At 33.7% G+C, this 72089-nt stretch overlaps 5 protein-coding genes and 2 long non-coding RNA genes across 7 annotated transcripts; 4 read left to right on the top strand and 3 right to left on the bottom strand.

The window, feature by feature from the left end:
- The first annotated feature begins 6046 nt into the window (after nt 1–6046).
- Nucleotides 6047–6916, top strand: LOC136780823 (uncharacterized). Its single transcript, XM_066739367.1, has one exon. It carries the CDS (start codon nt 6047–6049, stop codon nt 6914–6916), a length of 870 nt encoding a protein of 289 aa, XP_066595464.1.
- A 29231-nt stretch (nt 6917–36147) lies between these two features.
- Nucleotides 36148–37368, bottom strand: LOC136780822 (uncharacterized). Its single transcript, XM_066739366.1, has one exon. The coding sequence runs from the start codon at nt 37366–37368 to the stop codon at nt 36148–36150; it is 1221 nt and encodes a 406-aa protein (XP_066595463.1).
- A 4199-nt stretch (nt 37369–41567) lies between these two features.
- On the top strand, nt 41568–44462 carry LOC136780821 (myosin heavy chain, clone 203-like). The gene is made up of 5 exons (XM_066739365.1): nt 41568–41837; nt 41922–42436; nt 42507–43206; nt 43257–43451; nt 43551–44462. The coding sequence occupies exons 1-5, from the start codon at nt 41568–41570 to the stop codon at nt 44460–44462; spliced, it is 2592 nt and encodes an 863-aa protein (XP_066595462.1).
- A 43-nt stretch (nt 44463–44505) lies between these two features.
- LOC136780820 (uncharacterized) lies at nt 44506–48283 on the bottom strand. Its single transcript, XM_066739364.1, has 4 exons — nt 47798–48283; nt 46774–47751; nt 45255–46704; nt 44506–45158 (listed from the first exon to the last, which is right to left on the bottom strand). Exons 1-4 carry the CDS (start codon nt 48281–48283, stop codon nt 44506–44508), a joined length of 3567 nt encoding a protein of 1188 aa, XP_066595461.1.
- A 4044-nt stretch (nt 48284–52327) lies between these two features.
- On the top strand, nt 52328–53892 carry LOC136780774 (uncharacterized). Its single transcript, XR_010823825.1, has 4 exons — nt 52328–52703; nt 52782–52976; nt 53070–53207; nt 53757–53892. It is a non-coding gene; the product is annotated as an uncharacterized lncRNA (long non-coding RNA).
- An 8393-nt stretch (nt 53893–62285) lies between these two features.
- Nucleotides 62286–63850, bottom strand: LOC136780775 (uncharacterized). The gene is made up of 4 exons (XR_010823826.1): nt 63475–63850; nt 63202–63396; nt 62971–63108; nt 62286–62421 (listed from the first exon to the last, which is right to left on the bottom strand). It is a non-coding gene; the product is annotated as an uncharacterized lncRNA (long non-coding RNA).
- Nucleotides 63851–69175: 5325 nt separating this feature from the next.
- On the top strand, nt 69176–71582 carry LOC136780818 (uncharacterized). The gene is made up of 5 exons (XM_066739363.1): nt 69176–69485; nt 69563–69721; nt 69764–69891; nt 69937–70226; nt 70322–71582. The coding sequence occupies exons 1-5, from the start codon at nt 69176–69178 to the stop codon at nt 71580–71582; spliced, it is 2148 nt and encodes a 715-aa protein (XP_066595460.1).
- The last annotated feature ends 507 nt before the right edge of the window (nt 71583–72089 follow it).

Here is a 72089-nt window from a genome sequence, read left to right as displayed (position 1 = left end):
TCGCTCTGTTATGTCGATTTATGAATTAAAGCTATACTCATGGATTGCAGAAAATTAAACGTTATTTCATAAAAATTACAATTCAGTTATCATTGAGACAAATGAAGAAGACTATACTTTGTTAATAAATACAACACACGTTCTTTAGTTTCATGTAATCGCGTGTAAAAATCTTTCCAGTACAGCTTCTGTGATATATTTAATTTATTTAACTAAAAGTAATTTCTTTCTTTGTCAATGGTGGATGGCACTGATTATGTAATATTTGTGTAAATAAGTAGGCTTACATAAGGACTGATTACCATTATGTTACTTTCTTTTCTTCAAATGTACATGCATGTATAAACCATATAGTAATGAATGCTGAAAGCTTTGATTGCAAAATTTTCAATATTTCTGCAAAATCGAGAGCGAAAAAGAAATAGAGGTGTGAGTAAATTGTATGCAGTTACTTTTAGCCGACGAATAAAAAGAAATTATCTTTTTTTTCATATATACTAAGCTAGAACCACCCGTAGCGACAAAGACAATTTTGGATACAGGAAAAGTAACGCTTTATTTTTTGATATTGATTTGGTAAGAAATTAAATTATTTGCTGAAATAATTTAGCAGGAAGTTAAAGACGACATTGAGGGTTCCCCGGTAACGTAAACTTAGACCCCCCAAACGGCAAAAACTAGTGGAAACATGAATGAAAAAAAGTGTAGTATATTTTTTTCATTTAAAAAAATATAAAGAAAATTTAAAAACCATAAACCAAAAGTAGGATACAGAAGTTAGCGATAATCCACTAGGAGATGGGCATGATATCAATAAAACTGCTTCCATCCACAGGAAGCAATAAAATGAAGTGCTACGCAATACATTACATTATTCTATTCGTAACATTATGCTACCTAAAACAGCTGAGCAAGGAAATTATTAATTCTACAATTCTAAAGGCAATTAGCAGTGTTAGTACATGGAATGTTAGTAGAAGCTACTGCTCCACATTTCATAACTTCTGGGCCATCAAAAAATCCATTCTCGAGAAATCTATTTGTGCTAATACTGCTGAGTGTCTTTAGAGTTGTTGTTGCATTAATAATTTCCTTGCTCAGTTGTTTCAGGTAGCAAAATATTACGAATATAATAATGTAATATATTTCACAGTACTTCAGTTCTTTTGCTTCCTGTGAATGGAAGCAGTATTATTGATATCATGCGTATGTTCTACTGGACTGTGGCTAATTTCTGTATCTTACTGTGGGTTTATAGTTTTTAAATTTTCTTTATACTTTGTTACAAAAAAAATTTTGTGCACTTTTTTACAATCATATTTCCACTAACTTCTACCATTAGAGAGGTCTAAGTTAATGTTAATTTGGAACACTCAACTTTATCTCTAATTTTTTGCTAAATTATATGAGCAGAAAATTTAATTTTTAGCAAATAAATAGCGAAAATAGAGAAATAAATTTTCTTTGGTACTATGGGTGGTTCTACCTTACTATACATATTTATTTCTATGTATATAAAGATGTGCCCATAGATATAGTTTCATCTTTTTGACTAAAGTAGACTGTAATTGGAACTTTTTAGATGGGCAGTATAAGCATATAATCTGCAGAAAATCCACACACACTACTTTATTAATTTAAATTGAGAAATTAACTAATTCTTAAATGGAAAGTATTTTGTGACATTTGGTATAGGTTGCAAGGCAAAGGAATTGTTTTTTATAATAAACACCAGTTACGTACAAACACTGGACCCTTTCAAGCATATTTGACTCAAATATTCTTTCAAATGTCTTGAGACATTGCTTCGGATACCATGTAGGCTGCAATTAGTCTGCAGGCTCCTGCTTACCTTGAATGCTTTATGTATTTCTAATTGTCATTATTGTGGTACTTATTTACACATATTTTCCAGATTTTCTAAGAATGTAAAACTGTACATCAGTGATGAATTTTGAATGGTACGTGTCAAACATAACTAGCTTACAGTGGACTTTATGTTGTTTCAGATTACATGACAGTCTTCGCTTCCTCCTACTACAATGAGTGAAATATATAGATTTAATTATCAATGAAAGGATAAAAACAATTACTTCTATCTTTCAAAATACAAGAAGCTGTCTTATGGATCACTTAATGGTTTCTCTCAAACATTCTTCTAAGAAAACAGTAATTATCACAGCTCATTGTGCTTCGTAAGAAAGAAATAATTGTTTTTGTATTTTTATTAATAGCCAAATCTGTATTTTTCCCAACTGTAGAAGAATTAACCACCGACTATCATATAACAATACTAAGTTCACCATAAGTTAGTACAATCGCATTATCAAATCCATCATTGATATGCAATCTCACTTTCTTCAAATAACTAGAAATTATTGATCAAATAAATAATTCACTAATGACAACTTAAAACATATAAAGCACTTACATGACACAGAAGTTTGCATACGAATCATAGCTTGACATGTAAGCGAAGGCAATGTTTGAAGACATTTCAAAAGGTATACGTCAGATAAAACATGCGTTCTGTAGCAAAATTGAGATGATCCAGTATATGCACAATACTAGCATCTATTATAAAAGAAATCACTTTCTTCACAAAACATTTCTTTTGCCTTCTAACCTATACATAACATTTTCACAAAATACTATTTCAGTATTCAAATTAATTTTCTTTGTGAACCTTCTTTATAAAATAACACAATTCACACTTATTTTTTACTTCACTATCATAACCATATATTTTCCTGTGGATTTTCTGCAGATTTACCACTCACTGCACCACTCTAGAAAATTTAATCTACACTCCATTGCAATCAAAAAGATCTAACTAAACACACAATTCTTCATGGAAATAAATAATTTTGATACACCAAAATAGGTTAGTCGGCTAAATGTCATCCAGACAATTACTCCATTCTGCTATTGTGTTGTGACAGCTCACCGACATATATACTCTGGTGTAGTATGCGTGAAGCAAAGAGTGGCGCGTGCACCTTACACAGCTGTAACTGCTCCTTGCATTATTGGGTGGTGGGGATGGGGAGGAGTCACACTTCTCCTCAATTCTCTGCCTCCCTCCAAATACAACTCGCTACTAATAGATGGCGCTGTTAACAAAAGGCAGTAGTCCGGTGAAAGCTTCGTAGCGCTTACGGATTCCCGTTAATGCCACCGACCAAGCATATTTCGAGAGGGTATCGATTACAGTGAGAATGTACTGGTCACCCGCATCGACGTAATTACGCATATCAACAAGATCGGCCTGCCAGAGATCGTCGAAGCCGCGCACGATGACTCTTCTGCGTGGAAAATTTATCCTCGCCGGTGCATGGAGCTCCTCCACCAACTGTATCTTTTCTTTGCTCATTTTTTTTTTCAAAAAAAAAAAATAGACAGACTCTTGTCCTGCTCGACAATTCTTATAAATTAACACTGATAGTTCCATCTGTTTCAAGTATCAGATCTTGCTTACTCAATTTCTCACCATTTTTTTACACATTGTTTGCAAAATTTGGTTCATCTTTTTCTCAAATTGTTCATTATGTTTATTCAATGTCATTGTCAAATATTGTTTAAATTCAAGCAGTAAATATTCTAAATTTGGTTCGTGAAAGTGTTTCCTACTCTCACCATCTAGTCCAATTCCAAATTTATTTATCGACATTTCAAAATAAATGCACTACTGTCACTTTTTTTTTTCAAAAATCAGTCTCTTGTTCCTCGTTATTATTATTATTCCTCTTTTTGATGGCTCGTAATGCCGAGAGTATACAGTCTACGATGTATGTTAAACAAATGCAAATTTCACAACAGCAGGAATCAGACATTTAATTTTTTTTTACCTCGTGCTATCGAAAGACGTTGATATTATACTGAGGTAAAAATATAACGTGCAACTTTCTTTATACGATAAGATCCTCGTCGCGCAACTCCTCGATTATCGACTGTATCTCGTTGTGATGACTCGTATTACCGGCAGGCACCGATGCGAACAAAAGTCTCAAACGTTCGATCAATTCATTAGGATCGTTCCAATGTACGTAGTTGATTGGTCCCTCGGTGACAAGCATAAGACTTTTATTCCTTTTTTTTATGATGATGATGTTGCCGCTTTATTTGCGCCTGACGTTGACGATTTTCTTGCGCCTGATGTTGATGGTAACCGATCAGGCGGTAACATTGGTTTTCCCAATAGCAATGGTTTCATAATTTTTATATATTTTACACCTTTATTACCCTTTGTTTTTTTTAAACTATCGTTTAACAGTTTATGCGCCTTAGTTTGATTGAGAATACTCTTGTATTGTTCTAAATCTTCGGGTTTTATAATAGCTCGATTGGGTTCTTTCATGAAAACTAGTTCATAAGTACCTACTGTATCGGTGTATAGCGTCTTATCGAGAATAATATCTCCTTCATGACTAATATCAAATTTACATCTACCTAGCGTCAGTTGTTCTTTTTCATAACGAGGTCCAAAAGCACGATCAATCAAGTTTTCCCTATCGGTCAGAAGTAATTTAATATACTTGCCAGGGATCTGATGTATTCGATTATGTAGAAAGGCATATTGTAACAAGCCTGGTTCCTTGTTTTCATCAATATTTAATTTATCTAGCAAACTTATTTTTGAATCGGGCAACGATTGATCGGTTATAGAAGACTCGTCGTCGGTCATGAAATCCGATGCATTCGTAATAGTTTCATCACTACTACTAAGATTCTTCGCTCTTTTAGGCTACGTTTACAGTAGATGCATATTCTGACGAAAAATCGTTCTGACGAATTCGTAAGATTTAATCGTTAAAATAAATTATTTTCAGTAAGTGCGTGTTTTAACGATTAATTCGGTTTAGTACGCATATAGCTTTAAGCGAAAATGGATCCCGACGATGTCTCTTATTATTTTGAAAATCCTATGTTAAAGATATTATTAATAAATAAAAAAAAAAGAACATGTGAGTAAAATAATTGCATCAAGAGAAACAAAGGGAGAATATCATATTCTTTTTAATGATTTATTAAGTGAACCAACAAAATTTTTTCAATACTTTCGAATGAAAATAAATACATTCAATTACATCCTTACAAAAATTCAAGGAAGTTTAACAAAACAATCAAATTTTCGCAAATGCATATCAGCAGAAGAAAAATTAGCAGTAACTTTAAGGTAAGAATAAACATTTTGATAATAAAATATATAAAAATAATAATTACAACGATAATTGGCATAAATGAAGTAAAATATTATTTAAAAATAAATTTCCACTATCAGTTATATATAAATATTTTATCAATTTTCAAACATATGTTGTCCTGCTGAAGTGTTTAAGGGCACTGAATTTTCCCAAGAATGTAGTGAAGAATTTCCTGCCGAAAGGGGATTACTATTATAATTTGCATTTGAAGTATAATGCAGATTTTGGGAACTCCCATAGTAATGTGCGTTTTTGGACTGTTCTTCATCACAAAACACTTGTTGCAGTTTAGTTCGAACAAACATTTTTCTATTTTCAGGGACTTTTTGTAAATATGGTAATAAGCTAATTAGAAAGTGATAATCAGCATCTCCGTTCATGTTATCATTCTTAACAATACTTTTTTTCTTAAATTCTTGTAATTTACGTTCCTCAAGATCTATCAGTTTTTCAATAGCACTTGACTTCATATTTTTGGCTCGTTTAATTTGAGGAACTACAAAAGTCTCAGACTCTGTATTTTTGTCTAATTCATTTATCTGTTCAGTTTCTTGCGAATCGTCTTGATTTTGAGGGTCATCTATAATCGATGATTCATAATCTTCAGTAGTTTCATATTCTGGTATGTTACTGACCATTTTTCGGGGTAAAAATGGTCTTTGAGGAACATCATACTCTTAAAATATAACCACGTTGACTCTTTAACCACTCCTCCTTCGCTACCTGAACGTTTTATCGAAACTTTATTTAATTCTTTTCTAAAAGTATCCCTTAAATTTCGCCATTTGGATTTTACTGTTTCCACTGAAAATAAATTTTGTTTCAGATTCTTATCTACCGGAATGTCATTTAGAGCATTAAGTTTTTCGTATAGAATTTCACATTGCACAATACGACAAATTGTTTATGAAGTATGTTCAGCAATATGGAATTGTTTTCATGATAAACACATGGAATTACCAACTGAAGATAATTGGAAAATCATAGCAAGCAACTACTACAAAAAATGGAATTTTCCTAACTGCATCGGAAGCATAGATGGACAACATATTCGGATCAAGTGCCCTCAACATTCAGGATCGTTTTATTATAACTATAAGCAACATTTTTCTATCGTACTACAAGGTATAGCTGATGCAAATTGTAAATTCATCGCTATCGATGTTGGTGCTTACGGTAAACAAAGCGATGGAGGAATTTTTTCTCAATCAAATATCTATAAACGATTAGAATCTACAACTTTAAACATACCAAATTATCAATGTATTCCATCAACAGATATCTTGACTCCTTTCGTAATGGTAGGCGACGATGCCTATCCATTAAAATCATATTTGTTAAAACCATATTCTAAATTGAATCTTAGCAGAGATGAAAGAATTTTTAACTACAGATTGTCTAGAGCTCGGCGTTGCATTGAATGCACGTTTGGAATTTTAACCGCTACATGGAGATGTTTAAAATCTGAGTTACAAATGGAGCCGAAAAATATTGACATTGTAATAAAATGCATCTGTTTACTGCATAATATTATTATTGATAAAGAGGGTTCTCCTAATTCTAATAACATTTATAACGTGTTAGAAATAAGAATGCCTGGTACACGAAGTTGTAATAACTATGGACAAAACGCGAGTGAAGTAAGAGAAATTTATAATAAATATTTTACGAGTTCAGTTGGAGAAGTGCAAATGCAATATCATGTCATATAATTATTAAAAAGAAATAAATATGTATTTACCATTATAATTCATTTCCTTACTAATTTCTTCCCACATTCGACGTGCTAAATCTCTGTTATGATAGGATTTGTCTTTCATATTCCAGAGACATTGTTTTTGAAAGACTAAGTTAATTAATTGTTCGTTATCCATTATATGATTTATGAGATTTACGATACTGGTATGCGAATGATGTCGTAAGAAACATTCATTTGTTTCAACGACTAGCGTCTTCTGTTAGTTCTGCTCGTACATGATCAAACGAAACGCATTCTCTGAAAGCATTCATCTGTTTCTTACAATTTTATATTTTTGATTCGTCCGAACGATTTTTCGTCAGAATATGCATCTACTGTAAACACAGCCTTAGCAACTCGATGCGGTGTCGATGTGATGTAGGCTCCCCTCCTCAATTTATCGTTGTATTTGAAAAAAGAATTATTATTATTTATGTTATCACTATCCTCCGTTTGTGAAACGAGTTTCTTCAATGGATCGACTATCGGCTTGAATGTCTCGTTCAAACTGCTCTCCATTATCGCCTTCTCCGATTTCAAGGCACGATGCTTGTCGCGAATGACCTCGCTCGTCTTGGCGATCCTCTTCAGAAGCGATTTTTCATCCATCGCGATGCTGTTTTGGAGGGGGAGGTTTTTTTTTAAAACAGTTATAAACCGATCTAACTGACACGGTTTTTAACAAATCCAACCGACCTGTTCAAACTGGCACTCGATTATCAACTGACGCGGTTTCTTAACAGATCCGACCGGCCTGTTCGTCGATCAAAACTGATCCTCAAGGCCGTTCACTCGATCGTGGCGTACTCGTTGAAACCTTTGCGATATCGACCGTTGTTCAGAGAGCTATCCTTGTCTATTACTAAGAAACCGTAATCGCGACTCCAACAGTTCGAACACAATGTGAGAAATTTCTCATACGACATATCACTGTTGACGTGATCGTTGAAAACATGCTTCAGATTAGTTCCATCCTGCTTAAATATTATTAGCAAGTTTGCGTTATCTCGTATCAGATGCTTTGGGATTTTCGCATAAGTCTGACAGAGATAGAAGTAGTAGGGCTAGACAGGACCTGGATGAAGTGTAGGTGAGGGGAGGTGAAGAGAGGTGAGGGGGTTATTCCAAATAAGGATCGAGCCATATATGGGCATGTCCAAAAAAAAGTTTCGAACCAAATATGGTTATGTCCAAATATGGTTCGTGTCCGTTTTAGGGTGGGTGGGTGGTGGGTCCCCTGGCCCCGCCCCCACCGTCACCCCTTTTCAAAATCCCGTGCATTTTTTCCCGTCGCCGCCGCCGCCGAGGGGGGTAAAGGGTGTAAGAGGATGCGTACCTGGATGCGCGCCGCCGACAAGGCCCCGACCCCGTCGGCAAGGCAGTGAGTATCTTTATCAGCATGAAAAAGGTAAGTTTTTTGCTCTCTCTCTCTCTCCCTCTCCCTCCACTTTAAGAGAACATAATTGTCTGCACGAGTAAATTTCGATGAGCTGTGTGTGTGTGTGTGTGTAAGCGCACATGCATGCATGCATGCATGAATAATGTAATCGATTATGCATCAAAATGCATTTGCTGATGCATCGATACTCGAACTTCAAAGACTTCTTATAAGGAATAATGTATTCATTTAGTCGTCAGCGTATGAACTTCCATCCGCTAATAAAGTCTAATAGGTTGGACATTGTTGCAATTTTATCGTCGGCACGTGTAGAAAAAGAACTATATTTAACCCATTAACGTCCAAAATGTCAAAATTTCTTGCACGTTTTCAAAGTGATTTTTTCCTATGTAATTGGCGTTGAAAAAATTCTTGAACCACATATTCTGATGTAAAATTGCATGCTCTTTCAGAATCCGTTGCCAGAATCATGATAAAACTCACAGGAAAAGAGATATGCTCGATTGAAACATAAAAAACACCTAAATTTTCGAAAAAAAAAAATTTTAGGATTTTTTTTCGAAGTGTTACGGTGAAGATATCACCTTGCGACCGTGATCAAAGGTGATCATGGGAGTTGAAGTTTAACAGGGAATTTTTTTGTTGACCTTGAACCATCGCTTCTTTACAAAATGGCGGAAAAAACGAATTTTTTTTTTCAATCTTCATCAACTTTTTTCTCGAAATCTATGATCTTTAGAAAAAAATTCATAAAAACATAAATGCCTTAGAATCGCTCGAGGAACATTCTCAAATTTTTTCAGAATTTTTTGAGACAATTTTTGATTTTCCGGGAAACTTGTGAAATGGAATTTTCAAAAATGTCTCCAAAAATTCTGAAAAAATTTTAGGATGTTTCTCGAGTGCTTCTAAGACATTTTTGTTCTTATGAATTTTTTTCTAAAGTCCATAGATTTCGAGAAAAAAATTGATAAAGTTGAAAAAATAAAAATTCGTTTCGGCCGATGTTTTGAAAACCTATTGGTAAAAAAACGTTCTGTCTACGAAAACTCGGAAAAAATTTTACAATATTGCTCGAATGATTCTAACTTATTTTCATTCTTTTTTCAAAGACTTATAGATTCCGACAAAAATTTCATCCTTTATTTCCATTTCATTTCGGCAGATAAGCGTAATTTTTGGTCTCATGTATTCATGAATATTCGTCTTTTTTTGTTCTCTTCTTTCGTATTTTTGTACATACGGATGAGTGATAAATAAACGAAATCATTATTTTCATACATTATGTCGCGGAAACGTGTAAGATCTTCTGAATATGAATCAGATTCTTCAGATAGTGATTCAGAACGCAACGTAATGATTCCGGATCCTGACTATTCAGGTTCCGATGATTCTGGTTTCGATTTTGATTCAGATTGCGAACATGAAATACCCAATATCACTTACAATAAAGCTCGTGCAAATTATTCTGAAAAACAAGATAAACTTGAAAAAGGTCATGAATTCACTTGGATTGAGGGTGAAAAGTTACACCCTCATTCTTGTGAAGATAAAGTATTATTGTCCGAATCGCAAAAAAAGAAAATACGTAGGAGCGAACCTTTTCAATTGTTTGAAACCTTTTTTTCTATTGAAATGAAAAAATATATTATTGATGCGTGTAAAGACAATGGTTATGATCTGAAATTGAAAGATCTTGATACTTTTATTGGAATAGTTATTTTTTCTACATTCAATCCCAGAAAATCACAGAGAGATTACTGGTCATCTGATCCGTATTTATCTAATGAAGTAGTTTCTTCTGCAATGTCTCGCCAACAATTTGAAATCACAAAATCTAAATTGAAGTTTTCAAAAAACAAAGACAAAGATTCAAATGATCGAGGATGGCGCGTTCGTTCTCTACTGAAACTTTTTCAAAATAACATCATGAAATTCGGAATATGGAGAACTGCTCTATCCGTTGATGAGATGATGGCCAAATCCTATGCAAAAACTGTTTTGAAACAATTTATTCGAGGAAAACCGATAAGATTTGGTTTGAAATTTTGGGGCTTGTGTACTTCGGACGGCTATCTACTGAATTTGGATCTTTATTGCGGCAAGAATTCTCAAATTGGAGATAAGTTATCTAAATGTGCTTTAGGTTCACGAGTAGTATTATATTTATTACAACCATTTTTTCAAATAATAAGTTATAACAAAATTTCTCAATTTCATCTGTACTTTGACAACTTCTTCACGAACATGGATTTGGTATTACATTTGAAGAAATTGCGTTTGAAATGCACTGGTACTATCAGAGATAATCGAGTCAAAGAAAAAAATGTGCTTGATAAGAAAGCTCCAAGAGGGACATATGTGGTGAAGCACGACGTAAACAGTGGCATAAATTTCATTACTATCATGGATTCGAAGCCCGTCTCAATAGCTTCAACTGCAGCAGGTGTCAATCCTCTATCTATTTCAAAAAGATACAGCGCAGAGGCTAAATCTAAAATTGAAATACCTTTTCCGCAAGCTTTTCACCTATATAACAAATTCATGGGAGGTGTTGACCTGCATGACGGACATTGCAATGACATACTCCTGTTACGTACCGGGTAGTCGTGGCCGCCTATCGGTCGTGTTACGCGCTGACTCGACACTACAGTCTGGGTCAGTAGAAACGCCGATTGAGCTTTGCGACTCACAGTACAATGAACTAAAGTATTACACTCCGAGCGGTAAGAATGTAATGAATTGGCAGGATTCGGGGTGAATGATAGTGTGTATAAACACACGTTGGAACAGCAGATTTGACACAATGCTATGTATTTTCAGATATTACAAATGTACTTACAGTAAACACTAAATATGCTGTATCAGCATTCGCAGGATTATTTACTAGTCGTCACAACTATTGGAGAGACTAGACTCTCCTATGGTTGTGGATTACTCGCACTTAGTTAATTATGATCAGTTCGTAGTAGTTGTGGGTATCTTTCAGAACGGTACGTGTTAGGCACGACTGAAAGATGAACACTCGCGACAATTTCTACACGACTTGGTTCGGACTGAGTTATACTAGACTTAACTACCAGTACACGGCGACTGGGCAAGAGATTTTAGTTAGAATACGGTGTAGTACTCTGCTCCCGTGGAACGAACACTAGAGTTACGACCTTGGAACGCGGATGATGCGGCAGCGGCTAAGCTTGCACAGAATAAGACTCGACTTGAGGGTCGCGGAACTCGCATATATGTAGGAGGCTTAATAGGTCATGTGTCGTCAGTAGCGCCATGATCTTTCGACACATGACGACCAAAAAGTCTCCACATCCACGGCCGACGCCCAAGGTTTGACGCATTTCCGGAAAAGAATTCCGGGTGTCAGCAATGTGCAATACTACCGGTATTGCACACGGACGCGTGCGATCTACTTTGGTTCGGCGAGGTGGCTGACCCCTACGTTACACCTCCCCCCTTAGATGAAACATTGTCCTGTGGAGGTCAATGTTTCCAGGATGAGAAGTATGGGTCAGGCTAACTGCCGACAGTTTCTAAAGGAATTCGGTACTTATTAACTAAAGGGTAGCGAGTCCCGTGGCATCGCTATTGGTTCCAGGTACGGCATACTCTGCACATGTCGAATAGGTTGTTGAAATGGCATGCTGACGGTGCGTACCGGAAGCATTGGCATGCTTTCGGCTGCTATCGTTGGAGTGCTTTGAACTCTTATAGAGGTGGTTGACGTCGGGCTGGTATGCGCAGGTGTCGGATTTCGTTTAAACCACAGGGCCGCAGCGATTAATATAATGAAGATAAAAAGAGATCCAGATGAAGCATATGAGATGATGGATGCTCTAAGGGTAGTGGAATCTTGTTTCTGTAGGTCCTTTGCTTCTCGGGCTATGTCCTTGAGGGCTACGCTGTTTTTGGATAGATTCCAGTCCTCCAATGGTTTACTCTTAATAGGCTGTATTTTTATTAATTTTTGTAAAGCTGGTATGTGACCTTCGGGTAGAAGTTCAGGGAGAGGCATCGGCTCTAGGGCTTCGAAGTGAGTAACATCGGACACCATCAGGGTTTGCAGTGATCGTAGCTGAGTAGATGTAGTGTCCGCGAAGCATCCTGCTTCTAATTGGATAATTCCATCTCCAAGGATGGTTTCCGTTCCCCGTACGTTTCCTTGGCAGATGAGGGTGATTTGTTCCGGTTTTGGGAGAGAGTATAGCCAGGTTCGGGGTTGAACCAAAGGGGTCCAGAAGGGGCCGGTGAAAGAGGCAACCCTGATGTCGCAACCAGTCCACTGGGTGGTGTCATGGTGCTGGAGGATGGATATCTCACATTCCTGGTTGTACGCGATCTTATGAAGAGGTGCTCCAGGAGCACAGTAATAGGTTTTTAGGTGGTGAAGGCAATGGGATAGGGACGCGGAAGGGATATTGGAGTAAAAGCGTTGGGAGGAAGAGACGGCTAGATAGGGATGGGCAGGTTGGATAAAGGTGGTGATAGTTTGGTTATCAGGACGAGTATGGTGGGTTGGGTAAGGGTATGTTTTATACAGGTGATATTCTTCCTGGTTAAGGAGAGGGATCTCAATCACGACCACCAATTGTCCCTTGTAGTGATTAACGTGTAGGTGAGAGAGTTCCTGGATGTCCTCCATCAGGAGTTCCTCTTCGTCGAAAGGTAGGGAAAATCCAGTCCTGTGGGTGGCTTCTTGCAAAGCCTGTTGTAACCGGGTAGGTGTTAGTATCATGGGGTGCAAGATTCCACGACGAGCAAAGAGAACGGCATCCACTAGGAATAAAATGCTGGTCCTATATTTTTCCGCGTACATTTCCATGTGTCGGACGTAATCTTGATGAACTCTCGCGTGTTTCTCTTGCTCGAGGGCGTCATTGGAGAGAGCAATAGCATCAGCCAAGGCCCTGGTTTGGCCTTGAAGCTCTTGAGTGTTATTATTTAGGCGATTGAGAGCATGGTGCAAGGCTGAGAATTCTGACTGTACCACATGCGTCTGTTTTTCTAGTAGATGAGCGGTGTGTGCTCCCTTCTCTTGTAATTTTAAGATTTCGCCGGTGTAATATTCGCCGTCCTCCTCGGTCAAGGTACCAAAAAGGGTTTTGGAAAGTCCTCCGATAAATCCTAGAGGAGCGCTTCTACGGTTCCGGCTACGGTTTGTAGGACGTAAGCCTCGGCGAAGTATCGAGGCAAAATGCTCGGTGTCGACTATTTTGCGTCCGATCTCCTCGAGTTTGCTGTTGTGGATGCAAGAGTTGTTACCCTTGCATACATAGAAGATAGTTTCGTAGAACTTTCCAAGATTAGGGGCTTGACTAGTTAGATTGGCGATGTCGATGGTTGTGGCGACCTTCCATAGTACAGGATAATACTGTAAAGTGGCGATCTTCTCGAAGAAGATGCCAGGATTATGTTTTAGATGAGTGATGTTATACGCATGGGTCCAGGAGATCTGCGTGATGCTGAACATCATTATAAATAATATATTTATAATGGTAATCATGGCGAGTTCAGTCGTGTGGTGCAGTGAAACTCGTGCGTCACGAAGTGGTGTTGCAATCGTGAGCGGAGTGGGAAATTTTGGGATAAAAGTGAAGTTTGGGTGAGGAACGATATTGTGCCCTGATTACCGTAACGGCGAAAATAGTGTTGACAGTAGTTGTGGAGGATTTAAAAGTCAAGAGGAAAAGAAAAAAAAGAAGGAAAAGAAGAGATATGGCAAGAAGACGATTCCCCAGCCTATTGAGTTTTGGCGGAAGGAGGTTCTCAGGACGGGTGTCCGTGCGCACTCGTTCCGGTAAGTAGTGTGGATAAGTGAAATTATGCCTCAGGTAGAAGCTCGGGATGTTTATAATTCGTTCTTCTCCTCTGTTACAGTGGTGGTCCTTGACCTGGAGGAGATCCGGGGAATTCGAGAGGAGAGGAAGTCGGATCGGCGGGTGAACTCGTGGCTCGCGGAGAGGGAGATGGAGACGTGGTCCTTCCGCGAAGATTTTGACTGGTGGGGCCTGCGTTGGCTCCAGGACAGCCGTTGGGAGCGGATAAACCTTCAGGTGGAGGACCCGGAGAGTGGCTGGGAGCCAGATCTGACGGAACAGGAGGTGCTTGAATGGCACGGATTGGCGTAGTCTTAAGTTAGGAAATAAGAAAAAAAAACTGTAACAATATATTAACCGTAAAAGGAAATCAAGTAGTTGATCTTAAACAATCCCTTTCTTTCCTATCCCATCAAGATTCTGGTTAATTGAGAATGAGACCGGCAAAAGCCAAGTTAGGTAGTGAAGGACGGACTGGGGGTCCTACAGGGATCACGAGCAGAGTAGGCGGCCTCGAAGGTCTCGATGGGTCAGGCAGGTTTCGGGAGGACGGTTCGAGTTGTTCGTCCGATATTGGAAGCGCCTGGATGGCAGAGATAGGATTTGGAACAAAGAATAGATGTGTAATTATGATATGAGAATTCAGAAATGTAAGGATGTATGTTGAGGGTTTTTTTTTTTTGAAGATCGTCTTCTTTCTTTTCTCCTTCATATAGATAGATATATATAGATAGTTCAAAGTTCCTCAGGGGTTTCCGGCGGCGTTCGGTTGGCTGTATCGTCCGTCAAGGGTTCGAATTGGCTGTTCCAGTTGAACTGACCGAGGAAATAGGAGGTTGAGTAGTCTCTAGAATAATCCCTAGTAAATTCAAATCTTCGCCAGCAGTCGCTAGTAAACGAGCAAACGCTACTCATAGCCCAGAGTAGCTCAGTAAAAGAGTAGACAAATAAACGAGTAAATCCTACTAAGGCCGCAGGAGTTGTTCTATAAAAGAAAGGCGTACATGCGTTAGCTTTCGTGGTTAGTAGAGTTGTTGGTAGGAAAGGGGGGTGTAAATGCAGGTTTTAGTTTATCTAGGTGCTTGGTGATGGGAACTCCGGCGTCGGTGAGGATGGTGGCGTTATGCTTGTCATTGATCGTTTCAATGACGTATGGACCAATATACTGGGGGTCTAGTTTATGTTTTCTAGGTTCTTGGAGGACGTAGACCAAGTCTCCCGGAGAATAGGCGACAACAGCGGCGCTCCGGTCATAATATTCTTTAGATTTTTCCTTTGCTTGGATTTCGCGTTCTCGAGCTAAAGCGTGCAGCCGGGTTAATTGTTGAGCCAGCTCCCGTGCGTATGCGTCGTAGGTTAATAACTCCTCGATCGCATAGGCGGAGACGGGGGACTGAGCTTTTCGTCCATAAATCAATTCATAGGGTGTAAACCCTGTGGCTTCATGCACAGAGGTGTTATAGGAGAACATGGCGAAGGGGATGAATAAATCCCAGTCGGAATACTGGTTGATATTATGTTTTAGGTATTCGGTGAGCACTAAATGACTTCTCTCTAGGGATCCATTGGTCTGGGGTCGATAACCGGAGGTAGTCAAGTGTTTGATTTTAAAAAGAGAGGTTACGCCTTTGAGCAATTTTCCTAAAAAGCTGGTGCCTCAATCCGTGAGAATGGCACGCGGAAGTCCGAATTGAGCAACGAAATGCCTTGAAAATGCGTCAGCGATGGTAGCGGCGCGAATGTTAGGTATTGCGACAGCAATGCAAAATTTAGTCAAATTACATTGCATAGTTAAAACATGTAAATTTCCGGAGGGCGTAACTGGAAAAGGGCCTACGGTGTCCAAGGCTACCTTATCGAAGGGGGCACAGGGGGTGTCAGTTATGAGCATTGGCAGTTTAGGTTTTACGCTAACCAATTTCTGCCGTTGGCAACTATCGCAGGAGCGTATAATGCTCTGGACGTCCTTATGGAGACCGGGCCAATTATAATGTTCCCTAATTCTATGATAGGTCTTGGTCACTCCCTTATGACCTCCAACTAAGCCTCCATGATACTCCAGGATGATGTGTCTTCTCATCTGAACTGGGGGAGTCACTACTTCTCCAGTGCAGATAGTGATTTCGACATCGTCATCGTGGAATGCACGGGAAAAGACGGAGCTCAAATATCGCGACGTCAGCCGGGTGGTTCCGAGTTTATACGGACCGATGCTGAACTTTGTAATGTTATTCTTATGGACAAATTCGTTTAACTTTTTCAGAGAATTAAGAATTTCTTCGTCGCTGGCGGGAATTAACTCGCTGGGATGGGTAATGACTAAGATGATCTTGGTGGTTTTGTAGGAAAAGTCATGGATGGACCCAATAGGAAAAGGATGACCTTTTATGGTTTTCAGGTCGAGCTTTCCAGTCTCTATGAGCATTTGGCTAATGGGGTCTTGAAAGGAACAGTCAGATGCGACCAGATGGACAATGTTGTTAGGACGATGGCATAGAACATAATCAGAGGTTTCTATGTTACATCGCATAGGGTTAGGGGAAGAGCTAGATTGGAATTTTTCGGAGATAGGATTGGGTTCGATACTGATGAGACCAGGATCTAGAGATGGATCGTATTGAGAAGGTGGCATGGTTTTGGTTTGGGTGGCATCCACTACGGTGATATCCGATTCGGCGTCGGAGCCAGAGAGTTCTTCTTCGGGTTTTTCGAAATCACTGGGTATCCACGTGGATCGTCCTATGGGTTTGATCTTATCCGGAGATGGGAGAGTAAAGTTTAGAGGTTCGGAGGTTGCGGTGGGTGTGATGCAAGAGTCGGAGTCGGTTTCCTCATCGGAATCGGTGTCTTCTTCCGATGATTGTTCGTTGTGGAGGGACGTCAAAAGTTTATGAATTTCTTCTTGGCTAGAGCTCAAGTCGCTAATAATAGAACATTGCTCGGTGGTCAGAGGGGTACATTCGGCTTCAAAAGAATCTCCGAGTACACTGGGTTCCTCAGGGACGTCTTCCAGAAGATTTTCCGGGTTGGGGTCGTCAGGGAGAGACGTTTCTTCTAGCAGGGTTGGTAACATGCTAGTTGGGGGCCGGGAGTCGATATTGGTTGAAGGGTGACCTTCGGTGGAGGTCTCGAGCTCGGCAGAAGAGTCTAATTCGGCATAATTAATAGGAGGAGCGGCTGTCTCGCGGCGACGACTTCTCAGACGGGCACCAATTGATTGGGAGTCTACCGGAAGTAGTTTTTGATGGGGAAGGTAACTGGGGTCATCATGGAACACGGGCAGAGCAATCGGCACCGGATTTCGCGACAGAGCGTCAGCGTTGCAGTTAGTCGTTCCTTTCTTATAGATGATTTCATAGTCGAACTCCTCTAAACAGAGTTTCCATCTTTGGATGCGGTTGGTGGGGTCGGTTGCCTTGCTGAGCCAGACGAGAGGTTGGTGGTCGGTCACGAGAGTGAATTTTCTTCCGTACACGTAATGACGGAACTGCTTTATAGCATATACAGCTGCCAGTCCTTCTTTCTCAGAGGTGGAATATCGAGTTTCCGGGTCGGTAAGCGTTCGAGATGCGTAGGCTATGGGTCGATCGTGTCCAAGCTTTCCTTGGCTGAGGATGGCTCCTATGGCAAATTCCGAAGCGTCGCAGGTGATGATGAACGGGATCTGGAAGTCTGGATAGGCCAGCACTGGAGCTTCGCACAGGCAGGCTCGTAAGTCTTCAAAGCTAGCTTGGGCTTCCTCGTTCCAAGTAAAGGTGATACCTTTCTTGAGCAGTTGAGTCAGGGGTTTGGCTCTTTGAGCAAAATTTGGAATAAAACGTCGGTAATAACCGGCTAATCCTAAGAACTGTTTGATGTTCTTGGGGTTGGTAGGTACTGGAAATTTTCGTACAGCCTCCACCTTAGAGGGAAGGGGCTGGACGCCATTCGGGTTGATAAGGTGACCTAAATACGTGATTTGTTGTCTTAGGAAGGCGCATTTTTCCGATTGTAACTTGAGACCGTATTGTCGAATTCTGCTGAATAAGCGCTTGCATTTTTCGATGTGTTCAGGGAGTGTGGCAGAAAATACAATGATATCGTCAAGATATACAAAAAGTTCTTGTCCTTGGAGTCCTTGTAAGACTTGATCCATGAGGCGCTGGAAGGTGGCGGGGGCATTCTTGAGTCCAAAGGGCATCCGGGTATACTCGTAATGTCCGAAGGGAGTAGAGAATGCTGTTTTATGCCTATCCTTAGGATGGAGGTGAATTTGGTGGAATCCACTGGCCAAATCGAAAATAGAAAAATACTTAGATCCTCCTAGTTTGTCCAGGATGTCCACGATGATAGGTAGAGGGTAGGAGTCTCCTACGGTTTGTTCGTTTAATCGACGGAAGTCGGTAACTAGGCGCCACCGTTTCTTTCCTTGAGAGTCGGGCGCCTTTGGTACTATCCATAGAGGAGAATTGTAGGGCGACGAGGAAGGGACTACTATGCCGTTCTCTAAAAGTACATTTACCTGGCTCTGTACTTCGGAATGTAGTGTTTCTTCGATTCGGTACTGTCGGATCTTGAAAGCGGCTCCTCCGGGGGTATCGATTTCATGGTAAAGATCGGCCTTGTTCTCCGTGTCGGGTCGATCTCCCGTCAAATAGAATATGTCAGAATACTCATGAATTAGTGACTTAATCACGGTTTGAGCTTCTGGATCTTCCGGAGGGGTTTTGAGGAACAGTGCTTCTAAGGCTATAGTTCTTTCCTGCGGTTTTAAAGGTTCAATTCCGTTGGTATCGTCTTCGTAAGGCAACTTTCGTCTAGGATCTTCGCCTAGGTAGGGAAGAGTGATTGGAGCGTCTTCCTCCGGAGGTGATGTTGCCGGCGGGCTTATGGTAACATTAAGGGACTGAGGAGGGTGATGAGAGGCGTTGGCCTTAGTACACCCTTCTCTGATACTTAGGAGCTCGTCACTATTTTTGAATGGTAGAGGCCTCACTGGTTTACTAGAGGTAACCAGAGTCCGATGTAACAAGGATATCTGTGCCTCGGTTTGGTTGAGGAAGGGCATCCCCAAAACTCCGGTGTAAGGGAGGTCGAAGTCCTCTATGACTTGGAATCTATGAGGTTCCTCATCGATAGTAAGGGTTACCGATCCTACTACTTCCAGTTGTCCTCTGAGACCTCGGAGGGCCGGGAAGTCGGGGTATTCGAGTCCAATATCCTCTCGAAGGGCATTATACACTATGATGTTAATGTGTGAGCCTGTATCCACCAAAAATTCTCCGTCCAAGTAGCTCAGTTGGGGAACTTTCTTGAGTACTAAGGTCGCGTGAGGCGAATAGCTCAAAATGACGGGTACAGGTGGCGGGTTTTTATTCTTTTTCTCGGGCGGAGTTAAAATTTGAACGGACGCGGTTTCTATGATGGGTTCGTCGACGCGTCGTCCGGGCGAACCTGATCGTAGTTTAAATCACCGGTCTCTTCAACAGCCTCCATTGCTGCAGTCGTGGGAACATGGGTATTGGAGGGATAGGCAGGTGAGGCTCTACAGCTGGATGCTCTATGCCCAATCCTTCGACACCGTCCACAGGTGAGCTCTGGATCGTAGGGTTCGGACTGTGGGGGTCTAGGGGGTCGAGATCGATAGTGTTGATCTGAAGGAGGTGGATAACCATTAGGTCCGGGTGCAGGAGGAGGTTGAGGATAGCGGGGGTAAGGAGGGTATTGGGAAGGATGAGGAGAAGGATATGATGAATAGTGCGGGGAAGGTTGATATGCATTTGGGTGTTGGGAATAAGGAGGGTGATTAGAGTGATCGAAGGCTTCTCTTCGTTCTATACCGAATTCTCGTAGGCGCGCGTAATCGCAGGCCTCTTGTAAATTTCGGGGGTTTCTGGAATACACGGGTGTGTAATATTCTGGAGCTAGTCCATCCATGAATACTTCCAGAAACTCCCGATCATTGGGCTCCTGTATCAAATCAAGCGATTCTGACCCGTATTTGTTTTCATAAGCGGCATCAAGGTCAGCTTTTAGGCCTTCAGCTCGGTCTATATAAGAACCTAAGGCTTCGTTCGGGCGCATAGCTAATTTTCCACATTGCGTGACTAAATCTATGAAAGTCCGGGGAGGTTGAAATTTTCGTCGTAAGTGAGTGATCAAGTCCTTGATGGTAGGGAAGCGCTTACCAGTAACGCTTACACGAGCAGAACCGATTAACTTGGCTAATACCAAGGGAACAAATTCCAGACGTGCGGCGTCAGACAGGGTAGAGTAAATATTTTCTAAATTTTCTATAAAAGGTCCCAGATCGTCTCGGGAGCCATTGTAAGATGGTACTGTTTGGAGTTGGATTAAAACCTCTCCGCGGGGAGAGCAAATTCCGTTTGAAACATTTAAATAACCGGACGTGTTTCCGCGGTGGCTACCGTTAGCGGGTGGAAGAGGTGGAGGTCCGGGTGGTGATCGTGTAGGGGTGAAGGGCATTTTATATCGGAAGTTAGTAGAAAAATTTGAATAAAACTGTGTCAAACAAGCTGTTCACACCCTGAGGAAATTCTGTAGAAACGGAATTTCCTGCGATATCCCACCGCTGTCACCAGATTTGTTACGTACCGGGTAGTCGTGGCCGCCTATCGGTCGTGTTACGCGCTGACTCGACACTACAGTCTGGGTCAGTAGAAACGCCGATTGAGCTTTGCGACTCACAGTACAATGAACTAAAGTATTACACTCCGAGCGGTAAGAATGTAATGAATTGGCAGGATTCGGGGTGAATGATAGTGTGTATAAACACACGTTGGAACAGCAGATTTGACACAATGCTATGTATTTTCAGATATTACAAATGTACTTACAGTAAACACTAAATATGCTGTATCAGCATTCGCAGGATTATTTACTAGTCGTCACAACTATTGGAGAGACTAGACTCTCCTATGGTTGTGGATTACTCGCACTTAGTTAATTATGATCAGTTCGTAGTAGTTGTGGGTATCTTTCAGAACGGTACGTGTTAGGCACGACTGAAAGATGAACACTCGCGACAATTTCTACACGACTTGGTTCGGACTGAGTTATACTAGACTTAACTACCAGTACACGGCGACTGGGCAAGAGATTTTAGTTAGAATACGGTGGAGTACTCTGCTCCCGTGGAACGAACACTAGAGTTACGACCTTGGAACGCGGATGATGCGGCAGCGGCTAAGCTTGCACAGAATAAGACTCGACTTGAGGGTCGCGGAACTCGCATATATGTAGGAGGCTTAATAGGTCATGTGTCGTCAGTAGCGCCATGATCTTTCGACACATGACGACCAAAAAGTCTCCACATCCACGGCCGACGCCCAAGGTTTGACGCATTTCCGGAAAAGAATTCCGGGTGTCAGCAATGTGCAATACTACCGGTATTGCACACGGACGCGTGCGATCTACTTTGGTTCGGCGAGGTGGCTGACCCCTACGTTACACTCCCAAGTATACGATCAAAAAAATGGACATGGGTAGTTTTTATGAGACTTATACAGGCGTCTATTACTAATTCTCTTGTAATTTTCAATGCTGCTAACGATGGAAAGAAAAAAGTTGGAATAAAAGAGTTCACTATTTCGATTGCCAAATACTACTTACAAAAAAGTAGTCGCAAAAGTAAAGCACATGGACGATCTAATAGTGACAAATTGAGGATTTGTTCGAATGGAAACTGTCCAATAAGAACAAGAATTTTCTGCAAAACATGTAATTTAAATATTTGCAATAAATGTTGGCTAAAAAAGCACACCTAAAAGTATGAATAAGTGAGAGGCAAGGGGACTCACGGAAAACAAGCACCCCGAGACGTGAGAGGCAAGGGGACTCACGGGAAAAAAGCACCCCAAAGGAGACAGAATTTTACCACGTCCACGCCGTAGTCTCTGGGTAACGCGAAGAGTAAAAAAATCTTCCTAAAATTTGCACAGAAATCGTTTTTTACCAATAGGTTTTTAGAACATAGCGGCCGAAACGAATTTTTATTTTTTCAACTTTATCAATTTTTTTCTCGAAATCTATGGACTTTAGAAAAAAATTCATAAGAACAAAAATGTCTTAGAAGCACTCGAGAAACATCCTAAAATTTTTTCAGAATTTTTGGAGACATTTTTGAAAATTCCATTTCACAAGTTTCCCGGAAAATCAAAAATTGTCTCAAAAAATTCTGAAAAAATTTGAGAGTGTTCCTCGAGCGATTCTAAGGCATTTTTGTTTTCATGAATGTTTTTCTAAAGACCATAGATTTCGAGAAAAAAGTTGATGAAGATTGAAAAAAAAAATTCGTTTTTTTTGCCATTTTGTAAAGAAGCGATGGTTCAAGGTCAACAAAAAAATTCCCTGTTAAACTTCAACTCCCATGATCACCTTTGATCACGGTCGCAAGGTGATATCTTCACCGTAACACTTCGAAAAAAAATCCTAAAAATTTTTTTTTTCGAAAATTTAGCTGTTTTTTATGTTTCAATCGAGCATATCTCTTTTCCTGTGAGTTTTATCATAATTCTGGCAACGGATTCTGAAAGAGCATGCAATTTTACATCAGAATATGTGGTTCAAGAATTTTTTCAACGCCAATTACATAGGAAAAAATCACTTTGAAAACGTGCAAGAAATTTTGACATTTTGGACGTTAATGGGTTAACTGAAGGAGGTCTAACAAAGTCTCCTTTATCAATATCAATAAGTTATATGTCCATTGTGTTGGGGTTTTGAAAATTTTTAAACGTCTCTTCCTACAAAGTCGTGATTATTATATTTTAATGTTAAAGAGCTTAAAAAAAAAGGGGTGTGTATATATATAGTGAAGCTTTCTACGAGAGTAATGAAGTTATTGTTCTGTCAACCATCACGACAGTTAGGTCTTCAGCGAAAAAAAGTTTTTATTTAATCATAAAATTTAGTGTCTGAGTGTGTAAAAACAAAAAAATGGATAAGCTACAAATAATAAATCAAGACATAAATGCTCCTGTTAAGTATTTACCTATAATTAATATAAAACAATTAAAATTGAAAAAATTGTATAAAGTTTCAAAAATTAAAAAAGTTAACACAACTTATGGATTGAGAATAGTTATAGAAATAGATTCAAAGTGGAGTATGTTTTTAACTGGATCTATTAGTTCTAAAATTATTGATATATCTGACAGATTTTTTTATCTTGAGAATCTGGCGAAAAATTCGAATCTTTATATAAAAATGTATGATGCAGATAAATTTGTTTTTGAAAGAAGAATTGTAGATGAATGTGAAAAGAAAAAAGAGAAAGGAAAAACGAGTATGGATGAATGTGAAAAAAAAAAAATCAATCATCAATAAAGGCAAAAAGTAAGTTAACAATTTTCTTTGATTATCAAGAATTTATGTATTGTCTTTTTTTTCTAATTATACAGTATTTTATTATAGAAGGAAACTCTGTAAAGAAGACGAAGAAGTGGTAGAAGGAGAAGATTTGCTGGACGAAGAGGAGGAGGAGGAGGAGGAGGTGATTGAATTGAAAGATTCATCGGAATAGTGCATTGATTATTCATGTTATAGAAAAAACCTATACACTTTCTATGTATTAATTGCTAATTCTCGTAGATGTGGGTTGTATAAAAGCTACAGACCAGTCTCATTCGTTTTAAGCTTAAAGCGTAACGTACTATCTGGTTTACAATATACAGATTTTGTTTGAATAAGAAAAGAAAAAGAGACCAGAAAACAAAAAAGAATTTTAATAACAGTATCAGTAAAGTGTTGTTATTGTTGTTGTGCTGAACAAATTCGAAGAATATTAAAAATGTACGTTGTCTTTCAAGGATTCAGATTAGCAGATAAATCATTTATTATTAAGTTTTTTGCTATTTTGGATAAAAATAAAGTGGGGTGTTATGTATTTTCACCTCTTTTTCCATTTAATAATTTAAGTGATGAAGAAAGAAAAACAGCTAGATGGTTAACAAAAAACCATCATGGTTTTAATTGGTCTGACGGTTACATTGATTACAAATACCATAAAAATATAATAACCAAGTATATCAAAGAAAACAGTGGAGTTGATGTTTATGTGAAAGGATCTGAAAAAGTTACATATTTGAAACACATTGTAGGTAATGTAAACGTTTATGATCTAGATGATTATAAGGATTATCGAGTGAAAGATTATGTCAAAGAAAATCTTCCACAATGTATAACTCATTCTGGTATTTGTGCTTTAAGAAATGTATATTTGTTTAAACAAAAACATAATTAAAATTTTGTATTTATATATATGTATGTTATAATTATCATTAACAATACTAAATAACTTACGTGTTAAAATAATAATAATATTTTTTCCTTTACCACGTGTATAGAGGATATTGTTCTTTCTCATTTACATTTTTACTCATAGATATAAATATGCAAGATGTAGTAGACTTAACTGAAATCACGAGTTTTTTTACTTTTTTCTATCAGTTAACAACCTTCAACTTTCTTATTCATGCTTGTTTAGACAGTAATTTAATAAGATGTAATAGACTTATAGGCCAGGAGAATTAAGACAAAATCTTTCAAATATAGCTCTAACGTGACGTAACTTAGATAACTACTGGAATCGCTTGGGAATGGTGCACCTATTGAAAATATCGAGGTGCGCCAGCTTGAAAAAGTGTGCTATTTGCATAAACAATGAAAAGGTGAAAAAAAATGCGAAAATTGCGTCTTTTTTCGGAAACAATCGCATATAACTCGGTAAGTGTGCATGTTAGAGAAAAAATGTATACTTATAAATTTGTTTGTTATGAAATTTTTTACGAGATAGAATTGGTCCGATATCCGTAGATTGAAATGTTCGCTGCAAAATGCTAGAAAATGCAAAAAAAATTAGGTAAAAAACAAGGTAATTTTAAATTATTTTTTTAATAATGAAAAATTAACCCAATCACGCCGTAAATTTATAGAAAAGTACTTGGCTGCAATACAAAACGAGAGCCGCAAGGCCGATTAAGATCGGATAGACAGTTTTCGCATATTGTAATTGTTAATTAACCTACCTCAACAAAAAGGCCTATTTTTTAATTTTGTGCCAGGCTGAAAGTTATGAATATTTTTTTGCGATCGCGCTTTTACACCTTCTTGGACTCTTTAACTATCATATACAATTGCTATCTTAACGATTTTTCAATTTTTAATAACTTTTTAAGTGGTTTTAAAAAGTTTGAAAATTTTGACTTATAAATAAATGAGCCTGAGAAGCAGGATTTGCGAGTGGGAAAAAACCGAGAAGTATAGAAAAAAAGTACTCGGAAAGACGCTTCTTTTAAAAAAAAAATCATCTAATTCGGTTCAGTAGATGTTGAGATACTAACTTCCAAAGTTGGGAAGGGTATGCGGCATAACGGTTAATGATGTAACAATAAATTATATACTAATCGATAGGTTTTTCCGAGATCTTTTCATATCTACTTTAAAAAATTACATCGCACGTGTGCATTGCGCACAAACGTTTACATAAACATTGTGTAGTGCGTGCTCGGAGCCGAAATCGGCGGGGTGGGGATAGGCTGCGAAACTTGAAATCCGCGCTTCAAAATCTGCGCGCTCGCTTCAGAACGGTATATCTCGGCTTCTATTGCACCGATTTTGACGATTTTTTTTTAAATTGGGGTAGAAAAATGAGAGGATTTCAATTTAAATAATTACATTTATCAATTTTAATAAATAAACAATCAGTCGTCTATTTTCGTAATCAAGCATTTTTAAATGTTGCTAAAAATAGTATTAATCATAATATCTTCATTGGGTATATATTGTTCATTGTAAATTAGTGTTAGATTGAAGAATTAATGCAGAATAATGTTATAAATAAATTTAATTTTTTTTTAATGAATATAGTACATTGAATAACAAGATTTAAGTTATACATAATCAAAAAATATTGACAATTTCATTCAATTTACATAATTTACAGAATTCATTTATAAAACAAGTTGATTTACTACATTAATTGGCATACTTTTTTTTTTTACACGGAATTTCGTCGTCGTTGTCTTCGGTGTCGGAAACGCATTCGTTATCTGTTAATACTTCTTCATTTACATAGAATTGTACATCAAAATCAAGTTCGCCATTATCTTCTACATCTATATTACTATCTAATACTTGTTCTACATTTATATTACTGTCTAATACATCTTCTAAATCTATATTACTGTCTAATATATTTTCTTCGCAATTTTTACAAGATTGACCGTGACATCCTGTGCAATAATCGGAACATTTTAATCCATGTTTTACACAACTACAAGATTTCGTGCAGCCCTTTGTACATTTACAACTGATGTCTCGTAATATATTGTCAGGAACTAGTAAATCAGTCGTATATGTTGGTTCTAATTTATTATTCCTAACACTCCAACCCCATTGCGTCGGATCCAATGAATTACCGAGCCATTGTTGCACTTGATAATATGCTCTAAACGCATGCTGTTTTGCAGCTAATTCAGTTGGCGGAAGCATAGGTAAATTAAAAGCTTTTTTTGTAGAGCTACTTTTAAAATATAAATATCTTAGATCATTTAATTTTAAATTACTTGATTTCTTGCCCCCATACATAGCCGCAATGATTTTTGTGCCGGCGTTTTCAATTTCTTCTGCAGTTGCATTTGTTTTATTAAAAATTAAAGCTTCTTCAATTAAGCTCGTATTTTTTTCTAATAATTTTATAATTTTAGCTTTTCCTTGTTTGAAAAAAGCAGATGTAGTACCACATCCAGTGAAAGCGTGAATAAAAGCAATCAGATTTTTTAAATTTTCGCCGATAAAAGATGTGGAACTGTAAAGCCTTTCAGCTGTTTTTCCTTTACTTGGTTTTAAGAAATAAATTTTTTTATCTACTGGTGCTCTTTGCGTTAAAATTACTAATATATCTATATCTTCAGCTACAATGATGGCTAGCTTTTCGTCGGTGGCTAGGTTTATAGCGGTTTCAACAATTAGAGTATCAGCGTCTTCTTTAGCTTGCTCAGTACGATATCCAGCGGCTTGCAATTTTTCTCGTAAATATAAAATAAATCGATTTTTATTACGATCGTTCGATAAAAATTTCTCTTGCGATGTTGATGCGGTCATAGACAAATCAAATTGTATTTCTGCACATAAACTTCTAGCCTGTCGACGTAATCGTTCTGCACCTTTAGTACTACTTTTTAAATTTTCAGGGTAACCATCAAATATAATAAAGCTGTTAGCAGCGTAATATTTAGTTACATAAGACACATAACGATTAAGAATGACTTCAAAAGTTTCTTTTTGTGGCCACACAACCTTATGCAACAAAAATCCTCCATCAATGACATGATAAGAATTATCTAACGATGGCTCATCGTACATAGGTTGAAAATGATCATACAATTTAGATTTCTCTGTTTTACGCATTATACCATTGTCAAACATAGAGAGTGGATAAGGCGCCAATTCATATGCAAAACAATCTTTTAACTCGGTTTTACCTTCCATTGCTATACTAATTCTTTGAAATATTAATGCAGGGTTGATAATAACATTTTCATTTTTTAATTTAATAGAATGAATAGCTTGAAGAGGCATGACTCGGTTTTTTCGTTGGAATTTAAGCGCGTTAAAATTATTTCCGACAATATTATTCATAATTTTTAACCCGATATCCAGAGCATTGTGACAATTAATATTTTCATTGCCTTTAACGCCTGAGCTTAGTGAAACAATTGCATCAGAAACTACGAATGGATCATAAGAAGTGAAAAATTGTAACATTAAGTCTAAAGCACGATTGTCTTCTTGGATTCGTGAAGGTCTAGCATGAACGTGTTGTTCTGAAGTAGTAAAAGCTACATTACAAAATAATTGCATTGAATTACTGACATCGATAAGGAAAGGCATAGTCAATACCCATTTCGCAAGAACTAAATCAGTTATTCCTCGACCGTGTGTAAGCCCACCGCTGCTTTTCATGGAACGCATCAAAACTTGTTCTATACACATATCTGTCCAAATGCCGCTCCAAAATTTATCTGATCTTCTAATAGTGAAAAAGCCCTTTGTCGTAAATTTTTCATATTCTAGTGGATCCAATTTTTTTTCGAGTTCATACATGTCTTGTAAATACAGTTGACAAGATTTCGCGTATAGATAATGTCCACTGGCATGGAAAAATGGCAACATTTTTCGAACGCTTTCGAGGTGTAACTTCCAATCACCCATTCTTTCAGCCTGAATAAACTGTTTCATCACTGTTACCATATCGTAGTATTGCAGCCATAATTTCGCAGTTGGGCCACGCTGTTCAAATTCTTTAACATGCCTTAAAAATTTATTATAAATATTCCAAATATTTTCTTCATCAATGCTTGTTAAAGTACTATCTTGTAAAATTAATGTATCATCTATAAGTGACTTTTCATCATTCGTTAAATCAAAAGAAGATAACATTATTTTTCCTAAAGCCAAGTGAGCCAAAATATGGCCTCGAACTGCTCTTGCATAAGCATGACCGTTTAAAATTTTGTCAACAGAATTTTCAGCAAAAATTGTACAAAAAAGCTCTTTAAGACCGCTTCCATCCATAATAAATCCAATAGTTCCCATAAATGACATTAAAAGGTGAAATCCACCTAATCTAACAATTACTGAAGATAACTCGTCCTTACAACATTCTATTATTTCTCGAGCTTTATAATACAACGGTTGATGAAAAGAGACAAAACAATGCTTTTGGTCTATTTGACAACTTTTTAAGCGAGCTTGATTCAAAACAGTATAAATAGTATCATAATTACTCGGCTGAGCATTGACAAACGGTAAAAAAAGTATTCTGCTTTTTGCATAACTTAAGTGGTTGGTTATAGATTCCATGTAGCCGTTCCATCCCAGAAAATCTGTCGAATATCTATGCTTGCCGCAGAGCCATAGAAAATCAGTTTCAGATAAATTTATGTCAAGTGATACAGGGCATATTTTATCTAAATCTTGAACAATAATATTTTCCATTCCAGAACGAGTAGGTTTTTTGAAATATTTCTAAATCTATTTTACCGAATCTTCCGATTTCTTGAGAAGGTGTTCGTAAGGATAATCTATTAATGAACTTGTTTGATCTCACTGAACTATGCGGAGTCACGATTTGAATGCCACCCATTGCGTGAAAAGTATTGCGCCCATCAATAGTATTGATATTGTGGTCTGCATTATCAAAAACAAATTGAGTATACGCATTAGTATAATGATTTTGTTGCGGATGAGCTAATAAAGAACTTTCAAAAAGTTGAATTTCGTCGTAAGAGCAACAAAATCCTAAAGAATTCAAAATTCGTATAAGATCTTTGGATCCATATTTTTTATTAAGCATGCTGCCTAAAGCAACCTGAAGACAAGATACAAAAGATCTCGGACGAGTAGCTGCTATTATGCAGTGAGCAACAGAAGTTGTTTTAGTTTCATAATTCGATTCGGCAGATTTGTTCTTGAGGATTATTTCATTCAATAATACTTTTAAAGTTTCTGGTATATCGGAGTCCACATTTTCGAGAAAGCAGTCTGGTGCAGAATACTGACTGGTGTTGTAAACTTTTGAGCGAATATCTTCTAAAATTATTTTTGCTGCTGTTTTAACTATTCTAAGACGCTCTAATTTTTCGTCGCGGTTTATGTTCTTATACCAATTTTCAGTTAAAATTTTACCACACATGTTAGTGAATGATAAAATAGGGCCTTCTTTAGAAGAATGTATAATAATGTCATCGCCAAATGTTTTAGTTAATTTTTTTTCCAAATATCTCATGTCGGGCCACGTATCGCCGTCGAAATTGGCAAGTATATCTTTTAAACTAAATTGGCATTCCGTTTTATGGGAAACAATGTACTCACAAATAAATTTGGCAGCTTTAGAAGTGTCTGTTTCTACCTCTTCAGATGACTCTCTTCTTGTTACAAACAAATTTTTGTTGCACGTGTCATGATATCTTGCACCGACAGCCGTTAAATCTCTGATACTGCTTATTCTGTTAATAACATCCATGCAGATTCTGTTCGAAGATTTTTTAAAATTTTCTGTAAGAGTGTCTCTAGTGGCATTTGTATGAACTAATCGAACGATTTTTCGCCTACTTACAGGATACTTATTTTGTTTTTCAATAAAATTATCGGATGCATCTTCTCCGCATATAAAACACAGACTTGCAAAATTGAAACTTTCTGTTGAACGCGTGTCATGCGTACTTACATTCAAATTTTCTAATCTACGTAGATAAGCCGCAATTTTTGTCTCATTAGTATAAGTTTTTGCACAATTCTCATGTATAGTTATCGAATCAAACTTTCTTAACGTCAAATATTTGTTATCCTGTCTTCTCAAACTTGATTGTATATAATTCTTCATGCCTTCTTTTGGAATCGTTCGCAATTTTCCATTCAAAATATTGTCGCAGATAATGCAAGTTTCGGCCTCTTGCTCCATTGTTAAAATCTAAATGTTAAAGTAAAGTTTGTTAGGTAACTATATGAGTCTATATATAACGTAACTTAAATTGTGTACTTACAGTTTTTAAAATTTTCGATTGAAAAATTCACACTGGATACAATCTTGGATACTTTTCAGCTTCAAAACTCGACACAGAACTCGATGTTTCACTATTGAGCACACTTTCGAAACTGACTGCCTTCTCCTGTGAATCTTTGTCTGTTAGGCCTCTTCGTGTTGCTACCTGCGGTCCTTGAATCCCTAACGGTTCCTGCTGCCTATGTATACAAAGAAACTAGACAAAGGCGGGTGAATAGTGGGGAGACCGAACTTTTCAATAGAGGCAACGTGATGTTGTAGAAAGTGACCAGGTGTTGATGGGCAGACGAATGGTGTAGTCTCAGTACATCAGCATACACTGATATCTACTCTGATTAAAAAAATTAATATGTTTGTTTCTAGTTGTAGCCACAATAATTTCTCGGCAACTGTGCTGGTGCTTCGATGGATACTGCTTGCAAACTAATTTACGTATGAATGTATGCTGTATATAAAGGTCTGTGTACCACTGTTGATTCGTGTCAGGGTAGTTTATTCGGGAAGGGGGAGGGGGAAGCTTAATGAGGTCCGTCTAGACACCTGGTGGAGACACCGTATAATTTACTTTAAACTTGCACCTTGATGCATCGTTAATAGCTAACTTAATAAATTAAGGCATAAGGTAATTTGAAATCAATTGTAATTTACAATGCAGAAGACAGACAGACAGCCAGGCAGATTATCCGGCGCCAGTGGGTATAATAGAACAAAGTCATAAATGACTCTAAAGTATATATGTTAATGACTTCTACAAATAGTAGCAACAATAAAATAGTTTTGGCCTGAAATTTCTGAATCTAATACTAATTTACAATGAACAATATATACCCAATAAAGATATTATGATTAATACTAATTTTTAGCAACATTTAAAAATGCTTGATTACGAAAATAGACGACTGATTGTTTATTTATTAAAATTGATAAATGTAATTATTTAAATTGAAATCCTCTCATTTTTCTACCCCAATTTAAAAAAAAAATCGTCAAAATCGGTGCAATAGAAGCCGAGATATACCGTTCTGAAGCGAGCGCGCAGATTTTGAAGCGCGGATTTCAAGTTTCGCAGCCTATCCCCACCCCTCCGATTTCGGCTCCGAGCACGCACTACACAATGTTTATGTAAATGTTTGTGCGAAATGCACACGTGCGATGTAATTTTTTAAAGTAGATATGAAAAGATCTCGGAAAAACCTATCGATTAGTATATAATTTATTGTTACATCATTAACCGTTATGCCGCATACCCTTCCCAACTTTGGAAGTTAGTATCTCAACATCTACTGAACCGAATTAGATGATTTTTTTTGTAAAAGAAGCGTCTTTCCGAGTACTTTTTTTCTATACTTCTCGGTTTTTTCCCACTCGCAAATCCTGCTTCTCAGGCTCATTTATTTATAAGTCAAAATTTTCAAACTTTTTAAAACCACTTAAAAAGTTATTAAAAATTGAAAAATCGTTAAGATAGCAATTGTATATGATAGTTAAAGAGTCCAAGAAGGTGTAAAAGCGCGATCGCAAAAAAATATTCATAACTTTCAGCCTGGCACAAAATTAAAAAATAGGCCTTTTTGTTGAGGTAGGTTAATTAACAATTACAATATGCGAAAACTGTCTATCCGATCTTAATCGGCCTTGCGGCTCTCGTTTTGTATTGCAGCCAAGTACTTTTCTATAAATTTACGGCGTGATTGGGTTAATTTTTCATTATTAAAAAAATAATTTAAAATTACCTTGTTTTTTACCTAATTTTTTTTGCATTTTCTAGCATTTTGCAGCGAACATTTCAATCTACGGATATCGGACCAATTCTATCTCGTAAAAAATTTCATAACAAACAAATTTATAAGTATACATTTTTTCTCTAACATGCACACTTACCGAGTTATATGCGATTGTTTCCGAAAAAAGACGCAATTTTCGCATTTTTTTTCACCTTTTCATTGTTTATGCAAATAGCATACTTTTTCAAGCTGGCGCACCTCGATATTTTCAATAGGTGCACCATTCCCAAGCGATTCCAGTAGTTATCTAAGTTACGTCACGTTATAGCCATGTCAATCTGTAACCCTCCTGGCCTATTACTTGGAGTCAATGAGTTACTGTATTTAATTTTTTTTCTGGCACGTGTATAGAAGATAATAGTTTGTCAATTAACAATTTTTTTCTTGTTTCCTATCAACACGTGTCTCCACAGTTTTTTGTTTTGTTTCTTGAAGTCAATGATTTAATCAATTCAAATTTTCATTTTTTTCTGACACGTGTATAGAAGATACTAGTTTGTTAATTAACATTTTCCTTTTTTCTTTCAACATGTTTGTATCTCTACAGATTTTTATGGAGGGGACTCACTGTATAAAACAAGATGTTTGGTAGATTCGATAGTTTTTAGTTTTGCTTCACGCAAACAGTTTACATTTAACAAGTGATAGTACATTTTTCAACGAAAATGCAGTGCGGATACATTATGTTCTTACTTGCTGGATTTATTTCAATTATAATAAACGAAAGTAGTCAATATGATAAATTTATGATAGATTTTTTGATAAAATTTGGATATGTTAGTAAAATTAATAATAGTTCTAATGCAGATGAATGAAATTGGTTGAAATATACCAATGAAGAAATAGAAACTGGTATGACGTTATTTAAACAATACTATAATTTAGTGCATGAGAGTTCATTTAATGAAATAATTAAATCTATGAAAGAAGACAGATGTGGTGTAAAAGAAGATGTTTTCAATCTTAATCAAGAACAATTGAAATGGAATAAAAAGAAATTATATTGGCATTTTATTTTGGCATTACCAGAACAAATTGCTACTACTGTTGAAGTATTTAAAATATGGAGTAATATGACAGGTTTAGAATTTAATCACACTAATGAAAAGCAATACGCAGATATAGTTATATCGTTTGAATATGATAATCACTATTATAAATTAGAACCAAACATCAAATGTACTGGTCATTTAGCAGAAAATGTTTTAGGACATGCTTTTCTTCCTGATAAAGAAAATAGCCCGAGAGAGATTCATATACGAAGACGTATAAACTGGTTTTATGGTTTGGGAGAAATACCAGAAGAAAAATCTAGTCTTTTTTATGTTTTAATGCATGAAGTTGGTCATACATTAGGGCTTTCTCATAGTCATGAGGGTAGACTAATGCAACCTACTTATTTATTTTTTAAAAATACTAATGATAACTTATTTAATAATATTGACATATTAGATATACAAAGATTATATAATATTGAAAATAATGATAATGACAATCAAGAGGTTGATAGAAATAAAATTTCTACAACTACTATTACTCCTTCTGTTAGCACTACTAAACCAACTACTATTGCTCCTCCTGCTATAACAACTAAACCAACAACTAGAGTAATTAAAAAATCTTATTATCGTCCTAAAAATGAAATACCACCAAAATTTGATGATGTATGTGAAACATCGTCTAAAGATTTTGTTTATTTAATTACTGATGGTACACTATTCATTATGTACGGAAAATGGTTTTTGCACTTTGAAGTTCATGGAAATGAAAAAAAAAAGATATTATAGAAATGGAAAATTAATTAGAGATTTTTTAACATTTTTACCGAGTAATTTTACTAGAATAACAGCAATACATGAAATAGGTGTTGGTAAAATAGTATTATACTCAGATAATAATATATATATATTTGATGCTCTTACTAGAGAATTAGACTCAGGATATCCAAGAACATATCAACAATTATTAGGTAATTATGTTAATTATGATGGTGTTAAAGCAGCTGTTTTAACAAATTCTGGAAAAGTTTATATTTTTTATACTCCTAATTATGTAATGGAATTGTCCAGTTGTGAAGTATTAAAACCCAACAAATTCACCACAGTTGAATCAGTTTTTCAAACTGAAATAAATTTTTATCAGAACATTACATTATTCAAATATACAAATGGAAAAATATATATAATACAAAATGATATGTATAAAGCCTATGATGAATTCATGGGTATAACTGTAAAGTCAGATAAATTTGATTTATCATTATTTAATATTGAATGTTCAAGTATCACTTTAGGTGAAAAATTAAAAACTCTTATGGTGAGGATGTTAACATTTTATAGAGATGATACCAACCATTATCATAATCTTAAAGGAAATTATTTAAACGATGATGCTAATAATGATAATAATGATGATGATGAATATAATAATGATTTTAATGATGAATCATATCAAAGTATGAAAGGAGTATCCTTCGATTCTGGACGTGTTAAGAGATTTAATTCATTTGCCGAAGTGCAAAAGTATAAAATTGATCAGATTAAGAAAAATGAATTATAAGACAACAAAAATTTCATTAAAAACTAGTCAGTAATCGTTTAATCGTCAAGCATGAACGCTGTTCCCCGAGAGTAAGTAAAAAAATTTTAAAAATTGTCTTTTTTATTATTAATTACAGATATATTTGTTTAAAGGAAACCGATTCTTATTCTGGGAAGGCGATATCCATTAACTTCAAATGATTTTGAATATTTGGAAATTGGTATTAAAATTTCAAATATTCAAAAAGCTATTATATCAATCATCCTTAGTCATATTGCAACAAATGACTTCATTGAATTTTCCGAAGAAACATGGAATGAGGTCTATAATTATCGTGAATATATTTATAAATTTTTTGATAATATACCTACACCCACTCTTCATCTACTTAGTGATGATACATCAATAGAATTGTTGAATAAAATTGATGGAATTGGAAAAAAAGTTAAATTTAATCAAGTAAATAGTGTTATTTATGTATCAAGTAAAATTTGTAAAAATATGTTATCTCTTTATCGTTGTATTAATATTACAACTCAATGATTACAATTTAATTTGGATACAGTTTTACAAACATTTCAGGATTTTGTAAAAATTGCTCGTTCTGCTAAGTTTAAAAATTGTATTCTTGAATTGATTGAAAAACATACAATTTTTAACAAATATTCTATTGTACAAAACGAAATTTTATATTTTTATTTAAAATCAATTGTTTTATATTCCAGAACAAATTATATGTAAACAATTTTTAAGTGAAAAATAATTTTAGTGTATTTAATAACAATTGTTTTATATAAATATTGTAGTATTATAAAATAGTATACGTTATAAACTATGGGGTAATTTGTAATAAAAACTTATTTATAATTAAAAAAAATCTTAATTTATTTATTTATTCATTTTTTTGATAATATACAAAATATATTCAAAAATTACATTTTTTACAAATATTTTTTATAATTTTTATTTAAAATCTCTCTCAGGTACTAGACAATACACATTCTACGAAGATGTTTTCCCCTATCCTTAATTTTATTGTTAGTAATTTTTTTATTTTTCATTAATTTTATTGTGTAAAATTATAATTTATTATGTAATTTTTCTAACAATATTAGTTAGTGGACTGTATTCAACTATACGATCGTGTAAAATTAAACAATAAGCGCTAGTATTCAAAGGTATATCTTTTTTACATTCAAAATCTATTCGAATGTCAACAGTACCATTCTTAATGGATTCAACTTGACGTGAACAATCAATGACAATTAAAGGCGCTATATTCTTAAATTTATTAAGAGTTAATAAATTATCCTCTTGTAATCCATAATAAACAGATTTAAATTTTGAATACATTAAATATAACAAACTATAGTTATTTTTATCAAAATCTATGTTTAAGTTGTCGTAAGGATATGATTCAGAGTTAAGAAAGAGACGAACGTTTGATATATTACAATGATCAAAAATATGAGATTGATTTGATATTTGATCTTTTCGATTTGTTTGTAATGCTAATATTATAAAACGTGGTTTTTCCAGTTGAGTAGATGCTTTCACAGCCCAAGTATGTTTGGTTGATGATTGTAAAAGAGGATATTCATATAAATCCCAAGTTCGATAGTTCATAGTAACAACATTTCCATTTTCAACAAAACGTAGAATTGCTAATTTATTCATTTCCTCCAATGTAATATGCGGTATTTTCCATTGAATTTTAGTTAATTCAATCGATGCGTTAACTTTGGGTTTATCATACCCAGAAAAGAGAGAATTCAAATCGTTTCGAGATCGAATTAGTATTAATTCGTGTCGGGCATTTATTACAATGTGATTGTAATCTTCGCAAAATCCCAATAACATTCGTAATGGTACACAAAAATTAAAAAATAATTTTTTATCACTCGTTGTATATTTTAAAGCATTATGACACCAACCTGCATTTTCTACATAATTTTTATTAATACTGCCAACTGATAGATAATTTTTAATAGATGTAGTAATCCCAACATTTCTACATTGATCTATTTCAACACCATCCAATTCATATCTAATCTCATCGAATAGAAATGCCATACAATTATTATCAAGATATACTTCATCTTTACCTTCGTCAGTTCTTGTTACTTTTCCTTCTATGTAGAGAAAACTTTGACTTGGTAATATATATAGATCTTGATGTTGGATTGGAATTCTAATTTCATCATTGTTTCTCAAATTTGTATTGGCATAAGGATTATATCCATGAATTTCAATTTTTGTTATTCGATTGTCCAACACGGGTGATTCTTGAATGTCTAGTATGTCGATCATTTTTCACAATGTAACCTAATGATTGTAGAAATTTAATATTTGATAGATTTAAACCTCTTCTACTAAGTTGTACTTCCGATTCACGAGTTGCTCCAGGAATGAGAGTTGAAAGATGATGTTTTTGATTATATATAAGCATTTTACTTATGCTTCTTTTTAATATGTAATCGAACAGTAATTTCTTCACCACGAAAATTAACTAAATTATCATTTTGATCAAAAATACGTATAATTAAATGATTTATAATTTTTTGAGTTACCGGGAGATATATTACATTTGGTGGTACCTCAACAATTTTATACCCAGGTGGTACAATTGGTGCAAATTCATGAATTGTGTGCACTAACGATCCGTTGCTATAGGCTCCTGTTGTAATACTACAGCTTATTCGCAAAATGTTCACTTTATTAACGTTAAGAGGAAAGTCTGATTTATGCCATTTGTTTGCCAAAATTGTACGTTTAGTAAATCCAAGTAAAGATCCGATACTGTTGGATTTTTCAAAATGTATATCATAAATGCAGAAGATTTCACTTTTTAAAGTTGTATTATTACCACGTATTGTAATTGGATAATTCTCAATATTGTCTGGATTTACCTCATTTGCTGACAGTGACTCACGTAAAAAATTATTCAATGCTTCTATTTCGTACGAACCATGAGGAATATCTATATTCAAATTATCGAGATAAAATTTATCGTTAGTTGCGTCAATATTTGGTATAGAATTAAAAGCTTCAAAACTAATTAAACCAAGTTCATAATCTTCATCATTTTCCAATTCAATAGATGGAAAATAATAAGATTCTAGCTGTGAGTTTGTATCGTTTTATGTTAACGTTATGGACATTTTAAGGAGACTGAAGAAATATATTATGATAGTTCTATATATTTTCACGAAGAAACTTAATACAAAGATGACCACAATTTTTTTCAGAATAATGCTGATATTGCTTATAATTATATACAATTTTTGTATTTTCACCAAAATAATCTATTAATTCTTTCGGTGGTTTTAAATTTCCAAACGAATCAAAATATTTAATATTATCTCCATTTTTTATATATGCAACCCAATGAGTACCAGATCCTTCTTTATTATCCAAATTTACAATTGCACATTCTTTCTTACGAATTTTTTTAGGTAGATTTGTACGCATATAAACACCTCGAAATCCTGGTACATTTTTTAACATTTTCTCCAGATATATAATGGTTGTTACGTCATTTATTTTTTTTTCTTCTTCCTCTGTTTTTTTATTTGTTTTCTTAATCCACGACCTCTCTTATAGGGAGCCAAATAAAGTCCTTGTCCTTCAATTGATTTATTATGACGTTTTAATTCTTCCAATCGTTTTCGTGCTGCATTAGCATCATTCACTGATTTACTAATACTAGCAGCACCACCAGCTAATGATCCAACGGCTGAAAGACCTGCTAAAATAGGTGCTAAAAATGGTAAAAATCCTCATCGTTTTGCACTTGGAATAATTCTCTTCTTTCTCTTCCTCTTTACAACACCCATACCAAATTTTCTTTTTGTTTTCATTGCTCCATAGACAGCTAAAGCAGCTGCACGTTCTGAAAATTTAGCGTCTTTAGCAGTTATACGTTTTTTTGCACTTTCAGCAAGAATTCGATCAGCTTCGTGTCGCTCTTTCAGATCACTGTTTTTTGAATATGCAATGTCATGCTCTTTACAAGCAACATCAAGTTGATTAACACCACTGTCTCCTCTTGTCAATCTTTTGTTTAAATGTGTACCTGGTCCACAAAATTGATACCCAGGTATATGTAATTCAAATGGAAGAGCATTAATAACACTATTAACTAGTCCTCTACCTCTTTTTCCTTTTGTTTTAAAATTTGACATTCACGACAATCTTTTACAGCTGGTGTAGGACCATCAATATGACTTCGTGACCACGGTTGATTATAATGTTTTGTACACGAACGATATTCTATAATTTCATTATCATATTTTATATGGTCAGGTAATCGATTCCACAAATATTATATTTCATGTGAATAATATTTTGTAAGAATCACCTTTGGTACATACTTTAATTCCTCTTCTGTCAAATCACCAATACGAGAATCAATCACTATTATGATCATGATTTAAACTGACTGACTCACTCTCTTGAGTGCATTCTCTATATATACCCCTCAACTAACCTTGAATTGTAGTATAAAGTAAAAATGAATTTTATAAAGCAAAATCTACGAATACCAGTTTATAATTTAGATAATAAATATTCAACAAGTGCAGAAGAACAACGAAGACATGGAATATTATTACCTAATACTATCAGAGCATTAGTATGTGGTCCATCAAATTGTGGTAAAACTAATGCAGTTCTTGCACTTCTTCTCAGTCCTCACGGATTACGCTTTGAGCATGTGTATGTTTATTCTAAATCATTAAATCAACCAAAATATTGTTTCATACAAAATGTTTTTAATAATCTAAAAGATATAATTAATTATTATACTTTTACCAACAATATAGATGTTATTCCTATTAATGATAGTATGCAAAATTCTATTTTTATCTTTGACGATGTAGCCTGTGATAACCAATCAATAATTCGGGAATATTTTTCGATGGGTAGACATTCTCAAATTGATTGTTTTTATCTTTGTCAGACTTATGCTAAAATTCCTAAACATTTAATTCGTGACAATGCAAATTTTATACTAATATTCAATCAGGATAATACAAATTTACGTCATATTTATAATGAACATGTAAATAATGATATGTCGTTTGAAAATTTTTGTGATTTATGCTCAATATGTTGGAAACCAAAATGTGGATTTTTGGTAATTGACAAGGATAGTCAATTCAATAGTGGAAGATATCGTAAAGGTTTTGATGAATTTATAATTATCAAATAAAAATGGAGAGAGAGAGAATAGAGAGTGTCACATGACAAAAATATTAAAACGTACATGATGTGGTTAATTGAAGTTAGTTATATTGTATGTGGCAAAGACAACACATCATGGAAAAACAAACCAACAAAAGTGGTAGTGAAAATATGAGAAGTTTAAAACAGGTAGAGAAAGTGAATAAAGCTTTTGTTAATGCTAGTAAATCAATACGAAAAAAACATCGAGCACTGAAGATGGGTCAACAAGAAGATAGGATGAAAGTTATTAAAAGTTTAGAACCTATTATTCAACCACTACAGAAAATAGTTAATACAACAGATGAAGATAAAATATTAATGAAAATGGAACCGAGAAAAAAAAATACGTTTATTAAAGAGAATCCATTCGGAAACATCTACTCCAATAAAAGAAGGTCCGTTGAAGAGGATTCATCCAGAGTCATCTACTCCAATAAAGGAAGTTCCGTTGAAAAAAATACGTGAAATTAATTTTAATTCAGAAGAAATAAATACAAATCGTCATACTTCAGCAAATAACGCAATTGAATTAAATCGAAATTTACATGATACATCTCCTACAAATGATAATATAATTAATTTAAATGAAAATTTTAACAATCAAACGATTGAAGAAGAAACATCATTGCCCATGGAATATATATCAATGGATGAATTACCTGTTTCAAAACAATATGCTACAATACAATCAGCTTATGCAAGAGAACTGCTTCTAGGACAACATGAAACAATTGATGATGTTTTTGGTATATACACCGATCATCGTGATAATAAATTATATTTGGGAAATAAAATCTTTCATATTGATTCCAATGATGTTATAACAGTAGGTGAAAAAAAGTATCAAGGTACTAAAGGATTATTTGAACTTTTGTTAATAAAAAAACCTAATGAGACACTCTATAACGATGAAGATTTAAAACAATATAAAGATATATTACAGTATACAAGTGCACATACACGAGGTCATATACCCGGTGAACGCATTAAAAGTAGTAGAGGAGATAAATATATGTTTATTATAAAACCACTCTTTTCTAAAATAAAAGGTCAAGGTTTATGGGTTACTTCTCCCAGTATGCTGCTCAATAGAAACAATAACATTGATTATGTTCATTGGGATGATCCTAATGAACTTGTTGATCGACTACGATTACTCTTTGCATCACAAACTGCAGGAAACAATTCACATCAAAATGAAATAATATCTATTATTGAGGAGCTTAAGGAGGCTGGATTTATAATAAATTAAAATAATTTTCACATTTTCAATCAGTATCACGATGACCATCGATGTGTTTGGTAAATCTCTAAATGAACGATACCGTTATCGTTCAGTGTCAAGAAAAAGACCTAGAATAGATAATCCTATTGTAGGAACAGCAAATCAAAATGAATCTTTAAACATTAATGGAGGTGAATATGATGCACACAAAAGACGAATTATAAATTTAGGTGAACCATTAAACCATACAGATGCAGTGACAAAATCATATGTTGATATAGAAGTTAAAAAAAAAGAAAATAATGAAGATCCAACAAAAATTGATAAAGTATTTTTACAGAAGGAAATTTCAAATAATATTCAAAAAATTGATTTGGATACAAAAATAAAGGATTTCAATGAAAATTTGCAGAAAAAATTAGATGATTTTAATAAAATAACTACTAATGTACAATTGCAAAATGATAAAGTAAAAAATGAAATAGAAGAACTTGATTTGAAAAACAAAGCAAAACAATTTGAGGAAGATTTTGACAGGAAGAAGAGTGAAATTGAAAAAATGGAGAGTAATGTGAAATTGTTGAGTGATAGTGTTAAAAATGAAATTAAGAAATTAAATTTGGATGATAGAGTGAAGAAGTTTGAGGAGGATTTTAATAGGAAAAAGAGTGAAATTGAAAAATTGAAGAGTAGTGTAAAATCGTTGAGCGAGAAGCTTCAAGATGAAATTAAAAACCTAAATTTAGAGTATAGAGGAAAAAGATTCGAGGAAGATTTTAACAATAGGAAGAGCGAAATTGAAAAATTGGAAAGTAATGTAAAATCACTGAGCGAGAGTGTTAAGAGTGAAATTAAAAATTTAAACTTGAACGATAAAAGGAAGAAATTTGAGGAGGATTTTAACAGGAAGAAGAGTGAAATTGAAAAGTTGGAGATTGGTGTGAAATCTTTGAGTGAGTGTCAAGAGTGAAATTAAAAAATTGAATTTGGATGATAGAATAAAGAGGTTTGAGGAAGACTTTGGTAAGAAGAGAAGCAAAATTGAAAAATTGGAGAATAATGTAAAATTGTTAAGTGAGAGTGTGCAGAGTGAAATTAAAAATTTGAATTTGGACGATAAAAGGAAGAAATTCGAAGAAGACTTTAACGGGAAGAAAAATGAAATTGAAAAATTGGAAAATAGTGTAAAGTCATTGAGCGAAAAGCTTCAAGGTGACATTAAAAATTTGAATTTAGACAATAAGAGGAACAAATTTGAGGAAGATTTTAGCAAGAAGAAGAGTGAAATTGAAAAGTTGGAGAAAAGTGTGAAATTATTGAGCGAAAAGCTTCAAGGTGATATTAAAAATATGAATTGGGATGATAAGAGGAAAAAATTCGAGGAAGATATTGGTAGGAAGAAAAATGAAATTGAGAAGTTGGAAAGTAGTGTGAAATCGTTGAGCGAGAGTGTGAAGACTGAAATTAAGAAGTTGAATTTGAATGATAGAATGAAAAAATTCGAGGAAGACTTTGACAGAAAGAAGAGTGAAATTGAAAAATTAGAGAATAATGTTAAATATTTGAGTCAAAATGTTAAGGATGAAATTAAAAAAGTGGATTTAAGCAATCAAATTAATGAATTTAACAAATATTTTGAACAGAAAAAAAATAAATTTGAAAATTTGGAAAATAAAATGAAATCTATAAACGATTATGTTAATAATGAAATAAAAAAATAGACTTATTACATGATACTTTTAATAAGGATACAAATAAAAGTTTGAAAGATATTAATAAATTAAAAACTGACGTTAAAGCTCTAAATGATGATATCAAAGGTGAAATTAAGAAACAAATGGATTTTGGTGTAAGTATGATAAATACATTAGCCGAGGAAATTAAACGAATGAAAGACCAAAAAAACCTTACTATAAAACCTAACTTCCCACCAATTCCTACAGTACCTTCAGTTACTCCAGAGAATGAACCTGGTAATTTTGAAGAATTATTGAAAAAATTACACGAACTGTTGGATAAGGGAAAACAGAAATGAGTAAAGAAAAAAAAACAACTTGTTGATGAATTACATGCTCCAACACGAAAAAATTTTATTAGAAGACGAGTTATTGTTCGTGGATATGACGATTTGTGGCAAGCTGATTTAGTGGATATGCGATTGTATTCAAAAATTAATAAAAATCATCAATATATATTGACAATTATCGATGTATTTTCAAAATATGCTTGGGCTATACCAATTAAAACTAAAAGTGGGAAAAATGTAACTCATGCATTTTCCAAAGTTTTAGAAGAGAGAAAACCAAAAAATTTACAAACTGACGATGGAACAGAATTTTACAATACAAATTTTCAACAACTAATGAAACATCATGGAATTAATCATTATTCAACGTATAGTATACTTAAAGCATCAGTAGTTGAACGTTTCAATAGAACATTGAAGAGCAGTATGTGGAAAATGTTTACGTTTAATGGAAATTATCAATGGCTGAACATACTGTCAAATCTAGTTAAAGATTACAACAATCGTAAGCATAGAACTATTGGTATGTCTCCACAAAGTGTAACAATTGAACGAGAAAAAGATTTATTGAAAAATGTGTATAATTTCATAAAAATAGCTGCACAGGCAAAGTATAAAGTTGGCGATGCTGTTCGTATAAGTAAATATAAACATTTATTTAATAAGGGTTATACACCGAATTGGACAACAGAAGTATTTAGAATAGAAAAAGTTCAAAGAACAAATCCAATAACATATTTATTAAAGGATTCTACTGGTCAATCAATAGCAGGTGGATTTTACGAGTATGAACTACATAGTGTTGCAAATCCTAATGTATACTTAGTAGAAAAAGTATTACGGAAAAACGGAAATAAAGTTTTTGTAAAATGGTTAGGATTAAATTCAAACCATAATTCGTGGATTAATAAAAATAACGTATTGTAATTATTATTGTAATGAAAATGTCTTTTTTAAATAAAAAGTTTTATTAATTCTCATAATTTACTTGTATTACATTTTTATGACCCCATGGTAATGTATCAGTTGAATTTGCTATTAAATATCTATTATCATCGTATGGACTTAGCGCTATTTTCTCCTCACAAATTGTAAAGACATTATGTAAATTTGATCTTATTATATTTTGCTTACATATTAATGTATTGAAATTTTTTAAAGAATCTATATAATCATCAAATTCTATATTTTTTACAACATAGCTTTTAATACCTTTAATACATTTTTTATCCTTATTAACACCATTGATTCGATATGCATACATTTTTGATCGAAGTCCCACAAATTCTGACATTAAATTACCGTTACATTCATCCTTCATTAAACCAATTACTTTTTTATTAACCAAAGGTATATTATATATATTATTAATAGGAAAATCACTTGTATCAAAATAATCTATTTTTTCTCGAATGAAATCGTAAATATTTTCACACTTAAACTCATAAATTAAACTATCGGTATCAGTATACAAAAGTTTTACGTCTAATTTGAGTTTTGGTAGAATTACATCATAGTGAAAGCTATATAAACATACTTTAGATAAATCTAAAACGCACATTCCAATAAATATTGGTTTATCAATAATAATATTTAATTTTTTCATTTGTATTGCAACTAAATCTTCGTCAAAAATTGAAATTCGATAAAAATTTGGTTTTGATACTAATGATCTTACACCGTATCTACCTCCCTAATTATTTTTTATATGAACATTACATCTCTTACGTACATTTTCTATAGTTTTACCAAAAACAGCATTATTCATTAATTTGTATAAATTTTTCTCAAAATCACTATTACTTTCAGTTCGTAATTTAGTATTCAAATCAATATAACTCTTCAACCAAAATGATTGTTTAAATTTTAAAATTCTATGTATTTTTTCCAAAACCACACCATGATTTAAAGCTTGTTTCAAATTTCTATAATGCATTACATAACGATACTTATTGTTTAATGTTGCTAATAGTTTTGAAATTTTTGATTTTGGTGGTTTTTTATTTTCCGGACACATGGGTAAATCTCTTTGTAAATCGTGAATTTTTTCAGGATAAAAAAGATCAACTTCTATGATGTATCCTGTATCTGAATCATCAGCATAGTCATTTACATTGAAATTTTCACAATTCTCAACCCATTCAAATTGTCCAAAAGGTAAAGCCTGAGACATTGCCCAACCATATAAATTGTTTACATCAAAATACATTAAATAACGAGATGATTCACTTGAATTATAATTTGATAAAAATTTATTGTTTGCCTTGGCATACCTATTAGAACATTGACTGAGACCACCTCTTATACCTCGTTCAATAAATGTTAACATATCTATATCAGTTACTAATTCCAACTTAATATCAGTATAAAATAACATTACATCCCATGTATAACTTGGTAAACTAAAATAATGAACTGGATCAAGTCTATAATTATTTATACATGATTTTCTAAAATTTTCAAAAATATCTGCCAACAACAGAACATCTGTTTTTAGATACAAATCAGAATATTCACCGATATTTTGAATATTAAAAGTATTCCATACTTTAAGAGCATGTGTATAATCATTCTCTGAAATTTTACATTCATTTAAATAATTGTAAAATAATTCACGAGATGGAAGTTTTGATTCATTTAAAACATTTAAATCTTTAACATAATCATATGGAAACACACCTTTACGTGTTAATAAATTAAAAGCATTCAAACTAATATCTTGAAATTCTGATTTCAAACACGTAAAATTATTCTGATCTACGTAATTGTCTAATTTTTCCAGACTAGAATTCAAAAAACGAAATAAATCTAAAAATATAAATTGAATATTACTATTTTTTATAAATTTAATTATAGTCATATATTTTTCCATATTTAACGGTATTACTTTTACATCGCCTTCAAAACTATTTGTAATGTCGCGAATTAAAAAATGAGCATCATAATTACTTAAATTATGAAATATGACTGGAATATTTAGTTTTAATTTATAGTTTATATTACATGAATTATGAGCAGCACCTCTAAATAATCCTGTGATATGATCATGATCTCGAACCTTTACATCATTTACACTAAATGGTTTTTCACAAATATAACAAAAACTTGCCTTTACAAATTTTTGAATATCTTGTTTTGACATTTCCATTGGTTTAATATCATTTATTATCTAAAAAAAATATATATATCAATATAAATAATAATAATAAATGAAAATTTTGTTTATTTGTGTACTTACTTCTGATATTTCAACAGCAATTTTTTGAAGTTCGTTGGTAAACCATTTTGCACAATCAATACTACGTTGCATTTTAAATCGTGATAAATTATTATTATAAATACACGAAACATAATATCCAATGCTATACGGTTTATGTTGTTGAAATGCTTTAGCAGGAACAGATAATGAATCTATTTTTTCAAGTAGACATTCGAAATCTGCATATATAACAAACGGTACTTGCAATTTTTTATAATAATTTTTAAATTGTAAAATATTATTATTTTTAGCAGGAAGTACTACTGCACAATCATTTACCAGATTACAATCAACACGATGTTGTATTAATTTATCATTACTACTAAAATAATGCATACAACGATTACAAAAATATTTTGTATGTTTATCTCTACTACATTGGTTAGATAGTAAATATGATAAATTTTTAATTAAACAATAATGATAATTATAATCATTTGAAATATATAACAAATTAAAATGTTTAATTTGCTCTTCTTTCGTAAGATGTGTAGGTAAAATTTTTTTCTTCTCAGTTACAAATACATTTATTGAAATTTTATTTAATTTTTCAAATTTAGGAATATCTTTAATGGATATTGGAAATTCTAAACCTTCAAAATTCAAATAATTTTTATAATGAGGATAAGATGATAACAAATTACAATTTTTTTTTGCTGGAAATAATCCTGTCATTATTGCCCATGCAAAACAATCTTTGCCTCGATTTTTAACATTAATAACAGCATGTTTATTTTGAATCCATTGAGGTAATTTGATATACGATGATGCTGTCATTGGATGATATTTAATAATTTGAATAACAATATTTATTATTTTCGAAAGAGCCCAACCAGAATCTCTTTCCTGAAATTCTTCTAATTGAGTTTTTATGTTAGACATTTCAATTTCATACCAATTTATGATATTTTCAGATTCGCATAATATCTTATAATTTGTATTGAAATATTTTACTTCCTTAATATTTTTTGACACAAATAATCCATCAAAAAATCAACATCACCTTGATAAATTTAAATTTAAAAATTGCTTTTTGTATAAACTGGAGAACACTATCTTTTACATCCAACATAAAGTTAATTGGTTCAATATGTGACACATTTATTATAACACCAGTTTGAAGTCTATTTTTGAAATTTGATTGTACTTCTTGCCATATATATTTTCTTTCATTCGTTTTATTTATTTTCTTTTCACCACCACCACCACCACCAATTTTGTCATTTTTTGTCATTAAACAACTCTTTTTTTTTCTTTCAATAATTCTCATTAAACCAATTATTCTATTAAGTTTTGCCTCTGCACTTATTTTTCTTCCCACACCAATTTCCATATTCATATATGATTTTATACTTTTTATCGCTTTATTACACTTTTTAATAAAATTTATGTAATCTTCAATCGATGATGATGTATTTTCCATTAAAGAGTAATATTTTTCACGAATCTCTCTCTCGTAGGAAGTCAACATTTTTGAGCATTCAACCATTGTGTATATGTATATGTTATTGATAATACAAAAAATATTCTATAAAGAGAGAGAGAGAGAGGGAAATGAAGTTTTCTCAAACAATCAACCAACTTCGTTACCGTTGACGATAGACACACTTGAATCACAGTAATATTCTTAAATATGATTCACTCTCTTTTATATACCATACTGTTACAAAATGCTAATTAAGAAAATATTTTAATATGTTTAGTAGAGAATTAATTTACACATTAATTGTTTTATATACATATAGAGAACAATTGAAGTATTGAAATTAGATTTCTTTTAACCAATTGAAGAATAATTGAGGTACCCTCAATTTCCTCCTCCTCCTCCTCCATCTCACTGGAGAGAGGGGTTTTAAGGGTACGAAAAACATTTGTATGAGACAGGCAGGAGCTATTAACGCGCGCTTATGGTAGCGAATACCTCCTCGTCTCTCTATCTCGACACACACACACACACACACACACAAGTTTAAAATATTAATACTTTTTTCATGCTGATAAAGATACTCACTGCCTTGCCGACGGGGTCGGGGCCTTGTCGGCGGCGCGCATCCAGGTACGCATCCTCTTACACCCTTTACCCCCCTCGGCGGCGGCGGCGGCGGGAAAAAACGCACGGGATTTTGAAAAAAAAGGGGTGGCGGTGGGGGCGGGGGCCTTAGGGGCGGGGCCAGGGGACCCACCACCCACCCACCCAAAAACGGACACGAACCATATTTGGACATAACCATATTTGGTTCGAAACTTTTTTTTTGGACATGCCCATATATGGCTCGATCCTTATTTGGAATAACCCCCTCACCTCTCTTCACCTCCCCTCACCTACACTTCATCCAGGTCCTGTCTAGCCCTACTACTGATCATTAACTATGAGGTAAAATTCGTGTAAAGGAAAAGAAACGATTTACTTAATAAAATTCGGAGGTTTATTCACAAAATAAGCTATTTACAACGATCGATAACACCTCAGAATCAAATTATAAGAGCAAAAAGTCGAAATTCGCAAATCGATTGGCCCGCCACACTCTATTACAATTTATGATAATTTTTCCGAGGATTACACTTATCCACTCTTTACCGAAACATACAAGCGAAATGCTAGTACAAAACAGAATATATCTTGCCGACACAAGATAGCATAAGGTAGAGGTACCTGAGGAGGATACAATTCACTTTAGAGAAAAAGGTGGTGAATCTTGCCTATGATCACGGCCAGTCACCTATACCGACAATTAATAGACGCGAATATTTATTCAAACAGAACTCTAACCATCTCACACGCCTCAAAAGCGGAGAACATATTCTTCAAGCTGAAAGTGAGCTGGAGACGGAATTGATGTCCAGTGACACTCAATCTTGGACTATCAATCCGTTAAACGATACAAAACTCGGGCAATTTCGTCCCGGCAAGACTCGATAAATTAATCGACAATTATGTCGAGCCTACGACAGGTAGGCCTCGACGCGCGACACCGCCAACGATAATTAACTACAAGAAGAACTGATTAGTTTCTCCCCAGCTTACTTCCCCATACTCTACTTTGAACTTTATCCCAACGACTCGGACTCTTCTTCACGGCCCTGATCATACGCAAGCGTGAAATATAGGATTTTCGGCATATGGTAATAAATGACTCGATATAAAGAAAGTAGGCAATTAATGGCATGGTCGACCCGAGGGAGGCACTCACCGATCCGCCCAATTTTCCTGATTCGTCACCTCAAACTCTTCCTCTCGAATACGGCAGCTTTTCCCAGGACCCGCTGGTTCGGTAAATTCGTTTAGATTCCGGAAGACAGTCGCAGGTCAGGTTCGGAGAGCTCCATAGTCACCTCGGATTCCACCAAGTGCTAATTTTCGACTCCGACAGCGGTACAGTGCTCTCGGTACCTCTCGATCATCCCCACCTCGTGATTAATAGGCTCGGATGTCGATCGGATTACCGAATATTCACGAGGATCCGCGGTATCATGCGATCCTCTTCTCTTAACTCGTCTCTCTTCCTTTCTGTCGGCAGGCGGAAGTTCCGTCCTGAACGACTCCAAATATTTTCGTTGGTGGTAGCATGAGCGATAGATGTGGGTTGAGACTGTCAGGGAGCTGATCCTGGTTGTGGGTGCCCAAAGAGTAGAGGATTACTAACTCCTTATGATTTCATTATTCCTCGTATCTGGAGGACCCTAGTTGAGCTCAGATATAGTGAGCATGAGATAGCGACATCTAGCGTTCCCTTTCGATCCCAGTCTCATCGGGTGGAGGGTTGACAACGATGGTTGGTTCTGCAAGCGAGAGGGCGAAGCTGCGGGGTCCCATTTCTGAGGCTCTGGATGGTGGTGTGGTCCTCCCTAGAGGTGGCCAGGGGGTAGAAGAGCGGAGAAGCAGAGCCCCCCCCCCTTAGGGTGACACGCCGTACAAGCAATTACCGATTAGAGAGTAAGCTATATGCGAAAATGAAGCCGAAAAGCGCAATGCCCTATAGGGTTGAATATTACCGTTCGGTATCGGTATAAAAAAAATAAATAAACGGAGAAATGAGATCTCTAACCTGGGTTGGTGGCGGGGTTCCGCAGCGATCCTGGAGTCTCTCCTGACCTTGGCTGTAAAGTCTCAAGCTAACATACTGGTAAAAGTGCTTACTCGTCGGTTTATATTATAATTTTTAAAATAGTCAAACTCGAGGGTGCCCGAGAGGGGACGAGGAGTTCCAATAATTATGTTTGTGACGATACCCAACCGCGTAGGATTGGCCACGTCACAATATGATACATATTTTGTTACTCCTATTTGTTTGTGAAATTCATTTGTTCTAAAATCTTAATTTATTTTTTTACTAGATATATATTATATCATTTTCAAAGAATTGATATGTCTTTCTATCAATCCTAACAACATCATAATAGATGTAGTGAAATAAGTATTCTATATTCAAAATGGATATCTATGCGTGTAGTGGGAAAACTATTTGAAGCTGAAAACAAGATGAACTCAGCAGTATACAAATACTTTTTAAAGAACTTTATTTTCACAAGTATTATGAGAACATATCTCGCAGAAAACATGCCAAATTTTAATAGTATCATTCAAATGTCCATTTTACAAATTAAACAAGATAATGGTTTAACAATCATTTCAACTATTACAAAAATAATTGCAGATCAGCAGTATTATCAGATCTGTCTGTATGTATAAATGATTAGAAAATTAATGTTATATGTTATAGACTAGAAGAAAATAGTGCAACGGAGCCACATAAATGTCACACAAGATGTGGAAGGATGTGGTGGATCAATAAAACATTAGCAGAAACCCTATGCAACTTGTCTTACATTGATCGAATAATAAACATCATTGCAACAAACAGTTATGCCCTACAAATATAAAATTGTAGTAAGTAGTGTAGCCATGCCGATACTGGAACAGTGGCGAAGGGGGTGCGGCGCGCGGGGGTCCCCGTCGCGAGGCGGGAGGTGTCCCCACTCCTCTGACGTCATGCCCCCCCCCCCCACTTTTTTAATTGCTTCACGAACGTGTCACAATTTTGATATAGGTTTAGGGACTGCATTGACCCCCACCACTTATGAGTTCCCCCACTCTGATGACGTCAGGGCATATTTTTTTTTTTTAATTGCTTTAGGAACTGCTGTAATTTTTAATAAGTTTAGGAACTACATTCAACCCACCAGTATGATTAGATATAGATGTTTTTAATTTTAAATGTATTGGTACGCTCCGATGTATTCGAACGTTTCTCAATACATGCGCATGAGCTCGCCATTGGTACTTTCCGATGAAATTCGGACGTGACGAGTCCCCCTCACCTACATTCATGTTTTAAATATTTTTGTCCACGATAGTTTTTGGTAACCGGACATTTCGCCTAAAAAATTTGTCGTGTAGAGTATACTGTCTACGTAATGTTATGAAAGTGACTAAGTTTGCGCAGCTCTCGAGCGCCTCTAGTGGAATATAATGTAAATAAAATTCACAATCCGGCAACGTTGGCCAGAACTGTCAGATTACAGGTTGTTATTGTTTTGGTGATTCTAATTATCAGGTTAGTAATAATTATGTAATAAATTTTTTAAATTTAAAAGAAAACGATGCTTTGTGTAAATTGTTTGTTGCAGGTTACTTATAAACTCATATTTCCCCACTAGATTGATGTGCATAATTAAGAAGAAGTAACATTGGGTTGTTTTGCTGTCATATTTCATGTGTATGTTAAATATTGAAAAATACTCTCTGATTGTGTATAAATAAGGTAAAAATAGAAATATGCAAAATAGCACGATTATTGACAACAAGAATTGCGATATTTTGCTTATCAAGAGTCTTCAATAATAATATTCTCCTGAAAAGTATATAGTGGATATATCGAGCACTAGAACTTGATTTAATATGTCTGAAGGTAAATGATCTTGCATATTATTCAATGTATTTATAATTTTAAATGGTTTAATTATTATAATAACTGCTTTTAATGCAGATGCCATTATTGCAAATAGTGATATGCTATTAGTAGCGAAGAAAGGTTTGGGAGAATGCTAAGAAAGTGGATAATTTGACTGAAGTGCTTGAATAACTGAAAAAAGAATTTGAAAACTTCAAATAATAGAGGATGCGTGATTAATAGGCATAACATAAGCTGAAGAGAGCATACTCTTAATAACAGTTTCAATCGGTAAGCCAGAAATAGTTTTTTATCCTTATAAATCCATTTCCTTAGTATACCCGTATAAAACATTTGTTTAAATTCATAAATTGTTTTTTTCAGTTATAACTATAATACCACAATTTGTCAAGATACATAAAAATATGAGAAATGATAATTTGATAGCATCTTACCTTACTTAATGAAGAGATGAAGTCACCAGAAATAATGAGAGTCGAAAAGTTTGGATTGCATAAAAAGGTGATCATTTTAAGTATAAGCCTAATTATTACATGAATAATTTTATTGGATTTTAATTTTGCGACACTATATAGATTAGTTCTTTGTGAAAATTATTGAAGCATTTTAAAAATCTTGAAGAGTTTACGAAAGGTTTCCTTTCACTGTCATTAAGAGCTATTTAAAATTTTGTGCCGCAGGAGTTTCTATATGCTATTTGAGAGGAAAAGTGCAGTATTCAATCCGAGTCCTGTTTTATTGTGGTTTAGACCATAAATTACATTACATTTACTCGCATATTTTATGCAACTTAAAGATATAGCTTTTGAAATTTATAAGTGTCAGATTATTAATAAAATTATTCATTATATTAAGTATTTGCTATTGTAAAAGAAATGAATGCTTTATGTGTAACGTATCTGCAATAGTTTGATGTTATACACACTCACTGGAGCAAAAGAGGATGAAGCGAATAAACACAGTTAACATAATATTGCAGCGAAGCATTATATCATTTCATTTACACATGTGTGTTAAATATTAAAATGGTGATCCATTCTTTTTATTTAGATAAACGTTAAGAATACAAGGATGCAATTGACATAACTGTGAACAACAAGGATTAAACAATTTTGCTGCATACTGCATATGTATATTTGCTGAAAACATGCTGAAAATTAGGAGTTAGGTGTATCAGCAATACAATAAGCTCATTGAAATATATTTGAATAAGGTAATGATCTTTCATATTATATACTTAACATCTATAAAATTTAAGAAAATGTAATAATTATTATGATAACAATTTTTTTAATGCAGCTGTTATAAATAAAACCAGTTTTAAATTATTGCTGACAAAGTGTTTTAGAAGGCTGCGAAGAAACTTTAAATGTATATATCATCTAACAAAGAGACCTCAGCTCACAGAAAGGGTACAGTTATGAATTTTCATTTATTTCCTGATATGGGTTTCATTGACTTTTGAAATCTTGGAAAGAGCATATTATTAAGAATATTGTCCAGCTGTAAGGCAAAAACTGCTTCATATCTTATTAGTAAGCTGATATATTCTCTAAATATCTCATTATAAATCACTTGTATTAATTTATCAATATATTATATTAAAGTTGCAAAAATTATAATTACAGAATTGGATCAAGAATAACATATATACGAAGATGGAATATGTATTTTGACAGCAGACTTACTTGGCTTCATTGAGGGTACCCATAGCAATATATTGAGATAGTTCATTAACAAAGAAGTTCATTATAAACTATAAAAGCACGCGAGTACAACAAATTCTTGTCGATTAAATATATTATTGATGACAGTGAAAATTAGCTCTTTCTGTAACTTTCAGTGTTTTGGGCAATGTCTTTCAACTCTTGTAAACCCTAACAAAGAACTCATTGTTACTGTTATAAAAACAGTACTTCAAATATTCTCCAAAAGAGTTTTCCGTGCTAAAATAGAATAAGCAGAATTCATCGTTGTGAATAACTGAAAGTTTTTGATAAATAACTATTCAATGGGAAAAATTTATTATAGGAGTGGAAAGAAAAGTACAAAAAATAACTGTAAATAATGTATTACTTTATATTTATGCCTTATATCACAAATACAGTACGTAGAAGTAAGGTAAAAGAGCGACTATAATATCATTAATTTAATTTTTTATTTAAATTTTTATAATATGTAACTTTTAAGGTTTAATATAAACAATACATGCATAATATGTTTATAATTATGATCTTATTATATATTTTCCATTTCTGAAACTCCTGCTTCCCTTGTTCTAATTTCTTCGTCCTTTTTTAAAGAATATAATATATGTAATTAGATGATTTCTTTACAAGAATGTACACCCATTAATTATAAATACAATATATATACGAGTTTAAGCATGATATACCGTTTTACCCTTTTATAATGAGTAGAAGAGTGGATTATTCGATGAGGTCGATTGAAGGCCTCTTATGTATATTAATATAAATTACCCTAAACTCTTTATCGGATGATTGTATAATTTTTACTTTTGATTCGAATCGAAAACACTTTATTCCACAGTTAACTAGTTGACTGTGTATACATATAATCATGATTGATCTGTCATATGTATACGCTGAAATATTCTTGCATCTAGTCTCTGCAATTTTTTACATTGTATTGTTTTTTATCATTTCATTCATCCGTTCACTAGATTTTTCATTTTCAAGTTACAAATAAATAAGCGACTATGTACTTCTCTACACGTGCGTTTAAATTGTCATGCATTGTATATCATCACTTCAGCCAAACCAGCACCATTTAATATTTAGTTTTTATTTGAAAAATCTATCAACAACTAAATGAAATGGTTATTTTTCAATATAATTTGTCGGAAAGCCCTTGAGATCAGTTTCCAAAGTATTGTATAATATATAAAGGGATTTTTTTCGTTTTGTAAATTAGTGATTCCGAGTTATTGTAGGAATACATTTTTTTATTTAAACTAAAACTTAATAATACTTAATCTCTCTTTAAGGCGTATATGTCTGCTATATAGGAATTTCTTCGACTAGATCAAATTATCCACTTTTCTATACATATCAGATATAAGATATAACGCCTTTTGTCTAGTGTATATCTTATACATCAGATATCCTTTACTGTGAATAACGTAAATCTTGCACCTTTTATTTATAATACTTACATGAATTAGCTTATCAATTTTTTTCATGAATTTCTTATTAAAACTGGCTAAAGAAGTTAGGAAATCGAGAATAATTTCTGCTTCATTATCTTTTGTAACATGTTTAAATGCGTTTTTATATAACTCTATTAAATTTTTTTCATAATTTTTCGCATCATTTCTGCGTCTATTGACATTTTTATAATGCGTGTTCTCAATAGTGTACATAAATATTATGCCAGTTAATTTGTCTGTAAAAGATAATGATTAAAAGAATTTAATTGGTTTTAAGCACATTTTAAAACCACATGTTTTTGGTGATGAATGACTAGCTTCAATGAATAATATATTACTATTATGTAGCTAACACGAACATTGACTTTAGTCAAATATTTTACTTTCCAATTTAATGGCAATAATAAGGAATATATTATTCAATGTATCAGTATGTGTTCCATAAGTAACTAATTTACTCTGTCAAAAAATTGAAAAGACAAAAATAATATTCGTGCTAGCCATATAATTTATTCATACCTATAAACTTAAAGATATCTGGGTGAGATCCCATATCTTTTTTAAGTGCCCTATGATATCGTTCGATATTATTATTGGTTCTGTCGTCTGTGTTAAATACAGAAAGGGGTTTAAGATCTACTCGTTTCATCCAATAATTTTTAAAATAATTTAATAATTTTTCAAATCTTTCTGACATTTCGTCTGTTATTTCTGCGATAACTATCTGTAATGCCTGTTCAATTAAAAATGTCGGAAGTAGTGGCAAGTTATACAGATTTCTCATGATGAGTACAATTTTCATTTTATCCATTGGTAAAAGTTTTGAAAAATTGCTGAAAACTTTATATTTTTTTGCTCGCTTTCTAACATTCTGAAAGAAGTCTTAGTTAATTGCACAGCAATTGTCTTCAACTAGCCATATTTAATTGTAAGAACAGCCAATTCGTTTGCCGATATGCAATTATCGAAATAATGATATACAAAATAATGAAAAATATTTGAAATATACATTGTTTGACTTAAACTAAATTGAAAGACTGAAACCGCTAATATCGCCTCGAAACGTCATTTAAATATGAAATCCTTTTTAAGTTTTTTAATTTATATAATCTTCTGTGCTATTTCACGATCTCTCAAAAATAATAAGTGATTTTATCATTTCCTCCAATTGTTCCTATAATTTGCCTTGAAATTGTACAGAGTGAGGCAAAAGTGTAAAACCGTTTTAATATCTCGAAATGTAGGGGTCTTAGAGAAAATGTTGTAAGTAATAATCTGTATTATTTTTAAATATCTACTAGATAATGTGATTCGTTTAAACTTAGATGAAGTGATGAACGAAATTTGAAGGGCTCTTAATTTTTCAAGTGAAACACCCTATTTTATTAAATAGCATATTTTTGTAGCTTATCCCAAGAGCTTTCCAAAATTTTCTACCGAGCTATTTTATCATTTTGTCATTCATTAAATATTTAAGCTTCAATTTGTGTATAGGTGTCAGTTACTGAATTAGACAGATTGTGTGTGATGCACGCACGCAGCTACGAATACACACGCATAATCCGCTCAAATATTTGATTTCAATCGATATAACCAGTGAGCTATACAGGATAAAATGATAGTTTAGTATATATAGTGTTTTGGAAAGTTCTTCAGATAAGCTACAAGAATATGCAATAAAATTTGATGTTTCCGTTTAAAAAATTCAAGCTAACTTTGATATTTACTTCATCACTCTACCTACAGTTAAACGAATTACTGCATTAATAGATTTTTAAAAATATCACAATATTATTATATACATTTTTTTACGACTTTTAGTTTTTAAGATATATAGACAAGTTCTATATTTTTGCATCAATTTATATTATACATATAGATATTGAGGCTTAGTTGAAGTAGTGAGATTGTGCTGCATACATTGATAACAGTCGTTCATTTGCTTATTTAATATGAAATTAAAATATGCATTCAATTACTTAAAAAAAAAATAAATGTATATAGTTTATTATAATGAACGTGAGATAAACTATAATATTAATGAACTAAAAAATTTATATCCGTTCAAAAACCCAATAGAACATTCATGTCATCTTCAAATAACAATTATAAAGACTAAATTAATGATATTTTCCAATACTTCTCAAAGCCTAATTATCTTTTAATTAAAAACATTTTTCATATTTTATATATTTTTTTTAATATTTGACTGAGAACAATTAATTGCTGCCTCTGTGTACTTACATAAACAAAATGGAAGTAGCAACCAACAATTTGTGCTTTCGGGAAATGATGTTTCAATGCGTTTTGCAGCCCCTTTTCATAGTCGACATGTATTTGATCGGGATTTAAGTCGACAATTTTCAATTTAGTGAATAATAACATTTTTTCATACATTTTTTGGGTTTTCTTATTTGTTATCACCCATATAAAAGGCACTGCCTATATCAATATTAAAGTTTATAATATATAGAAAATATATTATTCAGAAATGCAAGATATATCCATATTATAAACAATTTGCAACGTTTTTGCCTCTAAAAACCGATAAATACCAGCAATCTACTCCCAATTTTTAAAAAAATGTAATTTTGGAAGGTCATTTCATGTCCCATTAATATTATAAATTTATCGTTCTTGTATTTGGTCAAATTTTGTTTCAATTTATTGATAAATATGTTTAAAGTATCGTGCGTTTCTTATCAAAATTAACAACTTTGACTTTTCATGTAAAACCATTTAAAAGAAATCATTTTTCTGTTTCTAAATCATTACAACATCTAGGCGTGTTCGTTTTCAGTCACGTTACGTACTTTATCTTAAGAAATCAAAACCCACTGTTTATTTCCGATTTCAATTAAATTTTGCATAAAATATAGCGTTAGAAAGAATAATACAAAATGTTTATTATTCATTAACGAAAAAGAATTTGAAGGCTTAATAATAAATTCTCTTTATTTTATATGAATTAAGGAATAAATTCAAAATTAATTTAATACCTATATCTACACAAATAAACGTTTCAAAAAAGGTACATTACACCATAACATATTAATATTAAAAGACTTACATATATATTGAGATGAAATAGTTTTCAGATTTATTATACATTTTGCATAAAAATTAAGAAATTTGCTTCTATCTTTCAATCTGTTCCGCTAATAAAAGATATAGAAATATGTATCTTTTCATTATTAATTGTCATAACACTAATAGTTTTTGTACATATTTAACGAAATCAGAAATTAACAATTGCGTAAGTTTCCTTTTAAACGATTATTGAAATTTAAATAGAAATTCTTACCTTATCGTTATGTTCGCTCATTAATGTTATCATTTGGAAAGCCTTTTTTATTTTTGACGTGATATCAAAGGTGCCATCCACGTAAAGATTTTTAAAAATTCCAATTAATTCTAACAATTTTTTATCAAACAATACAACGAAGGCAATATCGTTCTCTATATACTCTAAAACTGTAATTTCATGTTGACTATCCTTCACTTTAAATTTTAAATAATTGTTGAATGTCAAGTTATTCAATATCCTTTTTAAATTGTTAAATGTAACATCTACATGGGGGTACCGTTTACCTTTCCATCTTCTTACTGAACGACTGATTTTATGGAAAGGGATGATTTCTGCACCTGCGTGATTTCTGTGGAAAAAATAATATTATATATATATAATTCACTGAAGAAACAAATTTAATTGATTTTTTGTTCCGTAAGATTAGATGCTTCTACAGAAAACATCATATGCACAAACAATGGAAATTTAACTCCTGCCAAATTCACCTATAGGAATTTGTAAATCTCACATTACATTCATATTGTTGAAATAGTTCTAAAACGTGCCAGAAATCATATTAATACATAGAGATGTTTCAAGAATGTTTCTGAGAAGTATGTTAATTGAAGTTTATTTTCGCGATGATAGCCTCATAGAACCAGTCTTTAAGGAAGTCATGAAAAAGAATTTTAGATAAGAAAGTTATGGAATGTAGGGTATAAAGGTAACCGTAGCACACCCTTTTAACAATTAACTAAGTAAATCTTTCAAAGCGTCTGAACCGCGGTTGTACGTATATATACCTATCATCTATTATAGAGGATTGTATTTTCAATTCACTGCTCAAACTGAAAACAATTTTTTTTAACAGGGTGTTACATTTCTTAGACTGAATACCTTATAATATATTAGTAGATATCATTATTGCTAATTTAATAAATTTTACACAAAACTACATGTATGGAGGCTTATACATAAAGGTTTCCCGTAATTTTTTTGAAAGGAACAGCCCATTTTTTAATATATACATTCTTGTAGCTTTTTAAAAGGTTTCCAAAACACTACATATTATTAAAGCATAATTTAATTTAGTAGTTCACTAAAGATTCCAAATGGAAATTGTATGTAAGTGTGGAATAACCTGAATCAGCGTATGCGGCCGCTATGCAATTTCGATTTTTACATTCGTATTTCGCAAAAAATGGTTACTTACTTTAGACAGCACTTGTTATAAACATCCCTGGATGATGTAGAGGGCATTATATTTGAGGATTCAGCAAATTCTTTAATTTCACATTTAAATGTTTTACCTATTTTCTCATTTTGGTTAATTGTATGATTATGTTCTTTAATCAACCTAAATTCACAATTGCCATTTTTGTTGGAAATCTTCGCTCTACCAGGGCATGCATTTCTTAAAGCACATCTTAAATACCTAAGAAATGTATACATAAATTGATTTCTCTTTCAACCATATAATCCAAAAGAAAAATAGCATTTAATCCTTACGTCATGCAGGTACCGTCCTTCCTTTCATAATTTCTTATCTTGTGGTATGAAAAACCATCAGCAAATTCTTTTAAAATAGACATTTTTTTTAATTAAATCTTATTACAATACGTCTCACTGCGATTCCACAAACAATCTATGTTACTATGGTAATACTATTACATAATTAATGAAGTTTAAAAAAAAAGCTACTAATTAGAGGCTGCTAAAAAAAATAGATTAAAGTATAATGATTGATGTGTCTTTCATTCTGCAAAATAGCGGAATTCATATGACTTAAAAAAGTCATAAAGTATTCAGAAACCTCTATTTCCAAAACGAAAAACCCCTTTATATATCATACACAATACTTTGGGAAACTGCAATCTTAAGGTCTTTCCAACAAATTATATTGAAAAGAAAACCCATTTCATTCATTTGTCGATAGATAATTGGAACATAAATAAATATTAAAAGGTGCTGGTTTGGCTGAAGTGGTATACAATGCGTATTATTCTTTAAAAAAGGACGAAGAAATTAGAACAAGGGAAGCAGGAGTTTCAGAAATGGAAAATATATAATAAGATCATAATTATAAACATATTATGCATGTATTGTTTATATTAAACCTTAAAAGTTACATATTATAAAAATTTAAATAAAAAATTAAATTAATGATATTATAGTCGCTCTTTTACCTTACTTCTACGTACTGTATTTGTGATATAAGGCATAAATATAAAGTAATACATTATTTACAGTTATTTTTTGTACTTTTCTTTCCACTCCTATAATAAATTTTTCCCATTGAATAGTTATTTATCAAAAACTTTCAGTTATTCACAACGATGAATTCTGCTTATTCTATTTTAGCACGGAAAACTCTTTTGGAGAATATTTGAAGTACTGTTTTTATAACAGTAACAATGAGTTCTTTGTTAGGGTTTACAAGAGTTGAAAGACATTGCCCAAAACACTGAAAGTTACAGAAAGAGCTAATTTTCACTGTCATCAATAATATATTTAATCGACAAGAATTTGTTGTACTCGCGTGCTTTTATAGTTTATAATGAACTTCTTTGTTAATGAACTATCTCAATATATTGCTATGGGTACCCTCAATGAAGCCAAGTAAGTCTGCTGTCAAAATACATATTCCATCTTCGTATATATGTTATTCTTGATCCAATTCTGTAATTATAATTTTTGCAACTTTAATATAATATATTGATAAATTAATACAAGTGATTTATAATGAGATATTTAGAGAATATATCAGCTTACTAATAAGATATGAAGCAGTTTTTGCCTTACAGCTGGACAATATTCTTAATAATATGCTCTTTCCAAGATTTCAAAAGTCAATGAAACCCATATCAGGAAATAAATGAAAATTCATAACTGTACCCTTTCTGTGAGCTGAGGTCTCTTTGTTAGATGATATATACATTTAAAGTTTCTTCGCAGCCTTCTAAAACACTTTGTCAGCAATAATTTAAAACTGGTTTTATTTATAACAGCTGCATTAAAAAAATTGTTATCATAATAATTATTACATTTTCTTAAATTTTATAGATGTTAAGTATATAATATGAAAGATCATTACCTTATTCAAATATATTTCAATGAGCTTATTGTATTGCTGATACACCTAACTCCTAATTTTCAGCATGTTTTCAGCAAATATACATATGCAGTATGCAGCAAAATTGTTTAATCCTTGTTGTTCACAGTTATGTCAATTGCATCCTTGTATTCTTAACGTTTATCTAAATAAAAAGAATGGATCACCATTTTAATATTTAACACACATGTGTAAATGAAATGATATAATGCTTCGCTGCAATATTATGTTAACTGTGTTTATTCGCTTCATCCTCTTTTGCTCCAGTGAGTGTGTATAACATCAAACTATTGCAGATACGTTACACATAAAGCATTCATTTCTTTTACAATAGCAAATACTTAATATAATGAATAATTTTATTAATAATCTGACACTTATAAATTTCAAAAGCTATATCTTTAAGTTGCATAAAATATGCGAGTAAATGTAATGTAATTTATGGTCTAAACCACAATAAAACAGGACTCGGATTGAATACTGCACTTTTCCTCTCAAATAGCATATAGAAACTCCTGCGGCACAAAATTTTAAATAGCTCTTAATGACAGTGAAAGGAAACCTTTCGTAAACTCTTCAAGATTTTTAAAATGCTTCAATAATTTTCACAAAGAACTAATCTATATAGTGTCGCAAAATTAAAATCCAATAAAATTATTCATGTAATAATTAGGCTTATACTTAAAATGATCACCTTTTTATGCAATCCAAACTTTTCGACTCTCATTATTTCTGGTGACTTCATCTCTTCATTAAGTAAGGTAAGATGCTATCAAATTATCATTTCTCATATTTTTATGTATCTTGACAAATTGTGGTATTATAGTTATAACTGAAAAAAACAATTTATGAATTTAAACAAATGTTTTATACGGGTATACTAAGGAAATGGATTTATAAGGATAAAAAACTATTTCTGGCTTACCGATTGAAACTGTTATTAAGAGTATGCTCTCTTCAGCTTATGTTATGCCTATTAATCACGCATCCTCTATTATTTGAAGTTTTCAAATTCTTTTTTCAGTTATTCAAGCACTTCAGTCAAATTATCCACTTTCTTAGCATTCTCCCAAACCTTTCTTCGCTACTAATAGCATATCACTATTTGCAATAATGGCATCTGCATTAAAAGCAGTTATTATAATAATTAAACCATTTAAAATTATAAATACATTGAATAATATGCAAGATCATTTACCTTCAGACATATTAAATCAAGTTCTAGTGCTCGATATATCCACTATATACTTTTCAGGAGAATATTATTATTGAAGACTCTTGATAAGCAAAATATCGCAATTCTTGTTGTCAATAATCGTGCTATTTTGCATATTTCTATTTTTACCTTATTTATACACAATCAGAGAGTATTTTTCAATATTTAACATACACATGAAATATGACAGCAAAACAACCCAATGTTACTTCTTCTTAATTATGCACATCAATCTAGTGGGGAAATATGAGTTTATAAGTAACCTGCAACAAACAATTTACACAAAGCATCGTTTTCTTTTAAATTTAAAAAATTTATTACATAATTATTACTAACCTGATAATTAGAATCACCAAAACAATAACAACCTGTAATCTGACAGTTCTGGCCAACGTTGCCGGATTGTGAATTTTATTTACATTATATTCCACTAGAGGCGCTCGAGAGCTGCGCAAACTTAGTCACTTTCATAACATTACGTAGACAGTATACTCTACACGACAAATTTTTTAGGCGAAATGTCCGGTTACCTAGTTTTTCTCCTGTAGAGAGAGAGAGAGAGAGAGAATAGCGGTCTCGGATGTGCTATTCGGCTGAGCACAGCGTTTCGCGCTCACTGTGATCAAGCTCATCGTCCTCATCACATCTCAAGACCCCGTCTATCCCCTCTAAGACTCCACTACTTGGTTTCTTGTACTACTACTACTACTACTACTAATGCTGCTAGTACTAAGGTGAACCCCTTCCCCTATGTAAGGTTAGTGGAGAGGAAGAAAAATAATACACACACACACATTTTTATTAAAATGATTTTAATTTTTAAAATAATAATAAAATACAAATAATAATAATAATATAAAATATAGGGTTATCAACATTTCACAAGTGAAGGCATGCAATCGCTGCAGCATTCTCCCATTATATTATAACCGGACGGACACGCTCACACAAAGACACACAGGCACAACCTTGGGTAACTAGGAGGAGGAGGCTGCAGGGTAGACATCAACAGCATCTATAATTAAAGAGAGAAAATTATTTTTTTAAATATATGTATGTGTGTGTGTGTGGGGGGGGTGTCCAACTCTTACCGTTTAGATATTAAAAAATCTGTTGATGAACTCCTTGCTACGCGTAGGAGGTCATCCATCCCCATCCTCGGGATCCTCATGCTGGAGATTGTGTGATCCCCAACACTCATCCTGCATTCAGCGGATCCCGAAGAAGTCGAAATCCTCCTGGTAGGATGCTTCTCGGAGGATTTCTTCTTCCCAGTCTTCCTGCAGTTGACGTCTACCCTCACGCATGAAGCGGGTATACTCTATTAAACAGAAAAAAATATTAATAATATTATTCACCTCACTCTTTTCTACTCACGAAATATAATAATATTAATGAACTTACCTCCAGCAAGACCTCCAGGACCAGGTCTCCGCCTCTCCTCCCAGTCCTCCCATGGTTCCTCCGGAAGTATTAGGGGAGGCCTTTCCCCTATTACTTCTTCCCAATTCACTTTTAATTCAATGTACATGATGTGTACTGCAGACACTCTGAAGAACTAATGAGACTTTTCAGTAGCATCCCAGTTCCTACAGCGGTAAAGTCTCTCTCTGACTTGAATTAAGATTAAGTTTCTTCCAGGGAAAAAATACCATCCTTTCTTCTAACTCTTCTAGAAGCACAAATGTCTTACTAAGCAATGGAACGAAAATCATCGTGAGAATGAACGTAATAGAGATTCAAGATAGAAATGTGATGGTGAAGAATTTTGTACGAATTTTTAGGGAAAAAATAAATATTATACATTTATAATTCATTTCAAAATAATATAATTATATAATAATAATAATATAATATGATATAGTAAAACTTATCGCAGCTCGATCAAAATAAGTCTATCTACGCGTGAGGAAAAAAAAGGATAATTGGAACAGCATCTGTGAACAAAAAATATTTATTATTATTTTCACAATTTAATTAATTAATTAAATAATATTATAAGAGTCTAAACTTGTAACAATTCTTACCAGTTACCATAGATCATTTTCACATTCTATGGTATTATGACCATAATCTTCACAATTGCTGCACCAGAGATGAAACGGGAGATTGCTCATGCGAGGTCCCGAGGCAATCCCTACCGGTAGGCGGCGCTGGTGTTGGCAAACGCGTGTCTCAGGTCCATCTAACCCCTAACGCCATCTATCGGAAGAGACCACGAAGCACGAGCGTTAAGCTTAGAATAGGGTAAAACATATATGCATTGTTGCCAGAAAGCGGAATAAAGAGAGAGCGGAGATATTTTCTCGGACCTCTCTGTCTTTCTCGCTGTTAGCTTCTAGCAGAAGAGTCGAGGCAAAATCTTTCCGTTTCGCTTTGCCGAAAATCTACCAATATTCGATGTCATTTATATTTGCAGGCCAATGCCTTTATACATGATTTTTTCAGCATATTTATTTATCAGCATTGACTTATTTAAATCAATAATAAATTAAGGAAATGCGTATTTGATATATAATAATTATTTTAACTATAATTTCATCGTTATATTTCGCCTATTTCCGTAAAATCTGCATTTCTTTAGTTTATTATTGATTATTGTAAGTCAATGGCAATTTAAAAAAATTTAATCTTAAAAAAAAAAGAAAAGTACCGATCAGGAATCGAACCCGGACCCACGAATCGCCACGCGATTACCTTACCTCTTAGACCACGAGGCTTCTTCAGTGCACCGTAAACAGATAGTCTTTTTAAGGGCTTGAAATCTTCTATTGAACCATATAAATAAACGAAGAACCGACATCTTTATTCATTATTATTCTATCATAATGGTACACAAATTAAAGAATAATTATATAATGTAGATTTTCAAAAGCTTTTCCAATAACCAAGAACGGAAACTGCGAGCGTTGATTATTTATCTTCGTTCTTGGCTATTGGAAAAGCTTTTGAAAACTATTCAAAATATAATTATTCCTTAATTTGTGTACCATTATGACAGAATAATAATGAATAAAGCTGTCGGTTGCTCGTTTATTTATATGGTTTAAAAGAAGATTTCAAGCCCTTAAAAAGACTATCTGTTTACGGTGCACTGAAGAAGCCTCGTGGTCTAGGTGGTAAGGTAATAGCGTGGCGATTTGTGGGTCCGGGTTCGATTCCTGAACGGTACTTTTCTTTTTTTTTTTAAGATTAAATTTTTTTTAATGGCCATTGACTTACAATAATCAATAATAAACTAAAGAATTTCAGATTTTACGGAAATAAGCGAAATATAACGATGAAATTATAGTTAAAATAATTATTATATATCAAATACGCATTTCCTTAATTTATTATTGATTTAAATAAATCAATGCTGATAAATAAATATGCTGAAAAAATCATGTATAAAGGCATTGGCCTGCAAATATAAATGACATCGAATATTGGTAGATTTTCGGCAAAGCGAAACGGAAAGATTTTGCCTCGACTCTTCTGCTAGAAGCTAACAGCGAGAAAGACAGAGAGGTCCGAGAAAATATCTCCGCTCTCTCTTTATTCCGCTTTCTGGCAACAATGCATATATGTTTTACCCTATTCTAAGCTTAACGCTCGTGCTTCGTGGTCTCTTCCGATAGATGGCGTTAGGGGTTAGATGGACCTGAGACACGCGTTTGCCAACACCAGCGCCGCCTACCGGTAGGGATTGCCTCGGGACCTCGCATGAGCAATCTCCCGTTTCATCTCTGGCTGCACCAATTCGGAGCAGGGCAAGTTATGGCCAGATGTCCATAATCACTGCATCTTCGACACCAACAGAATGGTGTCAAATCTACAACAGACTCTGTTTGTGTAGCCGCGGTTCGTGTCTATACAGAAAATAAAAAAAATATTACTCTCTATTTTTTCAATTGAAATAATAATAATAATAATTTACTTACAGTTTGTGGAGATTCCTGATGTATGTGCATCACCTCCTCCTCCTCTTCATCCTCTTCTATATCCGTATCCTCCAATAACAGATTAATCCTCGCTTCCATCTCTAAGTCTCTCCTGACCTCGGAAAGCAGCTGATAAACGTCATTATTTTCCGGATCATCATCAGCAACCTCATCGAACAGGATATCCGAATCACTGTCACTCACTAAATCAATGACCGGAATATCATTCTCCTCAGTATCCATTCGGTTGATGTTGTTGCTGTTGTTTGGAACACCCATTACAATTTCTTTTTTACTAAATCACTGACAACAGACTGTATTGAGTGAACTTGGTAGACTGAGAATTAGATTTAAAAGATTATCACGTTTTCTCCAACTCAAGTAAAAGAATTGCTGTTTCAACAGAACATGCAAAGAAGACGTATTATCTTTTTTCTCTTTCTACTCTTGATAGAGTTACATGAAGATCTTTCAAATATAACACACATTTTATTTTTCGAGGTAAAATGAGTTTATTATCAAGGTTGTGATGATACATTGTATGAGCTCTGTAGAAATTGCATACGATCGCTAAAAATCAGAAGTCTGGAGAAAATTGAGATGTGCATACATCGCTATGTCTTATTTACATGAAGATCTTTTCAATATGACACGTGGATTTTATATCTTGAGGTAAAATAATATATTTTCATCAAGGTTGCGATGATACAGTATTTTGTACATAATCAGCAAATTTCAGAAATGTAGAGAAAATTGAGATCTGTACACATCTCTAATATAAAATTTCATACATATATACATCAGTTTATATAATTGATATGTGCATATACTTATTCCTCCTCCCCACCTTAAAAATTTTTGTTTATATATAAATCGATCAGAGGAGCATCAAACCATTTTAATAAGATCAGTGTGAAAGGATGGCTCCTATCTTTGTAGATTTTCAAGGGTTTAGATTGGCTGACAAATCTTTCATAGTGAAAGAATTTGAAGCTGTACGAAAGAAAGAAGTGCAACATATCCTATTTTCTCCACCATTCCAGCACGCTTGGCTTAATGATTGGGAGAGAAAGCAATCAGAGTAAGTGAAATTTGTTAATATTATAATGATTGATTGATTTTTATCTAATAAAATACATTTTATAGTTGGCTGTATTTAAATTACCATGGTCTACAGTGGACGGATGGTTATTCACCCTATTATAAACATAAACAAGTAATTAAAAAATATCTAACGTCTTATGAGGACGAGGAAGACAAGATTTTTGTGAAAGGTCTGGAAAAAATGAAATGGTTCAAAAAAATATCTGATTTAGATATTAATAATGCAGATGAATATAATTAGGGCGAATTTAAATTAAAAAATAGTATGTATGAATCACAGTTACCTGTTTGCATGAATCATGATCGTATATGTGCAATGAGAAATGTGTATTACATGCAGTTTATGTATGATAAATTTTATAAATAAAAAATAAAAATTGATTAAAAAACTTTATTTATATCACATATAAATATTTTTCTACTATAAATCAGTTTAGATGAATTTGTAATAAATTATTTTCTATCACTTGCATAAAAAATGAAGACTAAGCATATATCAGGTTTCATTCTCATTACATCTCATTTATATAAAAACGTGTACGTTCGAAAATAAATTTTCATTCTCATTTAATACTTTGTTACAAGATAGTTATCCAACATTCTTATGCTTATCCATTTTAAAACTTTTTTTTGTTCGGAAATTATCGAAGTTCAAAATGAATAACACTGTTCAAAAGAAGTTAAGTTTGGTGAAAACTGAGAGTGATTATCGTGCGTGGATTATCGAGTGCCGTGATCGTATTCAGGAATTGAGAAATGTTAAACAGAATACACTTCCTGCTACGCGACAAAAGCATTTCACCGAAATCGCACGTATCAAGTGTCTCCTCCACCGAGCAGCAAGGGATAAAAGTTCAATAAAATTCGGTGGTGGTGGTAACAATGTTGCGGATAACGATGAACTTATTTGGGAGAATCTTGATTCAGCATTTAAAAACCGAATATGTAGCGGTATGGTAGTTAACAGTAATTATATTGATCCACGCGAGTTTTTAATTGTATTAAGGTAAACTGTTCATTTAACGGACAATTTGTATGCAAAGACAATAGTGATGAAAAGCATATTAGTACGAAGAATAGTACCTTATATAAGACTGATAACTTTAGTGAATGGTACAAGTCTAATGTCGTACAAGTAATTTTGCATAGACTTAGTGAATTCCAAGAACGTGATAGTGGATGGGCATTGGAGAAAATTTACAGTCTAATTGTAAACATGAACCATTAAAACCCCCTGCAAGCAGGGTGTCAAATTCAGCTATCATCTTCTATCATGTGCAAAAAAGCTGTGATAAATGTAAAAACAAGTGATAATGCTTGTTTTGCATGGTCTGTGACTGCATCGTTGTATCCCGCACAACTACCTGCTGTGGTCAGTCGATCATCCTCTTATCCTGATTTTCGATCTGTTTTAAAGGTTGGAAGCATAACGTTTCCCACCACTTTAAATCAGATACCGAAATTTGAAGTTGATAATGATGTTTCGGTCAATACCTTCACCTTGGAGGAGCAGGATGATCATCAGGGGAGAGGAAGAATAAACGTCGCACCTCTACAATTAACTAAGAAAAAGAGAGATCGACATGTCAACCTTTTAATGATCACAGATGAAGAGGGGACTGCACATTTCATGTGTATAACACGCCTCTCCAGATTATTACATTCACAGCTTACGAAGAGAGGACACGTTCACCATATTTGTGATCGGTATATAATGATTGAACTACCAAATATTAGCACAATTATTTTACTACCAATATTAAAGTACAGTTATTTTAATATATTCTAATATTTTTTTTTAGGTGTCTACACTATTTTCACACAGTGGAGAAGTTAAAGTTGCACGAGCATGATTGTGAGCAACTCAATGATAACCTGCGTGTTGTACTACCTAGCGAAGGTGAAGACCGTTGGCTATCATTTAAGAACGTTAAGAATTGTGAACGAGTGCCGTTTGTCATATATGCAGACCTAGAGTGTATATTGGAGAAGACTGGCCAATCTGATGATAACAGTAATAGTAATAGTTATCAAAAACATGTACCATTTACTGTAGGGTATTATATAAAAAGTTCTCGTGATTCATCGTTCTCAAGTTACAATTCATATCGAGGTACTGACTGCATCGAGTGGTTTGTACGTGAACTTGAGAGTGTTGCACAAAATGTAAGCGATAGGTTAAAGACCGTAGTACCTATGTCAATCCTTAGTGTCAGCGGAAGCTTGAGGCATTATAGTGACCCCAACTGTCATATATGCAAAAAGCCGTTTCTTCCAAATCAACTTCGAATTCGCGATCACGATCACTTAACGGGTAAATACAGAGGACCGGCACATAATAATTGCAATTTAAACTTTAAAGACTCGCATGTTATTCCAATAATTTTCCATAATTTGTCCGGCTACGATTCACATTTTATTTTCGAAGCGATCGGGAATTTGTTGGAGGGATCAGTACATCTGCTACCTGTACATAAGGAAAAATACATTTCATTTAGTAAATTTCTTCGTCATTATAATATTTATCTGAGATTTATCGATTCATTTAAATTTATGGCATCAAGTTTAGATAAACTGAGCTCATATTTGGAGGAATCTCAGCTAAAAAACTTAGTTTCACAGTTTCCTGATTTAACGGAAGAACAATATAGCATGCTTACAAGGAAAGGTATTTTTCCTTACGATTACATAGATAGTATAAGTCATTTGGAGGAAACAACTTTACCACCACGAGAGTTGTTTTACAACAGATTGTCTGATAGTCATATAACTGAAGAAGCATATAATCATGCTAAAGATGTATGGACCAAATTCAAAATCCGAACACTTGGGGAGTACAGTGATTTATATTTAAAAACTGATGTTTTATTGTTGGCAGACATTTTCGAGAATTTCCGTGATAGCTGTATGGTAAATTATAATTTGGATCCTGCTCATTATTATACGCTTCCAGGCTTCACCTGGGATGCGATGCTTAAGCATACAGGAATTAAACTGGAGCTTTTCACAGATGTAGATATGTTACTTTTTATTGAACGTGGTATACGCGGTGGTTTGAGCTAGTGTTCCCATCGCTATGAAAAAGCCAACAATCGATGCATGCAGGATTTTGATCCAGCTGAACCAAGCAAATATTAAATGTACTACGATGTAAATAATTTGTATGGTTGGGCAATGTGTCAACCTCTACCTACACACGGATTCCGATGGATCGAAAATGTTGATAATTTTGATATTACTAGTGTAGCTAAAGATTCCTCCGTAGGTTACATTTTAGAGGTTGACTTGGAATATCCACGTGAGCTACACGACAAACATTCCGACCTACCGTTCTGTCCGGTGCGTAAAAAAGCCGCCAGGTTCACGTCAGGAGAAACTGCTTGCAACTCTAAACGATAAGATACGTTACGTTATACACTATCGTGTATTACAGCAATGTATACGTAACGGTATTAGATTAACGCGAATACACAGAGGTTTAGAGTTTCAGCAGTCCACCTGGCTACGCGAATACATTGAGCTAAACACACGTTTACGTACAGAATCGAAAAACGATTTTGAAAAGAATCT

Source organism: Prorops nasuta, unplaced genomic scaffold (genome assembly GCF_024137725.1).
Source record: "Prorops nasuta isolate Cenicafe-Biocafe unplaced genomic scaffold, Cenicafe_Pnas_1.2 PNAS00020, whole genome shotgun sequence".
In the NCBI taxonomy this organism is placed as follows: Eukaryota; Metazoa; Arthropoda; class Insecta; order Hymenoptera; family Bethylidae; genus Prorops; species Prorops nasuta.
Note: the sequence above shows the minus strand (reverse complement) of the source record. Positions and strands in the feature narration are given on the sequence as shown.

What these genes read in the sequence shown, in the direction of transcription:
- LOC136780818 (XM_066739363.1), top strand. Translation starts at nt 69,176, where the DNA reads ATGAATAACACTGTTCAAAAGAAGTTAAGTTTGGTGAAAACTGAGAGT. An exon ending in CCGCACAACTACCTGCTGTG is followed by an intron (nt 69,892 to 69,936) that starts GTCAGTCGATCA and finishes TCTGTTTTAAAG; the next exon opens with GTTGGAAGCATAACGTTTCC. An exon ending in GTTCACCATATTTGTGATCG is followed by an intron (nt 70,227 to 70,321) that starts GTATATAATGAT and finishes ATTTTTTTTTAG; the next exon opens with GTGTCTACACTATTTTCACA.
- LOC136780820 (XM_066739364.1), bottom strand. Translation starts at nt 48,283, where the DNA reads ATGGTTGAATGCTCAAAAATGTTGACTTCCTACGAGAGAGAGATTCGT. An exon ending in TTAAATTTAAATTTATCAAG is followed by an intron (nt 47,752 to 47,797) that starts GTGATGTTGATT and finishes AAAAATATTAAG; the next exon opens with GAAGTAAAATATTTCAATAC. An exon ending in TTGCTGTTGAAATATCAGAA is followed by an intron (nt 46,705 to 46,773) that starts GTAAGTACACAA and finishes TATTTTTTTTAG; the next exon opens with ATAATAAATGATATTAAACC.
- LOC136780823 (XM_066739367.1), top strand. Translation starts at nt 6,047, where the DNA reads ATGTCATTTAGAGCATTAAGTTTTTCGTATAGAATTTCACATTGCACA.
- LOC136780822 (XM_066739366.1), bottom strand. Translation starts at nt 37,368, where the DNA reads ATGATCGACATACTAGACATTCAAGAATCACCCGTGTTGGACAATCGA.
- LOC136780821 (XM_066739365.1), top strand. Translation starts at nt 41,568, where the DNA reads ATGACCATCGATGTGTTTGGTAAATCTCTAAATGAACGATACCGTTAT. An exon ending in AAGAAGAGTGAAATTGAAAA is followed by an intron (nt 42,437 to 42,506) that starts GTTGGAGATTGG and finishes TTTGGATGATAG; the next exon opens with AATAAAGAGGTTTGAGGAAG. An exon ending in TGAAATCTATAAACGATTAT is followed by an intron (nt 43,207 to 43,256) that starts GTTAATAATGAA and finishes ACTTTTAATAAG; the next exon opens with GATACAAATAAAAGTTTGAA.